The sequence below is a fragment of the Perca fluviatilis genome, chromosome 3 (genome assembly GCF_010015445.1).
Source record: "Perca fluviatilis chromosome 3, GENO_Pfluv_1.0, whole genome shotgun sequence".
NCBI lineage: Eukaryota > Metazoa > Chordata > Actinopteri > Perciformes > Percidae > Perca > Perca fluviatilis.
Genome location: NC_053114.1, coordinates 31,872,112 through 31,933,059, shown reverse-complemented (window position 1 = coordinate 31,933,059; position 60,948 = coordinate 31,872,112). Strand labels below are relative to the sequence as shown.

General features: G+C 40.9%; 1 protein-coding gene across 4 annotated transcripts; it reads right to left on the bottom strand.

The window, feature by feature from the left end:
* Positions 1–4,643: 4,643 nt before the first annotated feature.
* On the bottom strand, positions 4,644–52,818 carry spata17 (spermatogenesis associated 17). 4 transcript variants are annotated; one of them, XM_039794229.1, is made up of 10 exons: positions 52,706–52,818; positions 52,072–52,161; positions 50,819–50,900; positions 49,315–49,365; positions 45,720–45,823; positions 36,997–37,120; positions 29,951–30,193; positions 26,894–27,039; positions 25,964–26,072; positions 4,644–4,779 (listed from the first exon to the last, which is right to left on the bottom strand). In XM_039794229.1, exons 1-9 carry the CDS (start codon positions 52,771–52,773, stop codon positions 25,991–25,993), a joined length of 990 nt encoding a protein of 329 aa, XP_039650163.1. In that variant the 5' UTR covers positions 52,774–52,818; the 3' UTR covers positions 4,644–4,779; positions 25,964–25,990. The 4 variants fall into 4 exon arrangements, with proteins under 4 accessions (XP_039650163.1, XP_039650165.1, XP_039650162.1 ...); XM_039794231.1 differs by having other exon boundaries at positions 26,921–27,039; XM_039794228.1 differs by having other exon boundaries at positions 52,691–52,795.
* Positions 52,819–60,948: the final 8,130 nt, after the last annotated feature.

The window sequence follows — 60,948 nt, the reverse complement described above, 5'->3', positions numbered from 1 at the left end:
TTTTAGGTAAAAAATGTAACTTAAAATTGTAAACTGTTGTGTGACTGAGTGAAGGAATGTTTCAATACTGATTAAGCCTAATCAGCATTTGTCTGCCTCATGTCTGTTATTTAGCATGAAAGTATGCTGTAGAAGACTCATTGTCCTCACAGAAAAGGTAACTGTTGTTCCTGCTTTTTGGGGAGCCACTCCCTGCTAGGCCAGACTTGATTAAGACAAAGAATGAGTATTCCTGTAGTTTAGAAACAATTGACACCGCCTTGTTAAGATCCTGTGACCGGGTATGGCCTCAAGACACACAGATTGGGAATTTACACCTTTTCTTTTGAGAGACATCTGACCAATAGGGGAAGATTTCATTTGAGGAACCACCCAGGTGTAGGGAATAAATGTGTGATCCTGAGAATGATTCAGGGCTTCAACTGTGACCCCGCAAGGGGAAGCATGTTGCAGTCCGCTGTTTACAGTGTATTGTTTTGTCATGTCGCATGGCTGCAACGGTGACCCCGCAAGGGGAAGCAGGTTAGCAGACCGCTGTTTTACAGTGTATTTGTTTTGTCATGTTTCAGGACTGATTGATGTAATTCCTGAAGAGGAGGCATGTCATTTCAGTCCGCTGTCAGCTGCAGTGTTTCATGTTGGATTGTTTTTGTCTTGTCGTTTTCATCGTGTTGTTCATTAAACCTTTTGCTTAATCTTTCAATTGGACCCCAGCCTCTCCTTCCTCCTCAGAAATCAAACAACGTCTTTTAGATTTTTTTTTAGATTAGCTGGGAGACTTCTAAACGAGGGCGCACATGTAAGTAGTTCTTTTGTAGATTATGGTGAACTTGTGTGTGTTGTAGCAGTGCTTTGCTATTGAGAACGAGATAGCATGCTAGCGTTAGCATGCTAACACTAGCATGCTAACGGTTGCGGTTAGCCAGCTCGTTTCGGCTAGTGACGTAGAAAGCCGTGCAGATTTTGAACAGCTCACCCGAAGACTGAAGGCAGGACACATTCAGAATCCGTATCTCACTCAAAATAGCATGGATGGATTTTTTTCAAAGTTTGTATGCGTGTGGAAGCACCAGAGACACAAAATAACACCCCAAATCCCAGAAAAAGTGTTTTTTTTCATAATATGGGCACTTTAACAAACATTGCACTTCTCTGCCTCTGGACAACTGGCAGCCACATCCCTCTCCTGCAGTCTCTGATGTTACTTCCCCTCTTCTGCAGCAGGCTGAAAATGCACCCTTTCAGACTACACCTAAACATGCTATGCTAGCCCTTGCTAGCATCTCATTTCCTAAAAACAACAAAACCAGAAAAAAAAAAAAAATGTCTCTGATACAGTGAAAAAACAAACATTCAATAAAAGAAACAAGTGCTTTTTTGGAAAATAAACAATTTCCATAGCTAGACTTTTAAAGAAAATGTACTTGTGATACATAAGAGATGTGAGTTTGGACTGATCCAGACCCAAGTTAGAAACTTTCCCTCCCACTCATCTTCCCCTTACCCATGACATTGAGAAAGTTTATTGGTCCCAGTCAGCGCACTCCCCCGGCCTTATTCCTCCTTCTCTTTGCCGTCTCCTCTGCCCCTCTCTTCCAATGGTGCTCTGTTTCCTTTTGCTTTGTCCTCCATCTCTCTGTCAGCAGGTACCGTCCATCAATACAGAACTGTCAGTCATCGAAGTGACAATTGGCAGCTGTCGATAGTGTAGAGGGCCGCCAGTCAGTATATAGGATTCAACTCCTAAAATGCCATCAGCTGCCAATACATGAACACACACACACACATGCACGGCCCGACATGCACGGAAGCACAAAAACACACTTACCTAATTCTCTTTGGATCCTCATCACACTTGATCATCGCTGACACAGGAAAATGTGGTTTGATAGCAACAAGATCAGATCAGATGAGGAAACAAAGAACAACCTTCTGACTATTCAATCTTTGGCAGCACACACTCACACACACACACACACACACACACACACACACACACACACACACACACACACACACACAAAATGGTACTGATGAAGGTCTTTGACACAGACTGGAGTCACTGACACATGGCTCCCCCTACTGGAGACCTATAAGACCTTTGACAATGACATTCCAGTCCCCGGTTACACTGTCGCACATTAACATTCATCAATTGATTTGATCATCCATCTATTCATTTAATCACTCCACCCTATCTCTGACATCCTTTTCCCCTCACTTTATCAAACTATTCATTCTCTCCTTCCTGCAGCGTTCTCTTACATACTCAGTTGCTAAACTTGTATCTTATACTCTTCCTTTTGATTTATGTTTCCTCCCTTTTCCTGCTCATCATTATTTTTCCTTTCTTGTTTTTTTCATTACCTTAATTCCCTTGGGATTCTTTGGAACAGATCTGAGCAGGCTTGAGCAGAGCACTGACAGAGCCTGTGATACACAACATTTAATGAACATGAACATGGGTAAAACATTCAAAATTCACATACAACTAAATGCTCATGCAGGAGGAGACTGGGGAGGTGGAAGAAGTTACATTTCTGAAAGCAGGCAGCGGTGTAGCAGCAAAGATATAGCAGCGAGGATGTAGCTCAGCGTTGTATGCTGACTGAATGAGCGCTAAATGTTTGAATGGACCGCCTATTGTGAATGCAACGTGTAACTGTAACCTTTCTTCCGTGCCTGAACTACTGTGGCTCTAACTGCCCATGGGTTTGTTTAAAACCTGTATGATCCTCTGACTGCCTGTGTTTCTTGCTCCGTTGTACTTCTTTTTTAGCATTATGGCCGTTGTTTAGATCTCAACAAGTGGTGAGTACAAAGTTATCACAGTGTTGATGACCTCCAATTTTTGTTTCAGTTGCATTCACTGACTATCGATCAGTTTATTTATGTTTTTTCATATCACTACACCCTGGTAAAAAAACCTAAAAACAGTTTTGTTGCAGCCTAAGACTGAATTAGAAGAACCCAGTGCAGCAGAGCAAGATAGAAACAAACAGAACAGAGCAGATGAAAAGAATATACTGACAGGAATTGGGAGAGGACATGTCTGTCTGTCTGCTTTCTCTCTTTTACGCACATGGTGTCCATCCGTATGAGAAATGTGATTACAAATGAGAGTGTGAGTGAGAGAGCGGAGTTCCACAGCTGGCATGGCATCTGGCTTGGCATATCGTTGCCCGGCCTCGCCCGCTGCCTGTGCGCTCTAATGTGGCTGTCGACAAGCCCATTAAGAAGCCATTACTAAATGCTCTGTCTCTGCTCCTCTTCCACGCCTTATAGCACAGGCTCGGGGGAATGCCAGCAACACGGAGGAGAGGAAGAGAAGACGAGGGAAGACAGACAGAAAGGAAAAAAAAAAGAAGAAAAAGAATGTGAAGGAAAAAATGAAGACGGGGAAGTTTGAGAGAATTAAGGAGTAGCTTAATAAAATAATACTAAATAATAAAACTTCTGTGTCCTGTGTCTGTGACGGAGACAGAAAGTGATGGAGAGTAGAGACAATGAAACCACTTTATACTTCATCATCAAAACAGCCAACTATGTGATGAAGTCCTGCCTCAGGGCCTAGCAGGAGAAGGTGTCATGTGAAGTCTTCACTTCAAGACAAAGTTCAGTGCTGGTCTAAATAATGTAGAATCAAATTTTAAATAAAGTATTTCAAAAGGTATCAGAATAAAGGAAGTTGATACATCTGAGGAAGATATTGTTTCAAGTATTTTTTAGAGCTGAAACAATTACTTAATTATTGTTTCTTTTTGGTTTTTAACCAAATCATGCAAAAAAGAAATTACTGGTTTCAACTTATCAAATGTGAATATGTTACGGTTTTCTTAGTTTTCTGTGATTTGGGTTTTGGATAGTTGGTCGGTAAAAACAAGAAATGTGATATGTTAAGTTCACATTTTCTGAGAACTAAAGTTCAGTTAACAGGAAGCAAGTCAAGTATACATCAAAGTCAAAAACTGTGTAATTCAATCACTTTTATATGTTGAATTACTCAACATGATCAGCCGTTGTTCAAAATATTGGACCTTTTTGAGATCCAATTTGGTCCTCAATGACCCCTAGCAAGCCATCCTTAAAATCAAGCATGTTGCTCCAATCCTACAGGATTATTATATATTAGTAATAACGGTATGATTTGTATCATCATTTTAGCCATGGTGTGATCTCAAATCCATGTGACATCTATAATGACACAAAACCTGGCATCTTGTATCATATTATAAAAATACTACACTACCTTATCCAGACTGGCCAAATAGTAGAATTAAACAATGTTTATGAATTATTTTGTTCACAATCAATGAATGGTTGTGAAATCACCAAATGTAAGTACCAAAGCTGCTTTTGGCCTTTTATTGCTAAAAAGGAAAGTGAACTTCTGCATTCATTGAACATTATTCAAGTGATGGGTGTTTCTCACCTGACACAAAATTTATTTGTGATAGAAATAGTTTGCGATATGTTTAGAACGCTGGCACTGTCACTGCCTACAGGCATACATGCTGTCTCTTAGAATGAGTCACCAGATTAGACCTGCTTTTTTTGCACATTCCCATTCAGTGACGCTGAACTTAAAGACTCAAAGAAAGAAAATGTTCATGTGAGGCACTGAAATAAAAACAATATAATAAATACATTAAGCAATCTTTATTTGTACTTCTCTCAGTTTTCTCAGGCCAGAAGGAGGTGTATCACACAATGATGCCTGCCTTGGAGTACAGAGGAGCACACTCAAAGATGTTGTTGGTGGCGAACAGTCTCGACCGGCTGGAGGGAGGAGAGGCAAGGCAGAGAGGACACCAGGAGGATGGATGGAGAGAAATGGGGGGGGAATGGGAAAAATAGAGAAAAGGAAGGACATTCAATCTTGTTTTGCCTTCATCAAGTTAAAATAGAGCAAACATAAGGCTAATAGAAGGTTAAAACAAAACAAACACCAGTGGTCACCCACTTCAAAGGTGTCAAAAAAGTAATTTTTCATCCATTTAAAAAATTCTGCAAACCAATCAAAGGCCCAAGACAATTAGGAGATGACCTGTGTATTCATCTGTATTCAATGGCTGTGCATCTTGCTCTCTTTGTATCTGGATACATACTGAATAATTTCTGCAATCTGAAGAAATTAAATCAAATTGAAGTAGAGTTGTTAAGGATGCAAATATGTAGTGTTTTATGATGAGCATGTGATTATGGGCAGAGAGGCAAAAGTGGTTTTAAGTTGATTTTCTTTATATACTTCTGAACAAAAATACCCTTTTCCAATGAAGATGGCTGAATGACACTAAAGCCAGAGACACACCAAGCCGATAATCGGCCGTTGGACAGTCTGGCGAGGTCGGTGACTCGAGTCTGTTCGGTGTGTTCCGTGCCGTCGTCAGTCTGAGGGGCTGTCGGCGTTCATTTTGGCCGACCTGACATGTTCAATCGGAGACAGGGCAGTCGGGACTCACCCAGAAATGACGAGCAGAATGAGCGTGACTAGTGTCTCTCAAAATCTGACGAAAATCTTTTAAACTGACCTTTGTCGATCTGAAATGAAGACAGATTCAGCAACTGCATGGCCTATTTCTCGCTTAAAATGTTTTCGGAAACACGTTTCAGTGAACTGTTTTAGTACAACATGAGATCGTATTCTGAACGAGCCGCCATGACAGTCTGGCTTTGAATTTCCGGAGAAAACAAACCCATGTGACTCGTTCGTGTTATCAGCTGCCGGTTTTCATTTCTTGGGCAACAATACAGAGTAGCGCCGCCTGCTGCTATGGAGAAGTATTACGTTTCTCAAGTCGGTGTCGCCTCTGTGTGTTCCAAGGCAGTTTTTTGGACCTCGGGGACCCGACTGATCATTCCGACTGGCTTTTCTGTCGACGGTCGGCCGTCTGGTTGGTGTGTCTCGGCTTTAAGGCTGCCGTGAGAGTTTTCTGGCTTTCATAAACGGGGACAAAGGTGCACATCCATCCATTATGATTCACAAATACACTCACCATGTGCAACCTCCCTGCTCTGTGTGTGTGTGTGTGTGTGTGTGTGTGTGTGTGTGTGTGTGTGTGTGTGTGTGTGTGTGTGTGTGTGTGTGTGTGTGTGTGTGTGTGGCAGTGAATTGCTCTTTTCATGAGTGACTGTGACAGGTTTCTCATCAGGCCCTGAAGCCTCCTCGCAGTTAGAGACCATGTACAGCTCAGCCCCCAAACAACAAACACACACTAACATGAACGCATGAACTAAACTGGGTGTAAAAGAGGCAGTTTCCTGTAAAACTACAGAGCACCTGAGACATAGTTGATACCACACACGTAAGTGTGTGTTTGTGCGTCTGCACCGGCTGCTGGAACTAAGCGGGGCTCTTAATCACGGCTGTAACAGGAAACATTACCGGCAGCGGCAGCAGGCTAATGATAAATGCCTGAGTCTCCATGCAAACCCTGACCTCCTTTTCTGCTGTGATGCACAAAAAGCTCTAGCTCTCTCACCAAAACACACTCATAAACATGCATTTGGGTACATACACACACGCATAAGTTTGCATCAACATATACATCTTGACAAATAAAAACTGCTGAGACAAATGCACATGGATAAAAATGCATTGTACGCACACGCACGCACGCACACACACGCACACGCGCGCGCGCACGCACACATGTGTTCCATAGGTGTTTCTGAGCCCACTTTAATAACCAGCATGGGTGGTCGGGGAATGCATTGTGCATATGATGTGCAGTGTTTTCCAGAAGAAGAAAAAAAGATGTGTTAAGGTTGGCACTGAAAGAATATTGCAAGAAAGAAATTGAGAAGTAAATGAGAGAAAGAGAGAGAGACAGGGAGAGAAAGAGAAGTGGAGATATAAGAGTATTAAATGAAATGTAAATGAGAGTGAAAGAACCGAAGAAAGATAAATAAAAGGGAGAAAGAGAGATCAGTACATGAGAGAGACAGATGGTAAAAAAAAGAAGTAAATGAGAGAGGTTTTGCAACAGAGGGAGTGAGTAGTTATAAACGAGTGTAAAGTTTTGATGAAGGACAAACTAATGTCAGGGACTGGGGCGGTGCGGGCTTCCTGCTCCCCGGCTACCACATGTGATCCCGCCTGTCACTCATACTCCATCGCCATGACAATCATCGTAATGCAGACGCCTGGGGGCGGGGACAAGCCTGTCCTTGTAACAAACAGAAGCCCTCCGCAATCTGACGCCAACAACTGCGGAGAAGATCTCACACACATGTTTTACACACACAAACGACCAAACGGTGATGCCACACAAAGAGGAACTCTTGTACACAAAACTTGAAGGAAATTCTAAATTCAGCTTTTCAACAGTTTTCAGTAACAATGATGTAATGTGATGTGATACTGTCACGTTTTTAGAGCATGCTGTGTGTTTTGTGAAACACATTCATTGTGTAATATGCACCATGTGGTTGCCTGTGCATCTGGATACATTTGTGTGTGTGTGTTTTTGTGCTTATTAATGTATTAATTGTATGTATTTATACAGTGTATGTGAGTTTGTGATCGGTGTAATCACATATGTGTGTGTGTATGTGAGAGAGGAGTGAGAGAGAGAGAGACAGCAGAGAGATGGTGTGTGTGTGTGTGTGTGTGTGTGTGTGTGTGTTTGTGTTAGCCATGGGGTAGGGAGCAGGGACTTGTCAAGCTGAAGAAGAGATGGCAAACTGGATGGTGATGCCAGCCCTGTGTGACAGCTCCTTCACACACATATGCACACGCTCGCACGCACACACATACACACATGCTGTAACCCCCCAAACCTACCCTAGCCCACACTCTAAAGCTGTGAAAGCTGGGATGCAGAAAGAAAACAAGACTGGTGGAACCTCCTTTTAACTGGAGGCTGATTGGTGTGTGTTTGTGGGAGGTGGTGGGCTGGTGGGGAGAGAGAGGGGGGGAAGGGGGGGTTCAAAGTGTCACATCAATTTGGGGCTGTGCTGTTTCTGAAAGAGGCTAACCCCACTGCCACTTAAGCTTAGCACAACAGTGAACAGCATACTGTCAGACAGGACACATACATACAGTACACACACACACACACACACACACACACACACACACACACACACACACACACACACACACACACACACACACACACACACACACACACACACACACACACACACACACACACACACACAGGTATACTTGCAGAAATGCAGGCACACAGTTATAAAGTTTTTACAGTAGTCAAATTCCAAACCCTTCACAAGGTGTATGTGTCGCGTTGTCATTTTGATTTACTACTGCAAAACATTCTTATTATATTAGAAAAATATGTGTTCCTTCAGCACCACGTGCCATAATACAAGATAACAACACATATTGACAGTATTTCTGGTAATTTTACATACAGGATGAGATTAGTGCAGCAAGGCTTGAGAAACGCAACACCATGGAAACAATCGCTAAACAGATCTTGATGCATTTTAAGACTGATCTTAACATCTACACACATCTACACACAGTTGATGTACCGTACGCAATCCTAGTACAGAATGCATTTGCTTGTCTGTGTGTGTATGTATGTGCGCATGCGTACTTTTGTATCTGAAAACTTACTAACTGGTCAGTTCTCCAGGACAGGGCATGACAATAAATTAATACTTTCTTAAATTATTTCAATTACCTTTACAAAGGATAAATCAATAACTGCAATTATTCACACAGGACATAAATATCACTCTACTGGGCAGACATTAGTAAATGTATGTTTATACAGCATGTATGTAAGCACGCACACACACACACACACACACACACACACACACACACACACACACACACACACACACACACACACACACACACACACACACACACACACACACACACACACACACACACACACACACACACACACAAAGTTGAGCTACATGCCATTTTCTACAAATCTATCAAAGCGTTTGCCTGAAATTATATTTTGGTGGGATGTTCCATTGTGCCTCTGAGCCCAGAGCGCAAGCAGCCAACTGAGGGGAGGTTGCTGGTTAGAAGCCCCCAGGGGTGACCTGGCCCGGGCCCCAGACCACTTTAACCACTCGTCTCCATTAACAGGCTCCCAGATATCATTATGCTCCCTGGGGACCAGGCGTGCTCTAACCAACCATTTACCCTCTCTCCTCTATTTCTCGCTCTCATTTCTCCCTCTCTCTGCCATGATGTTACTCAATGAAAAAAGACAGCGGGGAGAAAAAATATGAGATTGATTTATTTGCTTCAGTGTTCTTTGGGATGGAGTCCTCTCCCTCGCTTTCTCTTCTGTTTCTCTCTCTCTTTCTCTGCAAACTCAAACCAATTAGTGAGCAGAGCACTTGTAGCGGGGAATGTAGGGCAAGCGAGGAGTAATAAAAAAGTATTGACTTTTCTGTGACTGTACGCGGCGTGAAAGGGGTGCCGCGGCCTTGTCCGACATGAAAGGAGCTCCATTAATTTCACTTATTTCACCCAGGCCCCTGTCAGGAGGCCCTAATGCATCCCAGGCGCACTTCTCACATGCAGACACTCAGACAGCCCAACGCAGCTCGTGCCTAGTTATACCAAATGAGTTTACATTATATATCTGAGTGAGAGAGAGAGGGGAGTGCAAGAGAAAGGAGTAATTTCTAATTCCCTGGTTGAGACACAAAGCGAGGCCTTTCATACGTAGCTAATTTTGCCCCAGCCTCACCTCCTCATGCTCCTCCGCTTTCTCTCGCCCGTTCTGCATCACGTAAAAGCCACAGTTCCAGGAAAATGACCTACAGTACCAAAACAGGACCGCAACAACGCCTGAGAATAGCATAGTAAGACTTTGTTTTCAATTTCCTTACAAAGGTGTAAAATAATAAACTGTAAAATAAATGTTTTTTACTTTTTAGAAACAACCTTATTTTAAAGGGGTGATAGAATGATTATATAGGGTATTTCACACTGTTCCTTAAGGTCTCCTAATGGGGTATGTAACATTTGTTGGGCTGAAAATGGCGTGGGTGATATTTTATTGGGCCTTATGCATCCCTGTGTTTTGGCCCTATTTGTAAAAAGAGCTTTTCTTCCAAATATGGTATGCTCATGAATATTTAGATGAGCTGATTGGTTGAGCGAATCCCCATACACGCACATTAGAGACGCGACAGAATCTCATATTCCAGACACTGCAATGTTTCATTACCAAATTCACTTCTGAGACTTTTTTTTCCGAGAAATCAACTATATAAAGCTGAAATATGGGCCGTTTTACGAAAATTGATGGCTAATTGCAAATTTGGTAAGACGTGTCGGACTTTAGGAGCTCCACACAGTCTGACGAGAAAGTGGCAGCCTGCTGGGCTCCATACACAGGGCAAGTCACCCTTTGTCGATTACTGCACTACCGGGGCTCCGCGGCCAGCTGCCGGCATAACTATAATATATTTACAGTTTGAATTTCGTCACGGCACTTATATCACAGCTACCCCAAGGTCTTCCAAAGCTAACAAAAGCTAACAGTCCAATTTGAATTTAAGGCATTTTTATGAACGTGAGGGGTCTTGTTAGGAGGAGCAGCTAGCTAGCTATATGTCCCATTCAATACAATGGGAAACAATCGCAGCTAGTTAGCTACACTTTCGGCATAACTATAGTATATTTACGGTTTTAATTTTGTCACGCCACTTATATAATATCTACCCAAGGTCTTACAAAGCTAACAGTTGTGTCCGATTTGAATTTAAGGCATTTTTATGAACGTGAAGGGTCTTGTTAGAAGGAGCAGCTAGCTAGCTATGTGTCCCATTAAATACAATGGGAAACGATTGCGGCTAGCTAGCTACACTTTCGGCATAACTATAGTATATTTACAGTTTGAATTTCGTCATGGGATGTATATTACAGGTTCCCCAAAGCTTAGCTAACACTTATCGGATTTCAGATATCAATTTAATGCATTTTTGTGAATTTCAGAGGTCTCGTTGAGGAGGAGGCTAGCTAGCTCTCATTGATGGACTCCAGCTCACCGCGGGCTCTATCAATGAGACTCGTGCACAAGAGGCATTTATTTCCCCGATTGTTTGTCTAAATAACTCAACACACATATCCATTACAAGATTAACTGGAACTTGCTGTAAGAGATTGCGGGCGTAACAAGCTCGCTGACCGCGCTCTAAGTCACACACCGGTCATTTAGCAGGAAGAGGGGAGGGAGAACAGCGAGCTGCAGGCCCTGGAGCTCTGTCAGGGCAGCGGCGTTTGGTAGTCCAGTCACCCAGAAAGGGTGAGTTTGCGCGGGTATGGAGTGCCGTGGGCTGCCAGCCGTGACGGAGCTCAATCAAGCTCACAGCAGGCCGGGGTCTGTGAAGTAGGACAGGCAGGGCGGCGATGTAGCAACCCAGGCAGCACCGGCCGCTGAACTCCGACACACAGTCGGACAAAATTTGCAATTAGCCATCCATTTTCGTAAAACGGCCCATATTTGAGCTTTACATAGTTGATTTCTCGCATAAAAAGTTTCAGAAGTGAATTTTGTAATGGAATAGCAGAGATCTGCGCAACCTAGATTCAGAAGACTACCTGATCTCAGGTCAGTTGTGTAGCCTATGTAAATGTTGGGGCGTGACCGTTTTCTTTATACATCCATGGGCGTGACAAAGGTACAGGTCTTGGGATGCTTACGTCAACTTCCAGCTTTGTTGAGATTCGCCCGTTTTCAGCGGCAGTTTCAAAATATGAGATTTTCATAGTAAAGGGGTGTCAATGGGATTTTGAGCTTCTATGTATGTCCTATTTACCCACCGAACTGTCGTTATTCAACTATGACAAGGCAAAATCGGTTTTGCATTCTATCACCCCTTTAAGATACAGAAAAATGGTATTTGTATTGTGGATTGTGTTTCCTGCAAAGAGAATAGAACATTTGCTAGAATGTGGTTTTCACATAACTGCATAAGGTAAAACAAAAGAAAAAAGTAGCCATTTCTAAATCTTATTTGGTGTCGTTTTACACAGCAGCGTGGTGGCACACCAAACCTTGATTCAACTTGTAGAAAGAGCCTTGAAACCTGTCTAACCATGTCAGCAACCTACTACATTCTGTTTATCATCTGCCCACATAGTGGTCATTTGTGCCATTCATAAACCAAAGTGTTCGGTGCATTTTAGGGATTCCCTGATTGATCGGCTGCCGATCATTATTGGCCGATATTTACCAAGGATGCACCGAATTCAGATTTTTGGGGTTCGGCCAAATCCACTGGTTAAGATTCCGTAACCGAATACCGAATCCGTTGTCTGGTTAACACAAGTTTTTAGCTGTGACTGTCCTTCCTTTGCCGTACCTGAAGTTGCTGATTTTTGGCGGCTGTATGTAGATTGCTTCATGCACAACTCATATTCTTTCGGATGTTTCATACGCACATGTTTTAACAGAGGCAATGTTGTGTATTGTTTAGGGTCCTTGCCACCACGAGACAAATCGGCATTGCAAATTGAACATGTAGCTCGACTTGAATCGCCTTCTTTTGACTGAAAGTACTGCCAAACATCACTTTTTCTGCTCAGGAGTTCCATTTTCACTTTCTCACAGCCTACTGCATTGAACGGTCCACCTACATGAACACCTTCCCGTAATCAACGATGGCGTCATTACGTCGACCAGCGTAGCAGAAGCGTAGGCTTTGGTTCGGTGGGAAAGCAGGCGATCTACTACGCACATACAGTATTCAGGCCAAGAGCAACAACCGCGTGCCGATGTCTATGGCTGGGTACCGAATTCAATACTTTTTAGGCACCGACGAATTGCCTCTAAAGTATCTAGTATCGAAAAATGCCTCGCCTTTAAATACCCAATTTCAATACCTAAGGAGTAAATCTCTGGTGGGAAATCAATGCAGTATAGTATCGTGATATTTTCCGTTGATTGATACACAGACGCCAAGTGTCAATCTTTTATTATATATGTGTTGGTCAGTTTGTCTGCTTGAAAATCACATTTTGCAGAAATAAAATTGTGAAAAAAACGTTTTTGCACACCTCTTTTGTCGGGCAGGTGCGTAGGATATGATCAAAGGCAACAGATCAAAAATAGTAGAAGAGTATCGACGGATATTTAGTATAATTTATTAGAATATTAACGTTGGTCTCAGACCTTCATCAGGTAAATTCACCTGATGAAGGTCTGAGACCGAAACGTTGTATTTTTCTAATAAATTATTGCTTGCGTAATGGTCAGTGTGCGGGATTTTCTCTCTGCAGAAATAAAATTGAAGTGAGATGAACAAACAAACATTATATAAAACAGATGTTGACAAAGTTTCTTTTTGGGGACATAATTTGAAATTGGGAAAGATTTGAAGTTGGGAAAAAGGTAATACATTGCAATATATCGCAGAATATTCACTATCACAAGAAAAGTCATGAAATTCATAGGACTGGACGACCAGCCACTCAATTCACATATTGATATGTAATTATTACATTGCCTATTCTAGTTGTCCTAGTCTTACTGTAGCTTGTTGCATTGCTCCTCGTAGCCTACTGCTCCATTGATTGAATGGACGGGGAATAGCAGAGCCAAAACATAGTGGGCTAGATTTACTAACACTAGCGCAGTTTGCGCTGCGTCCGTTTATGCAAGTTCGGTAATAGCGCACGCTATGCTTCCACAGTTTGCGTAGTATTTATCAACCCTGACACCCATCAGGCAATCAGCGTCTTTCTCCGCCCACTATACCGTAAATTGCGCTGTAGCAAAGCGGTACTGGTGCTATGATATGGCTGAGTGCAGACTGCGATATTCCCACTGCTGATGCTATGACTGTTTGAAATGATCCTGATGCCAATATTTGTAATGTAGCGAGGAGTTTAACAACTGGTGGAATGGGATGTGAACGCTGAGAGGGAGATTCAATTTCATCTTTGATTTCTTCCAGTAACTCTAATATTGCATGTCTGCTTGATCTGTAACGCTAAATTATGTTGTGTTCACTGACAAAGTGTGATTCTTCTGTTAAAAATATTTTCAGCTTCGCCTATGTCTTCGTCTTGCTCAAATTGCTGTTGCCATTTCACCAGCGGCATAAAGGTCTACGAGGAAACTCGATTGCGGCTGGTTTAAAGAGGCGGAGAATTTCCCCCCGCAGAATAGAGGCGGCTTACTGACAGTCTTTGTAAATACCACGGAATATATAATTAGGTGCACTTTGCGCTTATCCTCCCACCTTTTTGGGTGGAACTCCCACTTTCCCCACGACCCTCCCACGAACGCATATTGAAAGCGCAACTTGTCTCTTCTCGCTCATGTGGCAGACAATCTGCGATTTTACCCAAGTGCGCCCTGTTTGTAAATAGCCCGCATCGGTTACGTCCGTCTTTGCGACCAATTAGCGCCTGGAAACAGGCGCAAACGGCTTGATAAATCTAGCCCAGTGTGTGTCTGGGTAGTGTGTGGTAGACCAAGTGAGACTGCAGAGCGAGCGGTCAGAGCAGAGGAGAGTTTAAGTTTAGCAGCAAAGATATCAAGTGAGAGTACAGCACATAATAAGAAGGGCACAGCAAAGTTAGCAGTTTTGTGCACTGGGTCAAAGCTGTAGCGGGAACATATTCCTGCATCATGCGTTTGTGACAAAAAACAACAACAAAGGCATACTCGTCTACTGGCAATGGGAAAGAATCTATCATTAGCGGATTTTCCTGTTTCACTTGATGCAAAGGTTAATTTTTGTGATTAAATAAATTAAAAATATTACCCTAACACCCGTCTTCCTGTGTGCTGAAATTTGTTTATGTAGCTGTGACAACGAAACATGTACATATTAGGCTACAGCTGATGCGCTCATCTGTTGCCATTTCCGAATGCCTTCCTACAGTTAGTTAATAAACGTGGGCTTTCCACACAAACAATGAGAAAAAAATGAGATTTGAAAGGGGTGGTTCAGAATTTTGGACATAGGATCTCATTTCTAAGTTAGCCAATGTGTTATTTATCAGTGGAGACCATTTTCAACACTTTTCATCCAGTCCTTCCAGTTTCAGAGTTCGCTATATCACAGCTACAGCTATATCAGCTGCAATAACTAAACAAAACAACACAAAAACGTTTGGCATCAGCCATTTATCGGACAATTTTGCTTATTGACGATCAACAATCGGTATTGGCGGCTAAAATTGTGATTGGGGGATCTCTAGTGCATTTTCCATGGTTTGACCACAGTTCTCTTGAAGATTATTCTGACTCCTGATTAACGAAAACCAGTTAGCAATGAGAGGCTCCGGGAACCTTTCTCATCTGGATCTTGGGGTTGACCTCCTGTCACCAGGTAAATTCCATTTACCTGGAATTTTAGCATCAACGTGTGTGTGCGTTTGCATGTACACACGCATGCATGTGTATGCCAGAGATAGACGCACCACATGAGTGTCTGTGTAAGTGTGTGTGTGTGTGTGTGTGTGTGTGTGTGTGTGTGTGTGTGTGTGTGTGTGTGTGTGTGTGTGTGTGTGTGTGAGAGAAAAAGAGCGAAGAGTGAGAGGCTATCTGTAGACAGAAACTAATCAGTGTGTGTGAGATAAGAAAGCAGCCTTTATGGTGTATGGTAATCAGCCCCCCCTCGGCCTGCCACCGCCATGCATAATCACCACGACTTATTCACATGATTGATGAAATATGCTTCTGTGAAATCCAAGCTGCTTTTGTTATCATCCTGTTTTTCCCCTCTCTCCCCCCTCTCTTTCCTTTTTTCTAAATCTTTTTTTGTCTTGTTCAACCTCTCCGTCTCTCTAAACATCTCTCCCCTGCTCTGCAGTGGTCAAAGATGTTTGGGACCATGTACAAACAAGAAATTACACACACAGCATGGGGGCCCTCTTGGAACTATGTACAGTACATGCATACACAGCCACTCTACATATACTTTCCTCTAATACGGTAGTAAGTAATATGATGCATGAGAGATGCATGACAACATTGTCTGAAGGGGAATATGAAGAAAAGGAAGAGTGGAAAAAAAAATAAGGGTAAGAAGAACGAGTAAACGAGAAGACACATTAATTGTTCTGTCCTGCAGAGAAGTGTTGACTGGATTAGAGGGGGATGAGAGGACAGAGAGAAAGAGATTGAGTGATAGATGGAATTAGATGGATAGATGCTTCAGAGAGCTCTTGTCATTGACACTCAAGCGCATTAATCAGGGAATGGTTGCAGAATCCCCAACTAATGCAACATGAAGAAACAAAGAACCCATTTAAACAAAAAGCAGCAGCAAGTCCATACACAGACACAACTACTGAAGTAATGAGCGGCTACAGCTGACATGTGTCTGTACACGGTGCAAAAAAGTAATACATTACAGTTATACTTAGGAAATCAGTCTCATACATGAATCTCCACCATTTAGAAATGTAACCTGGGCGCCTGGGTAGCTCACCTGGTAGGGCGCCTGGGTAGCTCACCTGGTAGGGCGCCTGGGTAGCTCACCTGGTAGAGCGCACGCCCATATATAGAAGCTTACTCCTCGATGCAGCGGCCGCGGGTTCGACTACGACCTGCGGCCCTTTGCTGCATGTCACTCCCCCTCTCTCTCCCCCTTCATGTCTTCAGCTGTCCTATAAAAATAAAGGCCAAAAATGCCCAACAAATAATCTTTAAGAAAAGAAATGTTAACCTGACTCCGCCAGATGGATTGCTTCGCATTTGCTCGGCATATCCATCTGGGATCTTTCCGTTGGAGAACTTTTGGGAAGGGGTGAAAATACTGGTTAGCTGATTGGATAAACCATCTGTCTATCACCTATGTTGGTGATAGACGAGCCAAATCAACCAATCAGATCAACAAAGCGTATGAAAATACAACCACAAGCCCCTGCTGCTGCAGGCAAAGCATAGCTTGTTAGCTCAGCAAGCAAGCAGCATGTCGGTAAAGGATATTTGCCGTTTGTGTAACGAGAATTTAGGAATAAAAGGCACCCTTTCAGGTTTCGAGTCCATATTCCAAAAGAAGGATCCAAGAGAAAAAAGCATTAGCGAGCAGCTAACAGAATTAGGGCTACCGCTGTCTGAAAATACTGGTTAGCTGATTGGATAAACCATCTGTCTATCACCACCTAAACCCGCCTCAAAACCAACGCTGATTGGCCCGGTCGTTTGGCGAACGGCTCCAAATTTTCTCTATCTCAAGATGCCAGACTGATCTGCGAGTGGAAAACTGGAGCTTGCGAGATCAGGACGGTCTCACGAGGCTAAAGAAATGTAACCTTAACCAGAATTACTTGAAACACATAACAATCCTAACCTACCTCACTGATGTGAGGCGTCACATTTTACAGTGTTCTTACCAGCTAAGAAACCATGTTCATTTCACAGCACCATAAGTGAGTTGGCTCTGAATACTAGGCTGCGTTCTACCTACCAAACCCCATTGTTGCCTGCATGCATTTTATCTGCCTTCCTTCAATATAAGTAAGTTTAAAAAAAAAAAAAGCTTCAGCAAATTTGGCATTGCAAAAGTTGCAACAGCAAGAAGAGTTGGCTAAAAATCCAGGAAAAATATACAGCATGGAAGAGTGTGATTATTTGTAAAAAAAAACAAACAATAAAAATATGTATTGTTCAATACATTTTCAGCACTTCAGCTTGAATATCATATGTTTGATTGCATATTCATTTTTTGTTTTCTTCCTTTGAGCAGATGTAATCCATTTCAGTGCACAGTATACTTCTCTGCCACTCAGCTATGCATTTTCAGTTTAGGTTCAGCTTTACCTCCTAGAGTCTTTTAGGGTGAAGTGAAACAGAGCATCAGAACTCATAAAGATGGTTTGGCAAGAGGACTGGGCTAAATAAAGTTGAGCATCAAGAACTTTTGCTGTGATGCAATGCAGCATCATCTGGCAAGGTGCTGTGCTGTCTAATGTAATGTAAATGTGAACGCCACACTTTTAATGTTTACCTGGTGATCACTGTGACAGAAGATAAAGTAACTGCTGCCATAATAACTTTCCAGAGTTGTAGAATCCTGCCTGATAGTATCATAAACCTGTGTGCAGTGTTTTGTCTTCTGATAACGCTTTAAATTCATTGATGTACTCAAACAGGGCTCCCCCCACCAGCACAGTCCCTTGTGTTGTTTTAACGCTGGGCTGCTTTCTGTCTGAGCTTTGTCCTAGGACTTGCAGAGTTTAGGCTAATGCAGAATGTATAGGACTAGGAGAGAAAATTCTTGAGAAGACAGATGGGACTAGGACTGATTTGAGTTGAGAGTAGGCCATGGGGGAAGGTGTGCGCTGAGATTGAGGGTAAGATTAAGACTGGGACTGGTGAATTAAGGCCCCCGGCCTCAGGGTGCTATTACACATCTATAATGAGAAACAGAGAAGAGGGGGGCTTGTCTTTGGACCTCGGCACACCTTAGATTAAACATGCACAATTCTCATGCAAAATGGGCCAGGAACAGCCGGGACCAGCGTTGCTGTCTAATCCCTTTGCTGGAGTTGTTTCAGCCAGGGTTAACAGGCTCATCAGTCAGCACAGACTGCTTAGCACAGGACATCAAGGCCATTTGCAGATTTAAGTGTTTGTGATTGCTTCCCTTTCCAGATCCCCCCCCCCCACATGCTCCCTGTGCTGGCTAGGGAGCATATGAGCCTGCAATAAGACACACACAGGCATGCACATATATCAGCAATCTAATAGTATAGGTATAGGTGTGGTGTGGCTTTCACATAAACATCAGACTGTTTACCAAGTCTACAAAACAAAATATACCAATCACAAACACATTGGAAAACCCACAGTGACACATAATTTCACGCACACAAAGCTTGTATCACCAAAAGACTCTTTTATCTGTGAGACATTAGATAGATGGACAGACAGACAGACAGACAGACAGGGAAGCAGCAGCAAGCAGGCAACGTAAGAGAATCAAAACACATCTTCCACCTGCTATTAGAAAATGTATTCTTTCGATTTTTGAATGCAAAACACACATGTAAGTCTATGTTTCCTGTCTGCCGCACCCACTGTGTCCATCTACACTATAGCCTCATCCTTATTCATTTCCATTTCACAGCCAGAGTTGACTTCTATCACCAACCCACTGCTGTCATGTTCCTCAAGTATGTATGTGTGTGTGTGTGTGTGTGTGTGTGTGTGTGTGTGTGTGTGTGTGTGTGTGTGTGTGTGTGTGTATGGTGTACTCACAGTACAACACACACACACACACACACACACACACACACACACACACACACACACACACACACACACACACACACACACACACACACACACGCAGTCTGCGAGGAAAGGGGTTGGGGGGCAGAAAAAAAGTTGCAGCTAGGTACTGTAGGTTAGGAGGATAGAGAAAAAGAGAACAAGTGTAAAAATAAACAAGACAGCAAAGGAAAGAAAGAGTGATGGCAGAAGATAGAGATAGAGAAAGGCAGTGATTATACCACACTACATACAGTATGGTTCAGTGGAGCATATCTGCACAGGGACAGGCGGTCCATTAAAAAGCACAGACATCCTTATCCTGCTTGTCTGCCTGCTTTCTCTTACATCCATGTATACATGGAGAGGAACCTATCTAAATAAACCTGAAAGCAATCTCACATCTCAACTTTGCCTCAGAATAACCATCATGACAATGCATTTTATACAGTAGATTTATTTTATTTTAATTTTTTCTCTGTCTGAAACTATAGGTTTTTGATCTCATTTAAATTGGCCGTATTGTTGGGTTTCCCGAAATAATGCCTTTTCTATATATGCTAACTAGGGTTTATGCTAGACCTTTTTTTTAACATACATAATTATGCAAAATATTCTGTCCATATAGAACAACTACCAGACATTTGTTTTAAATAGCCATAGCTCATGTGACAATTGATGACACCACGCTAGGTTCCGGTTCTGGCACGACAACGGCGCAGCTCCCCGCCAACAATCCCCCCGCCCCCCCACACACACTCCTGTGGCAGTGGTGTTAACACCAACACCCTGTTCTCCAAGCTTCCAGTCCTGGCAGCACGGCTGAGTTAACCAGCTGACGGCAGCTAACGTTGTAGTTGGCAGCAGTTAGCTGTTAGCATTACTTTAGCAACAAGTAAAGCTAGGTTTATGGTCGCTGTGGTGTTCCCGCTGACATAATCCCGATTTTCTTTTGTGGCGCATGGTCGTGCATCTTTGAACTTTTAAAACTTAGCATGCAATGCGCGTTCCATTTCGACATGGTCGGCCGGGAAAACAAGTGGCATGTATGTTTACGCGATAACACGCCACTTGTAGAAAGTGGTGTGTATGTTTACGTCCGCTGTATACAGCGTAGACATACACGCAGATAGCTCAAAATGTGTACAGATAACACGCCACTTGGCTTAAAGTGCCCATATTATGAAAAAAAACACTTTTTCTGGGATTTGGGGTGTTCTTTTGTGTCTCTGGTGCTTCCACACACATACAAACTTTGAAAAAAATCCATACATGCTGTTTTGAGTGAGATACGGTTTCTGAATGTGTCCTGCCTTCAGTCTCCGGGTGAGCTGTTCAAAATCGGCTCGGACTGTGACAGTCCGAAATGAGCTGGCTAACCACAACCGTTAGCTCGTAGCGTTAACGCGCATTAGTACGCTAACGGTAACTAGCATGCTACATCGTTCTCAATGGTAAAGCAACGCTACAACAACACACCAAGTTCACCATAATCTACAAAAGAACTACTTACATGTGTGCCCTCATTTAGAAGTCTCCCAGCTAATCCTGCCTTGTAACTGACCAAAGTTGGAGAAACCACCCTCTCTCTTTTACTGTCTTTAGAGTTAGCTAGCTGACATGCTCTACATCTGAGCTACGGGCAAAGTGAGCAGAACAAAGATAGTAGTGAAGAAGAAGATGAAAAGAGGTCTCACTCTGTAGCTAAAACAGAAACCAGGTGAAAAGAGGATCTGCAGCAGTGAGAGAGAGCTGTGCAGTACAACAAAAATATGGTGTTTTTAGAAAATTAAACCATGTAAACCTATTCTGGTACAACCTTAAAATACAGTTATGAACCTGAAAATGAGCATAATATGGGCGCTTTAAGAAAGTGGGCGTGTATGTTTGAGCAAAGTCATGATGTCATGTTGGAATGTTGCATTCAGGCCTAAATAAAGAAATCTAAACCTACTACTGAATTCTACTTAAGGGAGAAGTTGTGAATATTTTTAACAATAAATTGTCAACACCATATTTATTTATTAGTTTTAAAAGAGATGGACATAGATTCATTCTTTTAAGTTAAAAAATGGTCCTAAAGTGACCCGGGTTAATCTGGTCAAGTTGGGTCCAACAGCTTTATCCATAAATTATAAAGTCTAATGTCATTCTTTCTCTCAAGTCACACCAAAATATGATTGCTAATCATTTAATTAAGGCTGTCTATTTAATATCCTTGTTGTGTGCGCTCGGCCCTCAGTGTTACTCTGTATGCAGGCCTCGCCTCGCAGTGCAAAATGCCACCGTAATGGAAGCAAAGTGTTGGGTTAATTGATAAATCTGGGGTCCTGAGTAGGAAGGAGTGTGGCAGGGGGAATGTTTTATGGCTGTGCAAATGAAGGGGCTGCAGAGTTTTACACATGCCGTAAAATGGTTATGGAGAATTAGCGTTCTTCCTTTCTCACCGCAGTAACCTGGACACTAATGCAGCAGAGCCGGAGAGATGGATGGGCGTGATAACGTAGGAAATACATATACAGACAGACACACATAAAAGGTGGACACATATCAGTTCACACATTTGCAGCCCCTTCCCCACCTAATTCCTTTGTCTCTACTTGTGACCTATTTCAGTTTAGGTGTTAATTGCTAATGAACACTGTTCCCATTAAAAATATCCCTCATATATCAGTTGTATGCATCATGGTAATACATTATGGCTGAGGTCATTAAGAGTGAGCCAGCATGTGTCTGTATGTGTAGTACACCACTTTCCCCTCCCGTCCCCGCTGGCTTAGGATACAATGCAATACTTAAAGCCACATCTGGGAAGAATGTGTGTTCTGCAGGTTTGGGAGTGAGTGCTCGTTTTAAGGTGTAACGTGTATGAGGAATGCGGTTGCAACCGTCTGTGTATATGCATGTGCATGCATGTGATTGTATACGTCTATGTGCATGTGTTCAGGATAGCAGGGATGTCTGTGCAAATGTGTGTTCTGGTGAGTACCAGTGTGTGTTGGTTCTGATCAGACGCTAGCTTTGGAAAGTTGTGACGGGTGTCAGTCTAATGCGAGGGGATAGAAAGGCTTGGAGCGCAGACAGACACAGACGTGACCACTCACTGTAGTGTACTTGATTAGCACGTAGCCTCCTAATTAGCTATCCTCTGTGGTTACAGGCAGTACTGCTGGTGACATGGCTAATAACAACCACAGAATTAGCATGGACAGAGAGGGCTTTCCCATATCTGCATTTGAAATTAGTCATTGCTGGTGCATTTAGCTGGTGCAGAAGCTAAAACAACTTTGAATATTTTATCTTACAATGAATATTATAGTGCTGGCTGTATTAAGCCTTCCAACTTTAAGAGGTTTAGGCACTCGCTCACAAAACCTAGCCTTTCCTCATCACAAACAATTCACAAAGTAATTCACATTCTTGCTATCTTTGAGTGACACATGTGAGCACCTTAATACAGCACTGTCCTTTTAGCAATTGATTCAGTATGACTTAAAACAAGTTTAGTGTGAGATTCGCATTTCACCCTGGTCTAGAGAAGGGTTGTGAAGTCCGGTTAGATGATGCATGTTGACCTATGTAAGTCAACCACAAGTTTAACCAGCATCCCTGTGTTGGTATGACATGGCTATTAGACAAAAAAAGTAAAGTCAAATCTACAATTATCAAGGAGAGCTCTGGATTTCAGGCTGGCGTTGAAATATGGTGCTTTAAGAGAACCTGGGAAGTCAAGGCAAGGGCACATAGGAGATGGAGAATGGGTAACCATTACACAGCCCCCCTTGGCATAGGCCAGGGCCCATCTGTGGCATCTATGTGATTGTGTGGATGTGTGTGTCCTGAAAGGCTGGGCCATATTTGCATTGATAGATTTCCTTACTGTGACACAGAGGGCTAAGGTAAAAAAAATGAGTCATCGGCTATTTCTAGGGCTTGGTTTGGATTGGGGATGCTGTGTACATACTGCCAAGAGCCGGGATAGTCAGGCCAGAGAGCCGTGGTCTGGAACCAGGAAAGAACTGGGCTATGTTAATGATGAGGCTTCAGGCTGTGCAGAGGGCTGAAGCAAGGCTTAGGGTGATGATTACAAGCAGGGCTAGGTAATGTGGCAGAGGCTGGGTGAGAGGGCTGGGGCTAGGGTTTGAAAATAATTAGGAGCATGGCTGGATAACATAGCTAGATAATGTGGCTGGGGGGAAGCTGGCTGGGCACGGTATGAAGATGATGAGTACCAGGGTTGAGCTGTCCACTCCATTGGCCCTCTGAGCTGTGACAAGAAGCTCTGCTGGATGCTGCTGTAGCTGGGGGTGATGCCAACGATAGGACTAATGCACTAATTACCACAGAGCGAGAGAAGAAAAAGAGAGAGTAAATAGAGGTAGAGAGAGATACAGAAAGAGATGGAGCGTCAGACTGAGAGATGAAAGGGGGGGAAACCTGAAGTCTGATGAGCTCTGAGTGACAGCAGAATGACATGACTGGGCTGAGAACAGGCACCGCTATCTTCATCATCTTCTTCAACAACACCCTACACAGCAGCAGCAGTATCACAGATTAAAGGGAGGTCAAGTTTAGCCAGCATGTAAAAATGTGTGTCTGGATGTAATATGTATTCATGTTTATGGCTGTCTCCATGCATGCATATATTAGTGTGTGCATGTGCAAGTGTGTATGCGTTACATATTGTTTAGGCAAGTGGCTAGTAGGAAGCTGTCATATTGCAGCATCCATCAGAGACACAGTTAGATTATAGGGAATAGCTATATACACACCAAATTTAACATCATTTACTGATATTGTGTTGCACTTTTTGACCACTGGTGGTGATGTAGAGGAGTGTTTTGATAAGCAGTTTGAATCTCAGGCACTACCAACAAACGCATGCACACCAAAAGCATGGAGGGATGACATGATGACATAAACGTGTATGTCAAAATATGAACTAGTAGACACAATTTTGTCATCTCATAATATAATCATCATACAGTCTAGCTATGACATTTGACAAACCATACAATTTATTTGTTGTTGTTCGTTTTGTTGCAAATAAAGTTCAATGACATGACTTGCGGCCTGCAATGCGTTTCAACTTTAGCAAATGTCTGCATGTAGGGTCTCTAATTTAAATTGTGAGGTAAATTATCCCTGATGGCTTTAATTTACAGTAATGGCTTCAGTGAAAACCCTCTTTTACCACACATGCTCAAACACAGAGACCCTACAAGCCTTCCATCAATACTGTATTTTACAAACATAGCATAGATGCACCGAGCAAAACCTCACTCCCCTGGCCCCTGTTGTCAGCTTCAGGAGACCCCATTCACCCGCCCACTCACTCCCCATACTTATTTATCTCCACTTCCTGGGGCCGTGTTAGTTCATTCCCCTGTCGCTGCTCCCTCCTTCTTCCCTTGCCTCTCTCTCTCTCTCTCTCTCTCTCTCTCTCTCTCTCTCTCATTTCACTCCTTGTTTCCGGGCAATTGGGTCTGGGTGCTGGTGGTGGGGGGTAAGAGGTTGGGGTGGAGCTGCTGGGAACTTTGTGTGTGTGTGTGTGTGTGTGTGTGTGTGTGTGTGTGTGTGTGTGTGTGTGTGTGTGTGTGTGTGTGTGTGTGTGTGTGTGTGCGTGCTGGAAAGTGAGCTAATAAAGGACGGTGATCCATGAAAGGCCTTGAGCAAAGACACAGTCAATTACCTAATGCCTGGACCAGACCGCAGGGCCCACGCACACACATTCTCTCTCTTACATACTCACACACACACACACCCATGCATACACCTAATTTACGTATACATTGAGAGGGGGCAGTGGAGGGCATAACTGGGAATTGTGTGAATGTGTGTGGGTGGGTGTGCATATGCGTGTGATGGAGAGCGGCGATTTATTAAATTGCTGTCACTTTTGACAAATTTGTGCAACTCAAGTTGAAAGGGTTAGGCTGCACAGCATCTCTGTTTTTCCTCTGTTCTCTTAGAGGAGAATAATGCCTTTGAGACCAAAACTCAGGCAACCCCAGGATAAACCCGTGACTGCCATCAGTCTGAATTGGTTGACAAGTCTCGTCTGACCTGGCTTCATGTCCCAGCTCTAGACCTGGGTTTAACATGGATCTGACATTTTCTTGATAATTGTATGATCACTATTAACTTAGTATAGGATTACTATAAATCCTCAGCAGATATTAGGCGCTCCTTCAGTTTCAACCATACATTTTAATTTTGTACAGTTTAGGTTGTTGTATTTACATGAAGTGACATATAAAGATAAACAATCCTACACAATCATGTAGAATATTGCAACAACCTCTCTAAATTAAGTGAAACACAATAGCTCTGTTAGGCAGACCGATACATTTATACATAGTCTTGCGTAATTATGTGTTTAAGTCGTGTTTGGTCTAAGGCTTTAGTGAACAACGATGACCATGTTTGGCAGCAGTCTGAAATAAATGGGTCCTATGCACGTTCACCACATCTTCATTATCCTGTGTAACACACATGGCTTTAAGTGTTTTCCACCTCGATGGATTGTGTGTGTGTGTGTGTGTGTGTGTGTGTGTGTGTGTGTGTGTGTGTGTGTGTGTGTGTGTGTGTGTGTGTGTGTGTGTGTGTGTGTGTGTGTGTGTGTGTGTGTATGTGGCTGCATGCGCAAGTGTGTGTATTGAGTCCAGGAAATTTGGGTACATAGTAGTTATACCCGATAACTAAATGTTAATAATAATAATAATAATAATAATACCAATACTTCATTATATTTGTGTTTGTAGTTTTTAACCTACCTCCTCTTGTAGTGAGTGTGTAGTCTACTATCTTAAGCTCTTGGCGTAGGCTGGCTGAGTAAAGGAATTGCTGCTGTGGCTCAGATGGTGGAGCATACTTCCTGTTCCTCTGGTTGGTGAAGAAAAACAACAACAAAAAAAGTTATATTTCATAAAGTTTTCAGTTCAGCTCAGGTTAGTCTTTAGTAAAATATCAAACAGTGATTAGGTTGAGCATGAATCCATAATTCAGAAAATAAATACAAAAAAACAACCTAAAACCACTGAAAATACACAGGGACAAACTCAAATACGGTATATAAGTTCCTTTAGAACATGTCTATTTAGTTATTTGATTGCAGTGGGACAAAGAAGAAGAAGCTTGGAGTGGCAAGAAAATTGGGTGGTCTTTTATACGGTAGTCAGGGGAATTATTGTGCGAGACAGATCAAACAGAGGGTTAATAACAGTACTTCACAAACATACACAAACGTAAACACACACACACACACACACACACACACACACACACACACACCCACACACCCACACACCCACACACCCACACACCCACACCCACACAATTCTAATTAAAACTAATACATGCCTTGAAATAAATCAGGGAGAGACTTTTTATAATAAACCCGGTCTGAAGCAGTCTTAAAATAATCTCCTGGCACACACCCATTAGTTTTCATAAGGATGTGTCCATTTGCTACTTAATGTTGCATGAATTTGCTTGTGACTGTGTTGAGTGCATACAATACAGTCACACTTGTATGTTTTCACAAGCATGTATGGCTTAGTGTATATGAAAGAAAAATGACATAATTAAGAAAAACCTTTTACTAAACACTTCTGGTTTATGTCTGTGTGATTGCATGTGAGAATGCTTTTGTAGTGTCTGTGTGTGGGTGTGTTTGTTGCATGTAGTATGCATAGGGTTCTCACAATTTGCCAGTGGGGAGTCTTATATACTTGTGTCGAAGCTGATTCTGGGCCTCCTCCAGGTGTGTGTAAGAGGTCTGTAGACGTAACGTCAGGTCAGGACAAAGCATGCGCTGCTCCCACACTTCCCCTGGCTCTCGGAACAGTCCCTGGAATAATCACAACCACCAACACACACAGAGACACACACAAGAATCAGATAACGATCACTGTATCTTTTTGTTTCAGACAACCGCCTCTTTCTTTCTCTGATCCCTCTCCCACAGGTAGTGATGGCTTACAGCTAAAAACAGAGGCCAATCCTCTTCATCTCTCCTCCTGTGACACAGAGACCAAGAGAGAAGCAGAGAGGGGGAGAGAAAAAGAGAGTGAAGAAAATTACAGTATATCAGGTGAGAGAAAGAGGAGACTAGGAGACCAAGCATGCCAGAATAAAATTGAGGGACACAGAGAGGGGAGAGGAGCGCCAAAGAGTGAAAAAGATGGTGAAAACATAAAACATAATACACACTCAGCTGCACATCTACTATACAGTCTCATTAGCCTCAGAGACACTTGAATTTTTTCCACATGTAATTCTTTCCTTTCATTTATCGTGTCTTCATCATCATCATCATCACAGCATTAAAGCTTAAGAAAAAACACCTTGACAAAAAAAGTAAAGATCATTTTACTGTGACAGACATCTAACTTTGTGATCAATGTGTGAAACTAATATAATGGGACAAATAAAAAGTTTTTAGTGCATAAAATGAAAAGGGAAAAAACAAAGATTTCTCAAGTAAGAAGACAAACAATGAAGAAATATGTCTACAAATATGCTATACCAGTTAGTACAAGTTATTTATAACTAAGGCATAAACTGTATCAGATTGTGGGTCCACAGACAATGTCTCTATGCAGGTTTAATTCATTGTTGGTTTTGGTCCTTTCTGGGGAATGTTTATTTAAAAAAAGATGAAGGAATGCCATCATTATCTTTAATTCCTTCTTAAACTGCTTGGAATGCAGTTTAATGACATATATATCCTGTTATCTCTCTCACAACTTACACACAGATTTTTGGGACTAAATCTTACAAACAAATCAGTTATACTCTGAACAGCTGTCTGTCAATTTTATTCCTTGTACATCTTCTTGACATTGTGGCTCCTACCCTGGAGTGATGGGTTTCTGATGTGTACTGACAAATAAAAGTTGCAAAGACAAAGAAAGGTTGTTTTTATACCATTCCAATTCATTCTGTACCATTCTCTGACTAACCTGACTCCCTACCCTTACAACACATTTAAACTTAAATTTAAACTTAATTTTTTTTAATAAGTCAGGGAGAGCTGAGGACATTGCATTTATTAGTTTTATAAAAATTAAATTTTCAAATATCAACACTCAGTGGTGTTTACTCATTCTAGTTTCAATGATATAGATACTTTACACAATTTGCAAAATACATGGGGAAAAATGTGTAGTTTGTAGTGATAAATAGCAGGGATGCTGTTTTCACTATCACTAGTTTTAGTGTGAAATGTTGACAATTCTACATACAAGGACATTTTTCAGTTACACATACTGAACAAATATTAAAACATGTATGTGTCTGGTTGATAAAAAAAAACAACTAAATGCAACCTTTAAACATGCATTACTATGTAACTTGCATATGCTCTTTTGTGAGAGTGATGTGTAAACTTTGGGCTGTGCAGATTAACTTAAATGTTGTTGCTTTGTTTGAGGTGACCTTCAGTTGTTGTTTGGTGTTAAAAAAGGAGGGAGGATGACGGAGGGGAGATAGAGGGAGGGACGGGGACCCTGTCCTTGCTCCTATCACCACGGGATCGGTGGCCTGGTCTGACCACTTCCACAGCCAGCACCTCAACCTTATCCATCACCACTAGATAGTTATCACACCAGGGAGCGTGAGGGTGTGGGGTGTAGGGTTAAGTGCAAAAAAAAGAAAGGGGAACTTCCTGCACACTCAAAACAGAGAAACACAGGGAGGCAGAGACAGACAGACATCTGCACATCAGCACTAAGAGACTTTCCTGACACCATTAATTAACTTACCCTAACTACAACCAACTGGAGACATGTCTGAGTGAGTGAGTGTGTGTGTGTGTGTGTGTGTGTGTGTGTGTGTGTGTGTGTGTGTGTGTGTGTGTGTGTGTGTGTGTGTGTGTGTGTGTGTGTGTGTGTGTGTGTGTGTGTGTGTGTGTAGCTTATAAAATGACACAGATCCACGCCTGACTTCTGCTCACTTATGTTTTACATTACTAGAAACTAATAATAGGGAAAGTGCTTTTCCATAAAGAGCTACAGAGCGTAAATAACACAAATGGTGAAATGGCTCCTCAACAAATAATCAACATGCACATGTTGCTGTGCTCCTGAATGTGTAACAAGTCATGGCTTTATATCACTTGATAACCTGACAGTATGCTGTGTTGTTGTGAGTTTTTTCAAAAATGACTGTGGTCGAATGTTAGTATGCAGCTTTAATATGGTAGCATGAAGGTCCATAAAGGTACAAAATTACAATAAAGTAGATTTACAAATATATCCTTGTATGCCTGACACAGCACTTATTCATACTGGTTGGACAACCCACATCGAATGGATGAGGAAAACAAATCAGAGCTGTGCATGGGACTCACTGGTACACAAACATTTGATAGTAACACATAGCCACACAGCCACACAGTAGTACTCACTGAAATACAGACACTAAACGGCTCTGTGCAGTAGCCCCCAAGAGAGAGCTGTCTGCCATGTTTTAATGATGTCATTCTTCTTTAAAAGGAGTTTTAAAGGATCTCTGCTTTCATCAAGAGCCATATCCAATGGGACAAGAAGGGGATGTTGGGGGTCTTTAATAATTAGTATGACACTTTGTAAAATTATTACTCTCTTTCTCCTCTTGTGCATGCTCTATTGCTATTCTTTTTTCTTATTATTCCCCCTTATAGCCTGTGTCTCTCTTATATTCTCTTTTATATTGTTGCGCTCTGTTTCTCTGCCTCCACCTGTTTCTGTCTGTCATGATCCTAGCTTATACCATCTCACCTGCTGTTTCTTGCTGGAAATGGGGGGTAGTATGGGCTTGGAGGAGCAGCAGGTTCCAGTGGTTTTAATCCATTGGGATCCAAGAGTCCCAGGGAAACTGGGGGCTGTTGGGCCAAGGATGCCCATGAGACAAGCCCTGCCCCTGGAGTCCAGCCTGGCGGGGGCCTGGTACTTGACCTGCCTCAGCAGTAGTTCCATCTCATGGGGGGCTGGCCTAAATGGAGAGTTGAAGACCCCTGGACACTGAAGAAAGTGAGAGAGAGCGAGCGAGAGAGAGAGAGAGAGAGAGAGCGAGAGAAGTTAACCCTATATCATAAAGAAAATGAGAGATTGAGATACACAGAGTATGAGTATTAGATGTATTTCTGACTGGCTAAGAGGATATTAGTCTTACTCAATGCTCTTATTTTCTTTGTGATATACTGCCCAGACACTATAATGTATTAAAATCCATTTGGAGTTTGGGAAAATTAAAAAGCTGTTTGTTTATCAGGGGGACCATCAAATAATAGAACGGCCACCTCCTGGGACAGCTTATAATGAAACCAACAACTGTTAGTAATTTAAACTATTATGGGCAATATTCTGACGTAATTTGAAACATAAGTTTTGTTAACAACTTTTTCATACTGTTTTTCATTAAAGTTTTGCCTTTTATTGCCCTTCATATTATCCATATAAACCTAACTTTGTGAAATTCATCATTCTGTGTCCCTGCTGAGAACAGTTGTTGATCTTCACTTCCTCAAATTCATACACTGTTGGCTCTTGGCCAACCAAATGCTTTTGCCAGGTTAAATATTTGGCTGGAGCATTTAAGATAGATAGATAGATAGATAGATAGATAACAACAAATTACTACAGGGACAACCAAGCTGCATCTGTGACAAATGTGGCATTGTACAATACTTGAATCTAGTTGTTCACTAAAACACACGCACAAATAGACACGTACACACATACAAAACTTTGCCTCCCCTGTTCTGAAGTGGGGTAGAGGTTTGCCACAGACAGCCTCAGTAATAATTATTCAAATCACAGTGATCCTTTTGCCTGTGTGTTAATTACCAGACCAAAGCTTTGAGTTGGAGGACTCTGTATCTACTCTATATGCTAATAACACAGCTTGCTATTTAGGCCACTCTAGAAGACTGGGACAATGGAGAGAGAGGAGAAAGGGCATACGTTGGAAATTGCTCCAACTATATAGACCAAACCTCGCTCTTTTTAAAATAACATATTAACAGACTAGTTAATTAGTAAATGTTTCATTAGTACATGATGAGTACTTTTGATCGTAAATGTCAAGTGTTTCAGAATGAGTAGAGAGAAATTAATTTAACTACACTGAGCCTAATTTCTTTAACCATGGGTTGTAGACACAACTAGATAACAGCAGAGTTTTAACTGATGGGTCTCTGTCTTAGTGCAGTCTGTTGTGCCCGCACAAAGCTGAGAGTTGAGCTAATGCATTATTTACGTTTAGCCAAAAGTGGTTGACCACCTCTTACAGCTAGAGGAATTTTCATGATTCTAGCAAGCGGAGGCACACATGCATCAAAATATAACTTTAATGTGATTAAGCCAGAGTCACAACTGGTTGAAATTCATCGGTGTTTCTTTCCAATGATGCCATGAACAGCTACTTGGCGAATGTGTAGGGTCTTTCCCTTTCAGGTGGTAAAAGAGAAGAACCTTAGGCGTTATATACAGTACCAGCTATAGAAGTTCTCAGTTTATGAAATCATGTAAGCAGCCAGACCACGGTTCGATGCTGTTCAATATTTAAAGTTGCAGCATCATTGTGCACATGTATACCCAAATGGCTAATGCAATGCAACCTTTTAAATCACTACAGTAAATAAAATACATATTGGCAAGAGACAGTTATTAATTTATAATCAAAAACAAGTACATTGTTACAATTAATTGTATTTGCCTTCTTGTAATCTAAAATAACTTTTAACTCACTGTTTACTCTAGCATAAATTCTACTTGACAAATGGCACATTGTATGTCCTTGAATATTTTGAGTGCTGTGTATTTGTGCCTTGCCACTGCGCCTCAAAGAAGCAATACTGAAGCTAGCACCAACTCCACGTGCTGATACTGTATTCCTCCTATGAAAGTATTACTGCACTACTACAGCAGGACTGCACTTGTTCCTTTGCATTCACACTCTCTTTTAAGAGCTTCTAATAAAAAGGTCCTGACCCTTATAATATAACACACTAATATCACAACGACAAAATGGCAAACAAGAAAACATTTGACTACAATTAAGCATATAAGAATGTGTTGAGGGAATACAATGTACCCACAAAGTTGTTCATACAATAGACCATTCAGCAACATCTTAAGAAATGGCCCTCAAAAAGCTCATCGTCAGGATTTACTTTGTATTTCATGACATTTCTTAAGTGTTCAGTATCAGTCTATAAAATGCATTAGGGATGAGTGTACACACCTTACTCAAACAGGAAGGGACAGAAGGCTGGGGACACACAAACACACACACAAACACAAACGTAATTCTCACCACTCCTAAAGACACACACAAATACACACATGCAAGCCCAAAAGTACCAACCTAGCTACCGAGAAGAGCAATGATGTTGACCCCAGGAACACACCATCTCTGTCTCTGTCATGGGGACTTGGGGCCTTTTGGTAAGCTGTGTGTGTGAGTATGTGTGTGTATGTGTGTGTTTGTGTGTGTGGGCTGGGGTCCGAGAAGTGAGGAAGGATGAACTGTGTGGGAGAGCCATCTATTCACTGCTGACAAGGTCAGAGCTACGAAGGGAAAGAGTCCCCTGCCATATGCAGAGAAAGAGAGCAAGAGATATATAGAGAGAAAGAGATGGACAGAGGGCGGGACAGAGCATGCAAACTTTTCTACTTCCTTTCTTTACTTCTTTCTTATTCATGAACAAATATAGTTAAGGCCCTATTGAAACTGAAGGAATTATTATTACACGCAATGAATCACCTTTTTCTCAAAAACTCACCAAAATTGGCAGTCGCATCAGGCCTGGTGAAAAATGTGATATTTTAATGGTTTCGTAAATAGTCATTCAAAAATGGCACGCTAGTGCTCCCAACAAACATAAAAAAATTGAGCCCCTGCAGTACGTTTCACGTAGACTTATGAAATCTGGTACACATATGTATCAAAAACAAAAAACATCATTGGAACCATACCCTTAACCCAACAGGAAGTCCGCCATTCTGAATTGAAAGTTCAATATTAGTGCGTTTTTGCCCAATTCCACGTGTCGTACTTTAACAAACTCCTCCTAGAGATTTCATCTGATCGACTTAAAATTTGGTCTGTGCCACCTTAAGACCTTAAAGATGAAAAGTCATTAAAAGATTTTTTTTTCATGGGGCCTATGCGTGGTGGGGCGGCCATTTTGTACGTTTTGCCATCGAAACAGGAAGTGGGTGTAACTTGAGTGTTCATTGTTCAATTGGCTCGAAACTTTTCAGGATTCATAACAGTCCAACCCTGAGGACATCTACAGGCCGATATCGACTCAAAGTTATAGCACCCCCTAGTGGCAACAGGAAGTAGGCCTAAAAGTCAATGTGCTATTTTGCCATTTTGAGCATTTATCGATGAACAAAGAAGTTGAACTTGAGTGTTCATTGTCCAATTTGGCCGAAATTTCAAACTATTAACAAGAGTCCAGGCCTGAGGACATCTATAAGCTAAAATTTACTTTTGGTTGTAGCGCCCCCTGCTAGCAACAGGAAATCAGCCTTATATGACAAACATCATCCGATTTACATGAAACTTATGTGTGGTCCACATGTGATACTGAGCCGCCCCCTATACTTTAACCACGCCCATGTAATCAGGCCACGCCCCTTTTATTACTTTTAAACCGTTTAAGGTAGAGTCTTGTGTGAGGTATCATTGAACTCAGCAGAGAGTTCCTTTTTGATTGGTGATGGTTCGACCTGCCCCCTATGATTTAGCCACGACACTTTTCATAACTAATGACCTGTTTGATGTAGACCAGAGATCTTCAGCAGGGGGTCCGTTACCCTTATTATTGTTAAATTATTGTATTTTTTTAAAGTTTAAAAAAAAAATGTAAATGGCTTAACATGAGTCCAACATATTATTAGCACACCACCTATTTTTTAATAGCTTAGTATTATGCACTAAAAAGGTATGTATAAAGGCTTTAGGCTGTCCATGTTAGTTTAGCTTAATTTTATACAATATATGTAGAAGGGGGGTCCCTGCTCCGTCTCTCTTTCAGTTCAGGGGTCCTTGGCTTAAAAAACATTGAAGACCCCTGATGTAGACTGTTGTGTGAGGTATCATTGAACTCAGTAGAGAGCTCCCTTTTCATTGGTGACCAGTTGCCCCGCCCTCTCTACTTTGTAAAACATTTGCAATACACAATTTCCAACGCAGCACACTGCACCGTATGTGCTGTGTCTGACCTTTGCACAAATGCTGGGTAACATGGAGCGGCGTCCGCCAGTAACCCCGACACACACGGAGGAGCGAGGGCCCGTCCAACACTGCTTGCAGCTTTAATTATATATAAAATTATTGATAAAAGCAATGAACACATGGATATAAAATAAAGCATTTGGAGATTCAACCATAATCTAACAATATGCAAACTCTACTGCACTCCAGTTTACACAAACTTCATAATAAAACGTTTGTAAGTTGTGAGTATTAGTTGTGTGTTAGCGTTTTAGGTGAATATGTGATACCTGCAGGAAGTAGGTAGTAAGCCAGGTGATGACGATGCCAGTCGCACATGCATGAAGGAGAGAGAGAGATAGTGGCAGAGAGAGAGAGTGAGAGAGAGAAGTAGTGGTGCTGAATCAACAGTGACCAGTGTGCTTTGTCTTCATTATGATCCCAGTGGGGAGTTACAGAGAAGTGTGGATGCCACACACACACACACACACACACACACACACACACACACACACACACACACACACACACACACACACACACACACACACACACACACACACACACACACACACACACACACACACCTGTGCCAGGGTAAGCACTAAAATACTCCACTCAGCACATCAGAAGAGCCATGAGGACACATACTTACTTACTCACACACACATCAACGCCACACAGCCCGTCTATGTTAACGAAAGAAGTAAAGAAGGAGACTCTTCCTTTTCTCTGTCTGCAGCTTCTGAAGTAACTCTTATCCCATTGACTATGTATATTATAATAACTATACTAACTTCAATTACAATACAATTTCTACCATTACTGGAATTTTTACTAAATACTTACTTATTATAAGTACAATTATAATAGTTTTATAACAACCTATTGTAGATATATGGTAAGTCTAACCATTAACTACTACTAAGTGAACCATTAATCAAACCATTTTAAAACTTTTCTGTCTCAGAGATACTGTGCATGCATGACTATATATAGAATGTAGGTGTTGTATCAACCTTTCATGTGATCAAATTAAAATGATGCAACACTATCCCTTTGCTATTTCCCATGGTAAATCTGAAGTTTAAACATAAAAATATATTTTACAAAGTCAGATATATATTCTGGGTGTAAATATTGTATAGAGTTACATTTGGAGACACATCTTTATTTAAAAGCAATGATAAAGGATTAACCTAAGATTAATTAATTTCCTGCTAATTGAAAGGCAAGACATTTTGAATTACTACTTTAAAGTGACATTAACGAACAATTTTTCACAAAATGTATATATAATTGTAGACACAGTTCAAGCAGATGTATGACATCATCTGCACCACTCACTGACTTCAAAAGGTTCATTAGCTGAACCACCTTCACTAACCACTCCTTCACAAAACAGACCACATTCATTGAACTCCTATCACTACTGCTTTTAATGTAGCCCATTTAGCCAGCTTTGCTAAATGGGAAGCGGAAAACATGAAAACAGTAACTGCGCTGTCAAGCAAATAGTGTCTTGGTGCTCCTGTACTATTTGCAAGTATTTAAATTATGTAATATGCATACATTTGGCGTAAAAAGGCTAGATCTACTATTAACTTTGGGTACATCGGCAAGAATATATGAAATTACTTTACTGTCACTGACAGTTGCCCACCACTTCCACCTGCCATTAAACGGTGTGCCAGTGGAATTCTGGCGACCAACAAATGCCGCTAGTGAGCCGTAGTGAGCGGCCAGTGCTGCCAGGTGATCAGCTTATGCCTCTGTACCACAGTAGCATGCCATCAGCCAATTTTCGATGTCGGCGTCACTCTAAAATGTGTCCCTTTCTATGCAAATGAGCCTCATTCAAGTTTGAATGATTTTTCACATATATCAGTATTTCATTATAGAATAAGAATAACACATTTCACATGGACTGTACAAAAGTGTTTGTAACAACAATTAATCTGAAACTTGCTTCAAAATCCTGTTGTTTTTATATCTGTGCATATAGTTTAATAATTTACTTGAAAGATTTTGAAACAAAAAAAAATAATTCCTAAAATTCCAGGGCTACAATAATAATTTCATAACAGCTCATACTGTACAGTACTGAGGGTTCTAGTTCTCTCTCTCTCTCTCTTGCATTTGGCCACAAGTTGTCATCATCTTATGTCTTATCTTTTAGCCAAAATCAGCTGTGTATGGAACAATTTTTACTTAATTTTATTGTAACCATTCTACTAAGATTTTGTTTTTATTTCAATATGGTGCAGAACTGCAGAAATGCAGAATTTGCATCATTCTGCTATGAATGTGTTTTTACCCATTTTGAAAACCGGTGTTAGCATTTGAACAATGTGCTGCAGATATACAGTGTATTGCAGGTGGTGGAGTATGCATGAGAAAAGAGTTCATGGATTTTGGTGAATGTGGTTATTAAATGCATTTTGTGTGAAAGCAATGAAAAATAATTAACAGGTTTTAATGGAGAATATTTCTGACTGAACCATTGTGATGTAGCTGTGGTTAAGAAGGAATCACAATATATCGGCCTCTGGTCAAATATTAGTCTGAATATGTGTTTGTGCTCCTGTAGACCAACCTGCTTGGTGCTGAGGAGGTGGTGTAACCGGTGTGCTTGGTAGACCTTGGCTGTCTGCTCTTTTACCATCTCCACACAGTCTCTCTCTCTCTTCTGTAGTTCCTCTAGTTCTGCCAGCTCCATCCTACAGGGCACACACACCATTTACAAATATTTTTTGCAATTCAAATTCTAAACTTACATTTAATCAATTTACATGACAGGGCTCACAGTCAAATAATATGAATATAATACATATAAATTGTACAGTACATTAAAAATAGATGAACAAAGTTTATTCATCATTTTACACTAACATCTTAGATATAATTATGTGGCTCTATAAGTGGTCTTAATCAATCTTAATCATACAGAACCAATAGTTAATCATACTCATACATGTATGCATGTTTGCTAAATGACAATGACTGGCTGGATACTGCACCTACATTTTATTTAACTCAACACTATTTGCAATAACAATTAAAAGAGACTAATGTTTTAATTATACCTTTTGTTTTGATACCTTACCTGTTACATTACACATTATCTGATTGAGCTGATCTTATCTTGTGTTGTAAAGCTAACAATTCCCTGAAGTGTCCTTCAGATTAGTAAAAAACTGCCTAATGAAATGAGAGAGACTGGGACAGACATGGAAAGACACATAAGCTAGGGGAGAAAAACAGGAGAATAAGAAAGCTTGGAAGGAAAACAGCAAAGTGAGAGCACAAGAGGCTATAAGTGGGAGATGATGGATATATTTCATCACCGCAGCCAGGACAGGTCTGTCTGTAACATCTGTTAAGCGAAGCTGGCTAAATGGGATACATTAAAAGCCCATACACAGCAATTTAATTTCGCAATCACACCGCCATATTGTTACAAGGGGGTGATAACTTAGAAAGGGAATTGGAAACAATTACTAAAACACGCAAGTATACACACGGTCACAAGGCACAAAGCTAAGAGTAAAGCCAATCTAATTCCGCGAGAACAATACCAATAAGAGTTTAGCCATAGCTCATCAACAATCCTTCGTCTCTTTTTCTATCCCTCTTTTTTCTCTCCTTCTTCTCTATCAGTTCTTTCTCTGCATAACTTCTATTTTCAATTACAAGCCTTCACAGAGGAATCAGAATATTCATAGTGTGTCTGTAATGTGAGGTTAACACATTCTGCAGCTACTGACATTTAAAAAGAAATCACAACACCGTTCCCGTTGCCTTTGCATTCTCAGTCCTTCCTCAGCACCAGATTAAATTACAAAATAAATGAAATATGCAGAGCACTGTGTGTGTGTGTGTGTGTGTGTGTGTGTGTGTGTGTGTGTGTGTGTGTGTGTGTGTGTGTGTGTGTGTGTGTGTGTGTGTGTGCGTCGCGTGCGTGCGTAGCGCGTCGCGTCGCGTGCGTGAGCGTGCGTGCGTCGTGTGTGTGTGTGTGTGTGTGTGAATAGAGAGGTTGCTTGGCCTCTATTTGTACACCTGGCTAACAGGGATATTACTTATTAATGTAAAATATAAAGTTTTGGTTTATTGTTGGACAGTCTGGTTCACAACCCAATTGGTGCATGTTTATGTTTACAGTATATGTGTGTATTTCTGTTCGTTCATACATTAATACCACCTTAAAAACAGGCCGGCAATGTTTTGGGGGGTCAGGACCTGTTCTCATATGTCTGCATGTGTCTGAGCTGAGTCTCTGTGTGTGTGTGTGTGTGTGTGTGTGTGTGTGTGTGTGTGTGTGTGTGTGTGTGTGTGTGTGTGTGTGTGTGTGTGTGTGTGTGTGTGTGCGCGCATGCACGTGTTTGTGTGTGTGTGTGTCAGGGGCTGAATGGGTGACCTTTGCTTCCCTGCCCCCAGTCCCAGTGTTATTAATTGCTGTGTAGTGGACAAAAGCCAAACAGATTTGTAACGGCTGAAGGCACCTCGATCTGTGTCGACCCAACCAGCCGCCACAACATACAGCCCTCATTAGCCTTGTTCGGCACGCAGCACATGCCCTGGGTGTGTGTGTGTGTATTTGACTGAGTGAAAGTGTAGAACGAAAGAAAGAAAGAAAGAAAGAAAGAAAGAAAGAAAGAAAGAAAGAAAGAAAGAAAGAAAGAAAGAAAGAAAGAAAGAAAGAAAGAAAGGACTATATTGCGTCTAATGCAGATAAAATCATAAATGTATCTCTCTAGAGTGAGAAGGTTGAAAAGCAAAAAATAAATGTACTAGGACTGTCAATTGATTAAAATATGGGATTAGACAGGATTGTCCATAACTCGCGATTAATCGCAAATTAATAAAAAAAATTCTGTTCTGAATGTACTTTAAAAAGGATATTTTTCAAGTTTTTAATGCTCAAATGGTATTTGAGTCACTCTAGTGGTAACTTAATTCACATTGACAGTACATGCAAATAACTATAGTCTTGTCGAGAGAACCATCTGGAAGGGATTTGACACTGAACTTGCCATTATTGTATTAAAACGTTAATCAATGCTATTTTACCACTTAACAGGTTTTTGCGTTTTAAGTTTATCTGAAGCTAATATGAGGCTTCAGCATTGGGTATCTTCCAAAGTTAGTCTTTTTGTATAAAGCACCCTCTTTGTGGCTCGATGGTGTTTTTTGCCCCCAACTACTCCTTCCAGGCAGCGCTGCGACCGCTGCCTTCAAGGCACCTAATCCTAACCTTAACCTTAACCCTAACCATAACCATAACCAGTGCCTCCCAACGGTGCCTTCCAGGCTGGAAAATATTTTTATAGTTGATAAGAGATAAGAGTATTACTAAAATGTGCTCAAATTGCATTATCATGTCAGTACATTACATTATATGGTACTTATACAGTTTCATTGTTGTGCTATTAATTGTTTTTTTATACATAGATTACAGTTAGTTATTTTGCAAATAATACAAAATAACAATGAATATTGGGCAATTATAGTGTCCTTAGCATGCCATGTAATGCAGTACGAGCACTCTGACTACAGATTACTTTTGATGTTGCTGCTGAACTGCTAATCAACCATACTTGAACTACTTTCAAATAATTGAAACTCTAACTGACATTTTCACCCTGGACTGTTAACTTATTTAAATGACTAATATAGTACAACTAAATTCTTCACGTCTTCCTCAATTATTTACTACCTGGTTCACAACGGTGTGTAAAGGGCTGATGGGATATCAGAGAGTGAGGCATTGTGGGATAGCAGGCCACACCTGCGGTCGCACAGGCCAGCACCAGAGCAGCTAATTGGCCAGGTTCTAAATATTTAATGGAGGCTTGACCTGATTGGCTGTTTTAATTGCTCCAATTAAATGATTCAATAGTTGGCAACGAGGGGGTAGCCAGCCAGTCAATTTAGACAGTGACCGGCTCAATGTATTGAGTCTTCAACACCCTCATAGCACAGCGTTTCCATTTAAGTGACTGACTGATTGATTAACTAATTCACTGAAGTAGTATAACCGATGTATGATTTCAGCGTTGAAATGATCTCCAATCAATATTCAAAAAGAGAAAAAACATTTACAATTTCATACATTATACTTTTCTCCATTGTTTTAGTCTCCAAAGTAATTCCCTAAAGAGGCAGGAAGAGCACAGCACCCAGATTATACTTCAACACACACACACACAAACAACACACACACACACACACACACACAAATCCAATCAGACTGAAGGAATGAACTTGTCTCCACCCGAACTGGATCAGAAAGAAAGAGCAGCAAAAGAACGACTGACGCATAGAAGCGGAGAGTGATCGCAGGGCTGGTGTGCAGGCAGGCCCGCACTCTCTCCACCATAGCAGCTCTCCTTTCATGAATGTCCTTGAGAGGGACACAAGAGAGGGAGGAATGAAGAAGGCTAGAGTAAAGAGAGACAGGAAAAAGTAGAGAGAGGAAGCAAGACAGCATCGCACCAGAAGAGAAGAATCAAAAAATTTAAATAAAAATAAAAAAAAAAAACACTAGTGCTGCTCAGCCTAGCAACACCAAGTCCATAAATTCTCCCTCGTTCTCTTTAGGATAAGTTAAAGGATTTTGCCATGTCGCTGCAACATCACAGGAAGAATTATTTATCTGATTATGGCAGTAATAATTACCCAGCTGTTTATTGCAGATAGAGGAATAATTCATGCAGTCAACAGGCCGTGTTGGTGGCAACAGCGATGACACCAGCACATTTAGTAAATATGCAAAGCGGGTTTGCTCCGCTTTCCTAATTGCCCCCATCGTCCCACTGCATGCCCTTATTAAAGCCCAGGAACTTTAAGTGTCTCCCTGACAAAGTGATAAATTGTTGGGGTATCAAGGAAAACTGTGGCAGAGTGGGGACCGCGCCGGGGTCCTGACTTCATTAGGCTATGCAGAAGGAGAGGAAGGATGAATGAGGATGGACACTAAAGCACAGCGTACCGGTGGAAGAGAAAGGGAGAGAACGATATAGAGCAAAATAGATTAAGGAAGAGAAGGAGAAAGAGAGAGGCAAAGATTGAGGGAGGGAGAGAGGCGGATTGAGAGCACGGGATAGAAGATGGTAGTGTAAAAAGCGTGTATTAGCTGGATGCTGTACCTAATGAAATGACACAGATGGTTTTGTGCGGGAGAGATCTGTCATGAGAGAGAAAGAGGGGCTAAAACAGAGTCAGAAAGAAGAGAGAGAGGTTGAGCAGTCTATGTATTACTCCTATATCATTACCATGCGCAGCCGATCAGCCTGCACTAAATGGGGACCATTAGTCCAACTTTGAATAATTTATGCAGCAGGTTGGACAGACAGACAGACTTACAAGAGGGAGGGAGTATGCTGGTGGATTAAAAAGCAGACCTTTGCGGGGTGAGTGATCAGGCAGCGTGCAATCCGAGGGCTCAGCGGCTAACACAGAAAGGATATTTTAAATAAATGCCGGCACGGCGTTAATTGATCGTGAACCCGGCAGCACAAAATAAACATGTGATTAACTGGAGAGAAAATGACCTTAACACCCCAAACCACTGTGGAGGAGGGGCTGTGTGTGTGTGTGAGTGTGTGTATGAGAAGACTGGGAATGATAATGAAACAGTCAGACCAAACCAAAAGTAAAATGACATCACATCTCCTGCTCTTTGAATTTTTTTTTTTTTTTTACAATTCTTTACTACCACATTTCTCTGATCTAGTCTAACTCAGTCTCTAAATACATACTCTTTGTATTTGATTGTTTTTAAAATATACCATGTAGGGATTGGAAAAATGTGTATGACAGCATAGCAATATTTAAAAGACTTTATTGTTTTTCTAGGCAGGGTCTAAAAATTGCAAAATAAAAATGGTACAGTTATGAACTGTAATATGCAAACTTATCTGATCCAGCCTAGTTGCTTAGTTCACCAGTTTTCATATTACAAGTTATAACAAGCTGTGTAATCTTTGGTTTATACACATTACAAATATATTTCCACTATGATTTCTGTAAATGCTCATTTTAAGTATATAGTGGCTATGACTTTTTCCTGCAAGGCATAGTGAAAAAGATAAACTATTATAAGCATAGTTTTACCAGTTCTCCATCTTTCGTCATTGGTAATGTCAAAACACCTGACAAAGTTGTCTGTGTTTGTGTGTGTTTCTCTTTGTGTGATATAATACTAAAGTGGCAAAACTCTTAATGGACTTTAACAGCCTTGTTCCCCTTACCTCTAAAAGGGGCAGGGAGTGTGGGGGAAAGGTGGAATGCTGGTGGGGACGTGAGGGGGAAAGTCAGTGATCCAAAGAGCACTTTAACAAATTTACATTTAATTTTAGCAGAAGCCTAAAGATATTTTCCGGTAAAATATATTAGCAACATAAAAAATGTGACTATTAGCTAAACGTGATGTTTTTTTTTTGTCAAAAATAAAAGATGGCGTATCTCTAGCAGTAAGCCCTAGAGCACAGGATGTTTTATTAATGCACGAGCTGCGGTTCAAGTCAGAGGCTAATTTTTAATTTCTTCACATCGTTCACTTCTCTCTCTCTTAGCCTCGAGCGCTCTAGAGGACTTCTCTCTCTCTCTCTTCTTCCCTCTGTATCTCTTTGTCTCTCTGTCTCTTTTATCCCTTCACTTTTCCTTTCCTCTTCCCCTGTCCTCTTTCTCTGAGGTAACAACCGTGCAAGTACAGATCTTACGAAAAACCGCTCTCGCTTTCTCACACACACACACACACACACACACACACACACACACACACACACACACACACACAGACCCTCTAGCTACTCCACACAGCATTCGGGGAAAACATGCTCTGGTATAATGGCATTTCTTTAAAGGAGAATTCTGGTGGATTTCAACACATAGCTACAGTATGTTGTTTGTTGTCACGTAGTGCTGTCAGTAGCGGGAAAAACGGAAATAATCGGTGTTGCCTACACCAAGTTATGCTACTGCTAGCTTTCGCACCCAGGCGGCTGAAACGGGGCAGGTTTTAAACGTGCTTTTAGCCTCTTAACATGTTCAAGATGTCATTACAAGTGCCTTGCCATGTGAACTGATTCCTTCCGAGTGAACAAAGTGAATATGGCTGCAGTAGATGTGAAAGAAATGCGTAAAAGTTGTGCTAATTCATACCTCTGTTTAGTTCTGGTGTTCCGGTGGTGAAACAGCAAGACGAGTGCTTAGGGACCGTCTACAAACTACAACACCGAAAAGCGATACAAAAATATTTTCAAAAATCGGCATATGCTTATTTTCTAAAAGTAAGTGCTGCAGTACAACTAACAGGAGACAAGTTATAATTGAGGTAAGTTTGGAGAAACTACCTTATGTAATCATTAAATTAATAAATATTTTGGTTTTATCTCTTTTCGGTGTTGTAGTGTGTAGACGGTCCCTAAGCACTCTTGCTGTCTCAACACCGGAACTAAACAGAGGTATGAATTAGCACAACTTTTATGCATTCCTTTCACATCTACTGCAGCCATATTCACTGTGTTCACTCAGAAGGAATCAGTTCACATGGCAAGGCACTGGTAATGACATCTCGAACATGTTAAGAGGCTAAAAGCACGTTTAAAACCTGGGTGCTAAAGCTAGCAGTAGCATAACTCGGTGTAGGCAACACTGATTATTTTCGTTTTTCTCGCTACTGAAAGCACTAAGTGACAACAAACAACAAAGCTACGTGTTGAAATCGACCAGAATTCTCCTTTAAACCAATCAGAATCATCATGGACAGCGCTAAACTCCACACAGAGCCGCTGCAAAATAGTCGTGCGAGAGAAAACTCAGATTGGACAGATAGTCTAGCTAGCTGTCTCAATTTTCCCTGCAGAGATCTAAGGAGCAGTCAACAATAGTCCTCATAAATCCACCAAATGTAAAATTCCAACACAAAGAAAGCTTAAGGAAACGGAAAATACATGCATCTGGCGGAATTTCCTGTGGCAACGGAGCTATCCCGGAAGTTGAACGTCAAGGATATAGACTAAGGTTACGGGTACACATTTTAAACAACTGCCTTTACACTAATCAAATCAATGTACCAGTTGACTCTCTTCTAGGTCCTGTATTGGTCCCTGGGCAAAAAAAAAGTTTTACCACAACACTTAAAGGAAAAATGGTACAGAAACACAGCAAGACAGAGAGTGAGACAGAGGAAAGAAGTGGGAAAACAGAAAAAGTAGTGAAGTAATGTATTTAACAATTTCCTTTCAAAATTGTACACCTTTACAAAAAGGTTACATCTTGCTTACTTATTGTCGCTAAGGCACCTGTCATATTGTGCAGTGTGGTGGAATTTCCTGCTTACGAACTCATGCTATGCAAGTTGAGGCAGTGTTACCCAGGTGTCATTCAGGTCAGTGTCCAACATAAACTCATAACCTTTCCAGGCTGAGAAGTAGGCTACTTCAACTTTTCCAACTCCATGGAAGACAGGAGATGTAACAGCTGTATGATAAGACAGTGCTGCCTCAAGTGCTCTCATCCTGCCAAGACCATAGAGAAAGTAAAGCCATAACACATTTTGACTGTGCTGAGATATTTGGGAGCCCGCAATATCTTTGTTTACCTTGAAGGTTCAGCTAAACTTAAATACACCTTCAGGAAGACAGGACCTTCAGAGAGTTGGGACGGCACGACACGATAACACATCATGGTTAAACTGTCCTGCCTTCTCAATTGAGTGTTCATTAAATGCTTCTATGTAATTCATCAAGGTCTCCCAAATAGGGTTGGGCATCGTTTGGATTTGTATGATTCTGATTCCAGTTCCGATTCTTCCTTTCGATTCTGGTTCTTATCGATTCTCGATTCCGATTCTTTGAGGGGTGGAGTTGAAACGGGTCACATGCCTATTTTCACAAATAAGAGGAAAGTTTTATTTTGATTCAATGGTGGTTTGCAGTTTTACAGCTTTTTCAATGTAAAATAAAGCCAGACTAGAGCTCCGCTTACTGTGCTGCACGGCTGCAACACAACAAGCGCCTGGCTGCTATGGAAACCAAAACTTGCGCATATTAAATTTGGAACCTATGATTAGATTTGAAACCAAATCCTCCAAACGATTCCAATAAAGAAACGATTCCGATGGAATCGTAATTTTTGAAACGATTCCGAGTAGGAATCGGTTCTCGATGCCCAATCCTACTCCCAAATCTTCTTCACGTATGTGAAATGAGATGTGCTGCTCCTAAATTTTTCCTTAACATGCAGTATGTGTAGTATTCATTCAATTGCCATGCTATCAAACTGTCTGCTTTCTTGAGCCTCTTTTTTTTTTACCTGACAAGTTCATTTTTCCTGGAAAGTCCTTCCAGATAGCTCTTGCGTGCGTAGTAGTTATGAATATACTTCCTCACAAAGAATCCTCTCCATCTCCGCTGGATCTGTGAGGGATTCAAGAATGACATAAGTTTTCTTCAGATGTTTTCCAACAGCATGGGGTATGGAAAATCTAATAGTGTGGCATCTTTGACGCTTAATTATTAAAAAAATATGAAAGAAATCATTTGTTTCGCATAGCAATTGTTTTAATGACTAACACTGAATAGTGTTGCTCTTAACAGACAGTACGGTAAAGAATCATGGCATGTTATGTTATGCTGATGTAACTGTTTTTTTCAGGTCTTAATTCTTCAGATTCATTTTAATTGTTATGTGTCTTCTCATTGTATATGCTGTCTACTGTAAATACAGTCTTGCCAATGCTTCTTCTAATTGCATAAACTTGCAGAGGAAAAATAAAAAACATAAAAAAATAATATAGATGTTTGTATTAACATATATGGGAGAACACTTTTGAACCATGTATAACCATGCATGCAGTTTTTTCCTCTGCAGTGATGGAGGGACAATCAAAGGGAGGACAGCTGTCACAGCTCCAAACGTTTAACTGTATCAGTCTACATTGATTGTGGAGGCTGCAGATTAGCTAGCAGACACACACACCCACACACACCAGTGGACCGTTTTAAAGCAAGGGGGCGGATGTCCTTCAGACTAATTAGGAGATTAAAACAATGGCAGGTAAAAGAATAATCACACTATGAGAAGAGGGGAGAGGAGAGAAGAGGTGGAGTGGAGGATGGGGAAAAACAACAAAGAGCAAAATGAGAATTAGCATTGATCTGCCAGTCAATAGATAATTTTAAATAAAGTAATTGCCGCCTCCCGAGTTCTTGCTGACCTTTGTTGACTAGTGAAATCGATGCTGTTGAATCTAATACAAATCCGAGGTGCGGCATGTAAACACAGGTTTCTATTACGGCCCTAATACATTATCCTCTGTTAGCTACCACGCCGTGATAAAGACAACAGGAGGGGAGAGAAAAAATAAAAGAATCCAAATTGATTCAAAGAAAGTGTCACAAGGGGATTCTGAGATGATTGTTTCTCCCTTTGTGTCTCCCTTTTTCTTTTCCCCTTTATTTACACACTGAATACTTATTTGGTAAAAGATGGTCTTTGAGTAGAGATGTCCTTCACTCATTCACTGTTGCAGAAGGGACCTCCCTCTCTCTCTTTCTCTCTATTTCAGATTCTGTCAAAAATGTAATGTATCAGAAGAGATACATACAAAATACTAACATACAGAGGTGGAATGTAACGAAATACATTTACTCATGTTAATGAGTAGTTTTGTTGTGTATTTTGTATTTTTCAAGTAGTTTTTAAAATCGGTAATTTAAAATGTACTTCATTACATTTTGAGTGAAGTATTCTATTTCGCTACATTACATATTACAAAAAAAATACTTTGACTAACAAAAACCTAAAGGAAGAAAAAATAAATAAATCACGCCCGGAACCACTACAGTGACGAATGATCAGCATCTCGGCTGCCTACCAGGAGCCAAGTCTTTGTGTAGGAGATTGAGAAGGAGGTGGATCAGGCGAGCGACCACGGTTCAGAGACTGTTTCAGTAGAAATGCTAGCTGAAACATTGAATTCTGCTACCCAAAACAACGAAAATCCTTGGCCACATTTGAAAGACTGTTTTTCATTTAAATTCAAGAGGGCCAATGTATCATCATGCAATGCCAGATGTGCCTGCCAAAGGTGACTGAACTGGCAGCATTCAGTAACTCCACATCTAATCTGCGGAAGCATGTTTTGGTAAGTATTTGCATTGGTACTTCAAACAAACGTTTTCATGACTAATAGCAAATTGCCAATTAGCAAAACAACCTGTTTCGGTGCATTGCTAATTTTTGTCTAGCACTAGCAACCCGTAGGAGAACGTATGTAGAACACTGGCTAAATCCCTCCACCCCGTTTTACAGTTTTATTTAATGTAACTAAGTAACTTTTACTTAAAGTACATTTTAAATGAACTACTTATTACTTTTACTTGAGTCATTTTTCTGATAGGTAATTTCACTTGTACTTGAGTAATATTTCATCAAAGTATTGGTTACTTTTACTTGAGTACAATATTTTAGTACTTTTTCCACCTCTGCTAACATACTTTCTCTTTAAGTCTGGCATACATAGCAACAGCTGGCATAATGAATAAGAACCGGTCCAGGTGCTACATATATGTAAAATTATAAAATGTTTTAATTATAATAAAATTGTAAAAGTACTTTTTTATTTTTAACTTTCTTAAGTATTAACTTACACATTAGCCATGACATATCTTTAGGAATACACAGTGCAGTGCTCAGGGACCAACTTTACTGCTGAGGCCAAAGCCTTAGTCAAGGGTAGTGGCAGGCGTGTTTCTAATACCTTCACGTATGTCTTTTATGGTGGGAGAAAAGTGGAGCACCCAGAAAAAACCCAGACAGACACACACAATAAAATGGCCCTTGTGGGGTTCAAACCCAGTACCTTCTTGAATTGCTAACCACTGAGCCACTTTGCTGCCCTATTCACATATGTTTTATTTTCCATTAGAATTCCTATTGCTTCCTTTAGGAAACAATGGTTATTTTATATGGGTAATAAAGGCCTATTTTCTCTAACTTCAGAAGCTTCTGCTCTGCTCTACATGGTGACATCAACCCTAACCTTTCGCCCTGTGACCTAAAACAGCTGGGTCAAACACTGCGCCTGGATCTATGTCTCTCCTATTATGTGACATTTATAGAAACGATGGGGTGGTCAGCTTTATTTGTTTGGATTTCTATTAGGTGTAAAACTTAAAGTCTTCAATTTCCAGGCTTTTCCACCAATATGAAAATACTGCAACCATCTCTGTCCAGCTGGACGGCGACACACCCTCTTCAATAAACACTAGTGGATTTTTTTGTTGGCCTATAAAACCTTTTAATGGTTTAGGCAGAATGAAACAGTTAGCCAAACGAGTAGGCTATATGGAATTGTAAAAATATAAGGTTTCTGTGCAATATCCTTGTGTAAAAGTGCCAAAGCATCAGTCACAGCCACGGTTTTATGATTTATGAGTTGAACAGTAGTGTCTGCTGAGGGAACATTTGGATGGTCATGAGCACTAAGAGAAAAAAAAGAATATTGCTAAAACTGAAATAGAAGCCAGATTTAATAGTGGACAATGAAGTGGACAGTGTTGTCAGTGTACATGGACTAATGTCTAATGAGTCAAGACATAATTACGATAAAACACTTTGAAATAGCATAATTTGGATTTTCTTTTCTGTGTATTATACCTGATTCTAAGGCCTAAATGATGTATAAAACTAAACTGTACAGGAATGTCAACATGATGCCAGATGTTAAAAAGTAAGAAAAGAACTGCATGAAGATTTTAAAAAGTTGCTATAATGGACAATTTTTGCAATTAAGAGGTGTGATGAAGTGCTTACAGGCTGCTTTTCATGGGCCTCCCAAAGAAACAGAGTGTCCCCCCACCCGGACACTCCATTTGCTAAAACAAGACACTGTGGTGATATTTACCCTGATCGCCATCTCCTCGTAGAAATTCATCTTCATGATAAAATATGCCGCCTGTGAACACAAAGGAAAAGATGGTGTTACATCTTGTCTCCCAGCCCTCTGATCTGTCCACAGCAGGCGTCAAAGATAAAGAGCTCTTTATACATAATACATTGCACAAAGGCAGCCCAGATAGGGCCACTGTAAAGGGGAGGGAGGAGGGAAGGGGGCAGAAAAGGAGAGAGGGAAAGCAAAAGAGACAAGAGGAACAAGAGAAGAAGTCGGGGGAATGGAGAGAGAGAGAGAGAGAGAGAGAGAGAGAGAGGTTAGCAGGACGTTGTATCAAGGGGAGGACGGTACTCTCTTAATACACCAACGCAGACAAGGGCCAAGAAAATCTATGGTAGTCAAGCAGCGAGCTAATGGAGATGTATGACGGCCAAACGTTCTCCTCTGGATTTCATAATCAATGACAGCACTGCCAGAAGTGACAAACAAAAGGCCAGAGAATATTCAGTGGTGTACTCAATGAGCTGTCGCACACCAACGCGCAGGCGACCACTGGGGGCACATTTCAGGAGCAAACTGGAGAGTCGGCCATAAAAGGGATTCATATCTCAACACGTCTTTTTTAATAATGACAGGGAAGAGAGGGAGGAGAGGAAGGGGAAGGATGACAAAGACTTGAAAGGAGGTTGTAAATTCAGCTTGATGTTTTGAGATGAGGCTTTGTGCATGACACATTACACATGATAAGGTCCGCAGGAGTGAGAGAGGAAAAAGACAGTGAGAGAGAGAGAGAGAGAGAGAGAGAGAGAGAACAAGAGAGAGAGACAGAGAGAAGAGGAAGGATATAATCTCTCAAGGCTAATTCAAAATAGTGCGCTGTGGCAATTTTGAGTGATTCAAATTAGTGCTCGTCTGTTTCTAAATGAGACCAAACAGCCTCTTTTTAGCCCATATGTATGTTGTGACACATCCTTCATCGTTTATTTTAACACTCCTCAACCCCACCCCCACCATCCAACCCCCCCTTTCCATTTCTTGAACGTCTCCCAAACGGCGGCTGGCAGTTATGCTTTAGCAAACAGTCAATTTACAGGCATGATAAATAGCTTGTTGTGATACGTTTACAAAACTCAATCCAGGAGAAAATTATACGTGAGAGCGCTGGGTATTGGATCCGGTATCAACAATCTGTTCAATTAAGAAGCAGTTGGAGGCAATATGCTGAAAATGAGGCCTTGTTTTACTAAAGCACACACATACACACACAAACTCCTCTACTCTTTCCTTCTCTCTATTCCTCTCCACACTTTTTCTATATACATCCCAGGATGCAATATAGATGGAATTCCTTATCATATTGCATCATATTTCCTAAGTGCTAATTTCCCAATGTGTAATGAGTGAATTATATTTCTTAAGGTCAGACACGGGGACTTAGGAATATAGCAATTGAATTCTAATGCATGCTATCATAACATAATCAATATATCTATAGCCATTCCAGGCGCTGGCTTACCTTCACCATTTGTCTGAAACGTGCCCTTGCTGTGAAGCCCCGCCATATCCTCTGTATAATGATTGCCTTCTTGTGCAGATGGCTGTAAAAAAAAAAAGTAAATTTGAGGAGAGGATTGGACATGTAGTTTTCAGTAGTTGAAATGAAGGAAAACACTGAAAAAAGTTCAGATACACATGGAAGAAAATTGTGGATTTCTTAGTTTGATCTTTAGTTAGTCTATTTTATGCTCAGGAAGAGTACAAAAAAACATAGAATTAAAATAATAGAAAATGTAAACCTTCTAGAAATAAGGGAGCTGCAACAAAAAATGACTAAAAGCTACAAAAATTTGCATTCCTGTATATAATACAATTTAATTAAATAAATCACAAAATACCCTAAAATCACTGCTGCTTTAATAAACTGTGATCTAGTTTTTTTCTTCCTGAAAAACAATAAAGAAAAGAGTGCTTTTGTTTTCTGCATACAAATGTTAGGTCGTAAAGGACTTCAATTAAAAGGTCAGGGCAACATTACGCTTACAAACACACACTTTCACACGCTTTCACACACACGCACAACATTTCTGCTCCTCCAGGCTTTTCGATCATGTCTGATGAGCCTTTCACCCCCTTTAGTCGGCGGCACACATTTGTATTCATCTTCAAACATACTCTAAATGCAAGTCCACTGCGATTCTCTGCCTCCAATGAGGCCATCAATTTCCAAAAGGCCATTCATATGCCCAGAAAATCAATGCTTATAGCGGGGATAGCACAACCCCGGAGTTGCACTTAGGCAGCTAAAATTGTTGCTAATTATCCACTTAATGCATTGATCAATTAACTAAAGTAATCTGAATTAACCTACTGTCTGGAAGTTTGTCTGCTGACCCTGCAGAATGGTGCTGGGGTCACAGTATAGGAAAAAGCACAGACATAGGAACATTCATTTTTCTGTGTGTGAAAGGAGCATGGAGTGCAAGTGACATTTATTTCTCCAGGCCATTTGCAAAGCTCTAGAAGTGGGATAATTATGAGAGTAATCTACTATCAGGGTTTCCCTTGAAATTAACTCTTAGAGTCCTGCCTGAATGTTGTTCAACCCCTGAGGGGGTAAAGCAAACCTTAAATTGGTATATAAAATATTAAGGCTTGTATTCGTTTTTGCCTATGGCATAAGAAGGAGTAGCCTACCAAAAAGCTCTGGTTTAAAGATTCAAATTGGACTAACACACTCATCACACATACTAGTACACATACACACCATACCTGAGGTAAGCCCGCACCTTGCAGGCTCTGAACCAGCTCTGAATCCGGTTGGCGGCCTGGTATTCCCTCTGTCTGTTCTCCTCAGCTTGGCTAAGGCACACACAGAGACAGATATACAAAATAACAGTGTGCTGTAACGTTAGCTACATTATCCCATATGTATATTAACACCCATTAATATCCCATACAAACATTAGTAGTATGATATCTGCACTTGCAAGTACATATCCTTTTCTGTGTGTTCCATGTCTCGTTAGTTGTGCTTCAGAGATTTTAATTGCTTTCGTTATGATAGTGCCACTGACGATGCATAAAAGTGACAATATAACGTTTTATTTTTATTTTTAAACCGTAATTAATTAATTTCAACGAGCAACGTCTGTTTGCTGGTTATAGCGTCAAAACAATGACAGCTAACGCTTTGTACAAACATGACATCCTAGTTTAGTTAGCAGGGAAAAAGCATGACGCTAGCGTTTGTTGACATTTTGGGTAACGTTATCTGGCTAGCTAGCTAGCTAGCTAGCTAACGTTACGCTAATTGGTGTAATGGTTTGGCTTCAACTGCCAAACTTTTAACAGCAGCCACAATGGTCTTTCATATCTTAAAGATACGTACTCATGTGAAAAATACCTGTTTCTGTAGAAGTATTCCTTTTTGAATTCTTCAACTTCACTTTTTATTTTCAGCAGCTCCGCCATGTTTCCTTAGGCGACAGTTTACCCGTTGTCTTGACAACACTGCAGTTTCCGATTGCAGTTTCCCAAGTGGGTGGAGATGCGTTCAAAGCTTATAAAAAGTATGATATTTAATGAATAGTGCTTAATTTATTGACTCTTTTGTAAAAAACAAACAAAAAACAAAAAGACAATTTGAAAAGCCTCTGCCTTCTGCTGATATAAGTGTCCATATCTGTCTATTATAATTGTATATCGAGATTTTCTTTGAGGTTAAAGGCATCTGCTTAGTTTATGTAACCAGTCAAGATGAAATCCTACTTTGCAACATCAGCCTTTTTGTTTTTGTTTGATCTTCTTTTTTTTAAATGAATTAATGTTTTAAATGAATTTTATTGTGAGAAAAAAATCCCAGAAACGTGATTAAAAAAAAAAGCCTGCTCTTTTGATGCAGATTGTGGATCTGAGTATTGATCTGCAGGCTGCCTTTCTTCCATCCATCCCAACATCCATTTCCTCCCTTTCCTGACGTTATCACCCTTCATCATACAGTTATCACTTCATTTCTCCCCACTCTTCCTTCCTTATTTCCCCTCCTTGTCATTCACCCATTCCTCTTTAGCGATTTTCACCTGTAAAAATGATCACCTCAGCAGGGTGTGTGTGCACTTGTGTATCTGTGCGAGAAAAGACATCTGTCTGGCCAATGGTCAGAGGAAAAGATTGTCTGTTTTATAAATTACTCCTTAGAGACAGGCAAACGACAAATAGTGAAAGTGAATCAGCATGTGCGTATTTGTCTCCATGCTCTTTCATGTCTGTGTACTGGCCTTCCTGCCTCTCTGTGAGCCAGGCAGTGTCCTTGTTTAAGTATCTTTTTCTGTCTCTCTGTCTTTCTCTCAGGCTAATTTGCTGTCTGAGGGCCACCACAGTGGTGAAGAGCAGTAGTCAGGCGTCCTAGGTAGAGTTATGGCTGGAGGGGCGAACCCATGGTGGCTCAGCCCATCCATCGAGGGGCGGCAGGAGGGCGGCCACCCTGGTAATTACCGGAGAAATGTTGTTGTGACAAGACGGTATGAACAGCGAATGTGAGTGAGAGAGACAGAGAGATTTTGAGGGAAGTGTTGTTTTTGACAAGACTGTAAGGACAGCTGGAAGCCATTCGTCCTGCCACAACACTGATTAGGTGTCACCAGTAGTGTATCTGCGAGAGAACGACACAAAAAGGCAAGTGAGAGCACTTCATAAAAAGACATGCTGTTTACACACTGTCTAATGACCCACTTCCAGACCCAACCAGACCATCATCCTCTCCCTGTCCCTCTACTCTTGCAATACACTCTTCCATCAAGTACCTCCCCTTTCGTCTCTCTTCCTATGTAGTTGCTCTCTCCCCTTTTCTGCTTTCCTTTTTTTCTTTTTTTCCTCTGTCTCTTCTCAATCAAAACATTTTTCTTGCTCAGCGAGGCAATGATTCCATATCCAGGATTACCCATGTATGGCCTCTTTCTCCCTCTCTTTCTCTCTCGCTCCATCTCTCCATACGGGGCATGTCATTTAACATGCCTCCAGTCACCTCTCACAGTCAGGAGGCTCATCCAACCAGTCATTCTCCATGCCCATTGTTCCTAAATGAGGGCCATATGCGCTGTGGCCAGCTCTGGTCATAAAGACACACGCACATACACAAGCAAGTGGGGATACCAGTGTGTGTTGTGTGTGTGTGTGTGTGAGACTGTCACACATTGCTCTGCACAGAGCGTGTGTATGAATCATTATTGTGTGTGTCAGTATATGAGTGATTATATGTGAGTGTCTGTGTATGTGGGCCTGTCTGTGTGTGTGTGTCTGTCTGTGCATGTGTGTTCCTACAGACACAGTGGGGTGCAGCGGATGGAATGTGTGTTTCTCGGCAGGACCAGTTCGGCCATTATTATTAAACATCTGTCCGCAGCACATTAATTCCCCCACTCTGACGCATCCCTCTCTGCCCAGGGATCACTTAATTGAAATCCATAATGACTCTTTCTTCTCTTCTCTCCCACACTGAGCAAAGTGAAGCTGGAAAATATATTTTAGACAACAATTGTGGTTTATATCAGCTATATACTATATCATTCTATCATCTATTGTCATATTGTTTTGAAGCACTTTTCAGGTAACATACAACATCTTGATTTTGTGTAAAATAAAGAAACAATGATGAAACATTTTACTATTAAACCAAGTTAAGAATTGTGTGGTTTTGTTTGTCTATTAGTCCGAATAACATAAGGAAATTAAATAGAATAAGACAAAACAAAAAATGAAGCACATGATTGTGATTAAATACATAGTTGACAAAAGGTTCCTAATATTTTAATAAACATTTTTTTTGAGAATCAATTAGAATGAAGCCAATCACAAAATAATATGTTCAGCTCAGGTGTATGATGGATGATTGTAAGTCATTTTGGTCCAGGCTGGCTCAGAGCATAAGCGAAAAAGGACAAATCTTATTTTTTGTTTTTGGTAGTCTACTTTCTGTTGGCACCTGGTGCAAACACTAGATCATCATTTAACAATGTCCTGCTCCATATGTTTGTTACAAATCTGTCCCAAATCAATAAAGATCTAAACTTTGTATTGGCTGTATGTGCTATGTGTCAATTTTGTGCCACTTCATATTTCTATCCCAATCACTAAAATGTATTTTACCTGTGCTGTGGACGGTTTAGTATTTTTTCTAATAGGGGGAAAATGTTAGTTAAAAAAATCAAAAGAATACAAAAGGACTTATTTTGTTACGTATTCTCCCTTGATTCACAAAATCTCAATAGGACAGTTTTTGGAAGGTCACAGTGAGATACCTGTCCCAAAGCATAAATTAAATGTTCATTTTCAACTTTAAGGCAAGAGCGAATACAAAAGAGGGTAGCACAATGTTTGGTTCTCCAAAGTGAGTTTATTATTTAAAAATCAAAGCTTTATCTTCTTTTATAGCATAATTTATGCTATTTTAGGCCTTATTTTCCTAGTTTTTTTCAAATACAGTTAAACAATGCAATTAAATTTCCCCATCACACGCACAGGGCTAACTCCAAAAAGTGATTAAACGACTTCCAGTTTGAGCTGATGTCATCTATGTGACACTAAAATGTTATTGAAAAATATAGAGGGGTCCTCGACACCAGAAGCCTAGGGCCTGAAAAGGCCCGAAGCTACACCTGGTCTTCTCTATGCAAATTGATCCTCAATGTTTCTATCTGGGGCTGCTGTTACTTTTTACAGTGGCAATGCTTTTAAACCAATTTGAAGCCATCTCTTTTTCCCTCTCCATCCCATCTCCTCCCTCCCACCTTTCCTCATTCCCCATCCTAATATCCTACTAATGGATAAAAACTATGATTGTGCTGGTAGAGGAGAAATATCATACCTTTATTAGCTCACCTACACCCACAGAGAGGCCAAGAGAGAGAGCGAGAGAGAGAGAGAGAGAGAGAGAGAGAGAGAGAGAGAGAGAGAGAGAGAGAGAGAGAGAGAGAGAGAGAGAGAGAGTGTGTGTGTAATGAATTGAGCATTGTGTAAAATAGTTTAATGCAGGGGTGGTTCATCATTATTTGTGGCGGATTGCGTGCAGACAGGGGTGATCCATTAGTGTGGTCGTTTCCATCTGTGTATGCGTGTCTCATTGTGCTTATGCATGTGTGTGTGTGTGTGTGTGTGTGTGTGTGTGTGTGTGTGTGTGTGTGTGTGTGTGTGTGTGTCTGTATGTCCCACCCAGAAGGACATTTGCTGCTGCCGGCCCCACTGTCACAATGAGAGATTCATCACCACACACACACACACACACACACACACAACACACACACACAGGCAGTACACATGTGGCATTATTGTTCCATCATTACTCATCTCATTCTTCTTTTCAACAATTTGTCATTTTGCTGTCTGTGTTGACACACAGATTCATATGGCACCATGTTTTCTATAGAGACGGTCAAGGCCAGAATTACAAACATTAAATTGGTTTTATAAAAACCTGTAAAAAGAATGTAAAAAATAATGTTGTAATACCAAAATAGAAATAATTATTAAATTACAAATTAAATTAAAATTAAAAATGTTACTGTAGTTGGGTTGCAACTGAACTCTGACTGGGAAACTTATTAAAATGTCTATTAGCCCTCTGATACAATGTTTCTGATATAATTTAATAACTGCAAGGTAAGACTGACTTATTAAAACACTGTTTAAGGAAAGTAATTAGAGTTACAGTGACTTAGAAATGGTTTAAAAATAATAACTGTAGAGCAGTATCTCAGATTTAAGTTTCAATTAAAACGTTTGAAACAAGTCAAATCTCTTAACCTACTGTTTGATACTATAAAGTTCAAGATTGTCTTTCTGACCACAATCTTGCTTTTTGCTGAATTTTTCAAATCTCCAAACCTCACAAATTGTGTAACCCGCAGTTAATCACACTTATGCTATCTTCTCGTGTTTGTTGCATGCTCTTCCTCTTCTGCAAAATTAAGAAAAGTGCACTTCAATCCTAAAATACAGATTGCATTTCAAATGGCAGACAAACTGCTCTTCTACAGTAGGCTGATGTGCAAGTCTGCAAAATAACATAACACATGCAGTATGTGTCAGAAACAAAGGCTTAGTGAATGTGGCTGAAAGAGTTTCTCTTATTTGGTAGCATTTTTTTCATAATACATTACCCACTTTACAGAAAGGATTGAAAAGAGAGAAAAGCAATCAAAGAGGATAGGAAAACAATAAAGATAAGGAGAGACATTTTTAGTTGCATGATTGCCACATCTTATGGCCATTCCTTTACCCGCAAACATCCACATCCATACCCACAATCACATCCTCACAATCCTTTCAAAATAAAACCCTCAGTAGTTTAATGGAATGTAGATTTTTTTTTCTTCCAATGACTCAATATCAGAGAGGGAAAATAAATCATCCAGTGCATACTCTGATCATGGCAGGGTGTAGGCATGCATCTAAGGATTCCCCATCTTCTCCCTCTCTGTAGCACTTTACCACTTCACCACTAACACTTCACTTGTTCTTTTTATCTGCCCCTACCCGTCCGCTATTACGTTAATGTCTTGCTCTCTTGTTCTGGTTCACATCTATCTTTTGCTTGCTCTATCTGGTGTGCATTGCTTAGTACTAGCTTTTTTTAAAACTTTTTGCACAACTGTCTTGCTCTTTCCCACTATTTATTTAACATTAACCTCTTTGTTAGTTTATTTTTCTTTCTCTCGCTCTCTCTCTTTCTCCCCACAGTTGTTTTTTTCTTCTGCAATTATGACATTCTGAATGCACATATACACTGTTAGGTCTGTTTGAAGTATAACAAACCTTTAGCATGCGTGTGTATGTCCTGTCACCACAGAGCTACTCTGTTTCTCTTTGCTCCCAGCCAATTGGTTCGACCGTGAGAGAAATAGGCTGGAGAGGTGGCCAGATCTGACAGTGAGTGTGTGTGTGTGTGTGTGTGTGTGTGTGTGTGTGTGTGTGTGTGTGTGTGTGTGTGTGTGTGTGTGTGTGTGTGTGTGTGTGGGTGTGTGTGTGTGTGTGTGTGTGTGTGTGTCAGATGTCCTCTGGCATGCCTCAGAGAGCTAATCATAACCACACTGCAGAGATTAATGAAGTCAAGAGCAATCAGCCCTGACACACAAACAGGGACACACACATGCACACACACTCACATACCTGCACGCACACAGGAATGTATAGTAGTTCTGGCTCAGATACATTGGACCTTGTTTAGCTGAGGCAGTGACATGTGGAGTGACTTAATGATTAATTGAATCTCTTCTTGTGTGAACATCTGTACCTACATATGTTGCGATTGTCAAAGTTCCTCTTTGCATGCTCACTTAACTTGTGCTCAGCCCCTCTGGAGAAGTTTTTTTAATTCATTTGGAATTAAAGCATATTATACTGTATGAGGAAATGCAGAATACCTCTACTATACAGTATAGAGTATAATGCTGGAAGTTGAAGAACTTCTGATGCAATATAAAAGCAGGACAGATTGATGTCTATGTTTGCTATTATTATACATCTTATCTAATATAGCTAATGCCTTCTCTGATGCATAATACAGTAGATAGAGAATGGGGTTCCTCTACAGAATGGATTACACATCAGTGTAGCTAGGTAACCTTCAATTCCAGGTTGAATGAATGAATGAATGAAATATTTCGAATGAATTCAATACCAGGTTGAATCACTTTTGAAGCAAGCTTGAGCAAGGAATTGAGTGGTTGATTTACCAATAACTCTCTCCTTTCCTAGTGAAGCCAAGTAAAAAAAAAAAGATTGTTTTCTTTTTTTTTTTGGAGTGAGTGGAAAAAAGGCTCCTAAACAGGCCCAGAGTGCGCCAAAGCCAATTTTACCATAGTGGCCAAATGGTAGAATTGCAACTTTCATGGTTGTAATGTAATGCCCTCTGACACAAAAAAAAAACGTTTTCCCAAAGACTTACATGGAAAAAAGAGACATCTGTAAATATGAATGATAAATAATAAAAACAATTAAATAAATTAAAATTAAAATTAAATTTTTGAGCATAAAAACCCCAGCAAAATGACTCATTGCACTATCACAATTTTATTAATAATTTGGTCTGATAACATTTGGAAAGTTTAGAAGCAGCACAATTAAATCATCTGATCCCTATTCAAATTAGCCGGAACCCTAAACCGGAAGTAGCCGGAGGTCTCGGAGTCTGTAGCGCTGATCATCCGGGTCATTTTTATTCCTTATGGAACACTGTATCCAGTTCTTTTTATGCATCCATGCTCCCAACCCTCTGTCTGTCACATGTTAATAGACAAAGCAGGAGAGAGAAGGTAGCAGTAGTTTACCAGTGGGACACGTCAATGTTCTCAAATGCCTCTGCTATGTCTATCAAGCAAGATCAGCCAAGACTCTGGTCAATATCTAGATGTTGAGAATCTAGCATCAACAACCAGAAGCTATGGAAGACATGTTAAGCCTGTGCCTCAGGCAGGTGGTAATGGCAGTGGACTTATCTAGCTGGGGGCGCACCTGCCTTTGGGTCAGGAGATCCCCCAGACACTAAATCTTCCCCCCCACGCCCCGTCAAAATTACACACTTTTTAGGTTGCCTGTGAGTCCTGCCTTGGGGACTCCAGGACCACAGCCACCATCTGCGGACCTGGCTCAGAGTTTTCAGCCACAATCATGACATCATCTGCATAGGCTGCAGAAAACACCTTGTGGTAAAGTTATTTTTAAAGTTATGCTCCACAGAGAGGACCATGCAGGCATCTCCTTTACTGTACAAGCTTGGCACGCTAGAGCTTGCCCCAGTGCAGTCTGGTCCCAAGGCTGCCAGTCTATCTTCTGTGCGCAAACACAAAAGGAAAACTAAATTGAAACAAGCCACTACAATAACTTCACTTTTCAGTTACTGGGACAAGGAGATGTAGGCCTACTGGCGATATAAGTGGTCAGAGGAAAACAGACTTCCAGCCTTTCTGTGAGACAGATGAAGAGACATAAGCACTAATTACCAACTGACGGCAGCTGCAACTGTAACGCCATGCCAGCCACTGTCTCAAATCCAAAGACAGATAACAAAACCACACCCCACTGCCACAACAACCATCATCCCTGTGGATGGATAGAGCTTTTTCCCTCTTGAAATATCTTGTAATTTCTTAGCTTGTATGTGAGAGAGAGAGAGAGAGAGAAAAAAAAAGACAAAATGGGGGGCGGGGGGGTACATTACATTCCTGTGTTTCAGAGCACAGGGCTTTCAGCTCCTCATAAAGACCTTGACCTTTGGCCCTATGGGCCTCTGTTCATGATTCACGGGCTACAGAGGCCCCTGATCCCATTTATCTGTTTGTGGTGTGTGGGGATGTGGTTGTGGTGTGTGCACATGCAGGAGTGTACATTATATGTTTGTTCTTATGTGTGTATCTAACATTTGTATTAGTGTGCATGCTCAGATAGAGCCAGTTTCAGTTGTGTGGGTTTAGTGCTCCACATGGCCACGACCAAACAAATATACTCGCCCAGTGTCCGACACACAAAACTAACAGTAGCTAACTTTTCATACTACACATAAACATGAAGAACACTTTTAATCCATGAGGAGGGATAAACCTGAAGAGCATCAAAAATGTTGTAATCCTTGGATGTGTCATATACCTGTACATA

Bases quoted from the DNA above. Each gene is read 5' to 3' on its own strand.
- spata17 (XM_039794228.1), bottom strand. From the start codon at position 52,773: ATGGCGGAGCTGCTGAAAATAAAAAGTGAAGTTGAAGAATTCAAAAAG. The intron at 50,901-52,071 runs GTATGGTGTGTA...TTTTTTTTACAG, and splicing joins AAGGTGCGGGCTTACCTCAG to CCATCTGCACAAGAAGGCAA. The intron at 27,040-29,950 runs GTGAGATGGTAT...TGATTATTCCAG, and splicing joins TTTCCAGCAAGAAACAGCAG to GGACTGTTCCGAGAGCCAGG.